The following is a 72,089-nucleotide window of genomic DNA, read 5'->3' as shown; positions in this document are numbered from 1 at the left end:
AATACTTAACTATCCACACTGTACTCTATCCATCTTACTCTGACTTACCCTGCTGATGAAAAAAATGCACCAGGTTACCATGTTTCACTGTGGGGATGGTGTTCTTAGATTGATGAGCAATGTTTGGTTTCTGCCCAAAAGTGCTCAACTTTGATCTCATCAGGCCAGAGAACCTTTTACCAAATGATTGTTGAGTTTGAGGCTTTTATATAAATTATTTTCAATAATGAATTTCTTCTCACATTCTTCCCCAATTTCAGCTTTGTGGAGTGTCCAGGTTGGTTGGTCATGGTGTCAGGGATCAGTGCGGATCTGTCAGACTTTTGGCCATGTGCGTTTGTGTTTGTTTGTGTCACGTGATTGCCCCGCCTTCGTCTACTCCTCCCGGTCATCACACCTGTTCCCCATTGTGTGTGATTGTCCTTGAGTGTATAAATGTGTGCCGCGTTGCTGATGGCAGTGCGGATTCATTAATAATAATATAGTTACGTGTGTAATATACGTTAGTTCCCCGTGTAGTGTGGATTATGTTTGTCTTCCTTATGTATTAAACCCCTTTCATTTGAAGCTATCCTGCGCACGGGTCTGTCTCCAATCCACCTCCGTCCGGGGTCGGACAGAATGAATCCTGCGTAAGGGTCTGTCTCTAATCCACCTCCTTCCGGGGGCTGACACATGGTTGTTCTGTGAAACGTGTTTTAGTTCCACCATAGCCAAAGATTGTGTAATGTTTAGCTTGTGTAATTCTGACCATAGCTTTAGTAGCTTTGGCAGTTTGGTGCTAGCATATTATAATCCATTTGCTGATCTCCCAAACCCACAGTTTTCATTAAAGCCTGCTTTGCCCATGCTTGCATTTGCTTCTGTGTTTTAAACAACCCTTGTGACATTATAAAAACAAGAAATTTTCTTCATAAATATATGCATTTTATTAGCACTCACACATACTGGGGAAAAAGACCAGATAACTTGGTCTTCACATGTAGATTCATACATGATTCTACAGATGGCTTATTGTGTGCATATTTATCCACCAGTTGGCTATTATGTGCTGTTCCATGGGACAATGCAGGATATTTTACAAACATAGAGGGATATAATCATATTGTTTTTTAGCTTTTGTTTTCATTTGATACATTTATTTAAAACAGTATCCAAAATCAAAATATAAAATAACAGGTAGAAACGGATAAACGGATCAAAAGATGAACATGAGACAATAGATCAGAATTTCAGCTTTAATTTCCTGATATTTGCACCTAAATGTGTTAAATAAATGGTGGGTCATGATCCATCAGTATTCTTATCATTCAAATGCATGTTCAATTGTGATGACCAATGTTGGGCAGTAACGCATTACTGTAATGCAGTTACTTTTGACAGTAACTAATACTCTAATGCATTACTTTTTAAATAAATTAACTCCGTTACCGTTACCATATGGTGTGGTTGTCCGTTACTTTTTTAATTAATTCATTTTGGCTGAAGTGTAGCGTGTTTCCATTTATTCAATTATTTGCAGCAGTAATGGTGAGTCAAGGTGAGAGCTAGATGATATGCTCATCATTTCTTTAAAAAAATAACAAAAAAGTTACTTTTAACAGTAATGCGTTACTTTTTGGTGTAAATAATCAACAAAGTAATTGAGTTACTATTTGAATGAATTAACTAGTAACTGTAACTTAGTAACTAGCACAGCACTGGTGGTAACTGACTTGGAACATGAGTTGGACCATTGGTTTTGTTGGACTGTTAAAACATCAATGCTGTTTTCTTTTTCTGGACATTGCAAATTGTTGTATGGTTTCTGCAGTGCTTGTACTTTGGTGACAATCAATTTGACTTTTGGTTTTTCAGCTGACTTTCATTTTTTTTTTAATCTCTTCTTCATGTTGGTCATCTGATTTGAGATCAAATGCATATTTCACATTCAAAACCCAGGTCTCAAACCAAGAGCAGACATTCAGAGCTATTATTATTATTATTATTATTATTATTATTATTATTATTATTATTATTGCTCTATAAAAGAGATAGGGTCTTACACACAATATACAAACTTTTGCCACATGGTAAAGCAATATGGGTGGAAAGGCAGGTGTGTTCGACCCTGTGCAGATAACAAAAGTAGCTACTATCATTATAGAGCATTTATGCAGCGTTTAATAAGATAAGATGAGATAAGATAAGACAGTGGGAAAAAGCAGCTCACAGACAGTTAAAGTGCAGGTATTAAAGACTTACAGTAGTAAAAAAGAAAAGTATATATATATATATATATATATATATATATATATATATATATATATATATATATATATATATATATATATAATTTTATAATATAATATAATATAATATAATATCATGCTTGTGTAGTAATGTGGGAGAGCATTGGTCTAAATACTCCAGAGACCATTCGGAAAACTGTCAGCACTTCTTCATGTTTTTGCAATTCAAACATATCTGCATTTCTGCTCAGCTGGATGAAGAGAAGAATTCTGTGTACTGTAATATTTTATAATTGCAATATCAAACGCTGAAAGTTGCAATAATGCAAAATGTAGAGTTATTTAACAAGGCCTTGCTGTTACCAGTGTGTTGTTAGGGTGTTAGTAAGTGGTTGCTATGGTATTCCAGGTGCTTACTAGGGTGTTGCTAAGTGGCTAAATTAATATTCCAAATTGTTGCTAGGAAATGTTTACATTTATCATTAAAATAAGTTAAACAAAATGAATGCATTAATTTGTAAAATAAATAAATAAATAAATAAATAAATAAATAAATAAATAAATAAATAAATAAATAAATAAATAGGCAAATAACATTCTTATCTAATATTGTGTATACCTTAGTTTCTGTTTTTCCTAGAAACATTCTATTTCAGTGCATAGGTTTTGGTGTTCATTTATAAAATATGTCAAATATAGGGAAAAATATTAATTTTGAGTATTTCACTTCAAGGTCTCACAAAAATGCTGATGTGGTCTGGGTAGTAATTGAATTTGACAGTCCAGCTCATTTGGAATTGTACAATAATGATGTAACACAAAGAAAATTGTTAAAAGAAAAAAGTGTTAAAAATATGTTGGAGGGTCATCTAATACTACATGTATCAAATTTTGTGAGTGCTTCTTGCATTTAGAGATACTGTTGGCCTTTTGATTTCTTCTCTGACTAATACACTCCTCCAATGGTTACTGACACTTGGTGGATGGATTCCTTTTGGTGGATGTGATTGGGACATATTCAATAACAGTAATAATCATGCTCGGGATGTTTGGGATTGTATTGAGGCTAGAGTAAACATAGCTTATCTTCTAAATAGTGGCTAATACAAGTAACTTAATTACATTAAATTAAAATAAATAAAGTCTTTGATAGGGTCACTGAATCATTGTTAACAAAAATGGATGAACTCTAGATGATCTAATCATCAACTCCCAAAGTTGAGTTGTATTAAATTCTTTGTGGTTGGTTTGAAGCCCACATCCACAAATCATACAGAATAATACAAATATACAATATAAAGTTTAAAATGTTTTGCATGGAAGAGTGAACCATGGTACCTCTAACAGTGTCTCACACCATTACAAGATTTGCTGATAATTTTGAAATCACTATTTAAAAACATTAAAATAATACTATACCTTATCTCACATTGTATGTGTTATTCTTTTAATATATGCATTTATGCTCATTTTCATGAATGATGGCATTTATTCTGGAAGGCACAGTATATGTATGTGTTAATATCAATTTGAGTTAGTCACAAATTCAGAAATTTAGAAAAAAGCTTACAGTGAACAAATGTAGAGATTTTCTGTATTGTCCTTGTAAGTCTGTAAAATATTAAAAAGAAATACTTTCAGTAATTGGTTAGGACATGATGAAATAAAGCTGGTAAAACTGATGAAAATAAATTATCTCAATGGTGGATTTCTGTAGAGGCTTGTCTTAATCCTTCACTCCATCTCAGTATTGATTCATTGATCAGAGGCCTAATGGTAATTCCAAGTATGATTTTAGGATATTTATCATTTACATGTGAGAACATTTCAAAGTAGATTTAAAGAGTCTCAGAATAAATGGCATTTAAAAAAAAATATTTGGTTGATGTGTATTAATGATGAAGCATTTTTTTCATTAAAATAAAAAATAAAATACAAATTATGGAACAACATAATGCTGTATAATTTAATGTTTCTAAACTGCAGTGTATCTTACTGACAATACTGTATTAGTAATTCACAGTCAGCACTGTGTCATGAGTGTTGGGTTAGAATTGGTGTGAAATTGTAAAGTATATTCCATACACCAGATTAGATACATCATCATTTCCCTACTTTATACTTTATATAAATCAGATTCCACTTTCAAGCCATCAGTAGTAAGAGTGTCAATATAGTCAATCTATTGGCTGTGGGATGGGATGTGGTAGCTCAGTGGTTAAGGTGTTGGGCTACTGATCGGAAGGTCATGGGTTCAAACCCCAGGTCCACCAAGCTGCCACTGCTGGGCCCCTGAGCAAGGCCCTTAACCCTCAGTTGCTCAGTTGTAAGTCACTCTGGATAAGGGTGTCTGCTAAATGCCGTAAATGTAAATGTAAATGTAAATGTAAATATTTAATTGGAATGGATTTAGAATTGATTGAAATAGCTTTTTGGGGTTTTTTGTTTGTTTGTTTGTTTGTTTTGAAAAGGTGAAGCATTAATTTCTTTGATTTATTCTGAATATCAGTTTGTTCTAATCAGATTCAGTTTAGCTGTTGTTTTCCCTAAATACCTAACCAATGAGAGGATAACTAGTAGCATTTGGAATGCTCTGTGTATTTCAGTACTCCAAAATACAACAGTGCACTGGGACAGGTATTCTAAAGGACCACTAGGAAGGATTACTGTGTATTACAGCTATGATAGATGTAAAACTATACCTACATCACAAAATATTCCTCAATGACTAGTTGGCAGCAGTATTTTTGATAAAATTAGAAGAAATTACAATATCTATCATTCAATTTTGTGAAATTAAAAGAATCTGGGAGTGTGCTCTGGCATGTGGGAGCAGCACGAAAAATATAATATGTATAAATTCAGATTATATTCACATCAATGTTCAGAATTAAGAAAAAGTGTGATCTCTGGTACTTTAATTGTAGTTCTAGATTTAAGTATTTCAGATTCTGCTGATCATCTGGAAATTCATTGCACAGTAGTCTTTAGAGTTTACACAAAATGGTATAAAAAACAAAATCATTGAATGAGCAACAGTTCTGTGGGTGTACAGTAAATGCTTTGTTGATGAGAGAGATGGACGAACAGATTGGTTCAAGCTGCTTGGAAGGATAGAGTAACTAAAGTAATCACTCTTAACAGCGGTTAAGAGCAGAACAGCATCTCAAAATGCAAAAAACTTCAAATGTAAAGGGGAATGGGCTACAATAACAGACGGCATCAGGTTCTACTCCTGTCAGCTAAGAACTGAAATCTGTTTCACTGAACCTGGACAGCTGAAGACTGGAAAAACATTTTTCTTTCTAACGAGTTCAACCCATTGTAGTCTTCCACTGTTCAAGAAAGTCCATATGTAAGGTCAAAATTTTATGCAAGCTGAGTTGCCTTTCATGCTTATGCAAGATTATTTGTTTTCTTATATACTTCATGGAAGCTCAAACCTGGAAAATCTCATAAATACATTATTATTATTATTATTATTATTATTATTATTATTATTATTATTATTATTGAACCATTCTGTGTAAACTCTGGAGTCTGTTGATGAATGTGTATTCTCAGATAAGGCCATCTATGAACTGTGGGCTATTTCATGAAAGAATAGAAAACTTATTCTCAGGGGAGCATTAAGAGTAACAAGAAAGCAGGCCCACACTACAAATTCCTCTATACCTGTGCATATTTTCCCTTTGGAACACTTTCTGCATCATAAACCCCTAAGCAGGGCCCAGCTATCTTGGGAAATGCAAAATGTTTCTTATGGTGTAACTGAAGCTTATGAGCTTCACTATTATTGTATCCAGGTGGTCATGTTTAAAAGCACTGGTCAGCCATAAATGTCTAATAAACTGCAAGTGGCACCTTCAGAGGTGAACAGGGTTACTGCACCTGTCTATGGCCTGAGATGTTTTTCTCTACCACATCCCTCCTCCTTCTTCATATATTAATTTGTTTTACCCAGCCGAATAAATGACTAGAAGTTCTATGTTACATGCAATGTTTTGCACATCATTTTAATGTTGTTTGGTTAGGGGGAAGTCTCTGCTCTGGCACCTAGGTGGTGGAATAAACTTTGCCTAGATATCCAAACAGCTTAGTCACTGGCAGTCTACCTCCCTCTAAGACCTACCTCTTCCTGAAATACTTAAACTAGTAATTAAAAATGGTTTTCTGAATACATTCTTGCTTTTATCCCCCAACATTTAGACTGATGGTATTCTTAGTGAAGGTATCAGATTTATTTGTTGATGGAAACTTCATATTGACAAAGCACTTCAATCAAGGGTGTCACTTCAATCAAGTTAGTGCAATATGTGTGTACAATATGTACAATTAACAAACATAATGAAATCAACAGGTGAAATGTGCTGTATGCTCATATATACATTGTACCGGCTGTATATATGACCATACTGCACATTTCACCTGTTGATTTCATTATGTTTGTTAATTGTACATATTGTACACACATATTGCATTAACTATATGTGTGAGCAATTGCACATTTTCACTTGTCAACTCATTATCTATATCTTTATCGGTATATCTGTACAACTGTTCTATAATTTCTGGAGTTTGCTCCTAAGAATTTCACTCACCAGTGCACATGTGCTGTGGTGACGTGACAATAAAAGTGACTTGACTTGACTTGACTATAAAATTCTGTAAATGTAAGGTCCTGGGGAGAAATGATAATCAGAATTTTAGTAATTTGTTAACTGAAGAATAAGCAAATTTGAATGTAATTTTATTCACAAGGTATTCTGTCTCATTTATTTACATAACTATTTTATTTAATTGCTTGGCATGTGTTCAGGAGTTGAAGGCTGGTGGGGGTAGAATGCCCTAGTGATTTAATTGGTATACATGGTGTAGATGTCGGGACATGGGGCCACACTACTTTGATCTCACTTGAAAGGAGCTAATTGATCTCTTTGTTCCACTCACGTCTGGCTGTTCAGTGAAAAGAAAGGAAAATGAATAAGTCACATCAGGGGGAAAAGTAATCCTTAACATGATGAAACATCTGCAAGAAGGTGGGTGGATGCCTGCAAGAAACTGAGAGGGAGTTTCTTACCCCTTGAGAATGAGGAGCGAGGGAGACACACACAAACACACACACACACACACAGAGAGAGAGAGAGAGAGAGAGAGATACAGAGAGAGAATACATACAGAACAGCAAGCAAAAGAAAAAAGGGAGACATCACCTCACGCCTTGTACCATTGCTTCTCAATTACACTAATGTGCCTCATATGGCTGAGGAGAGAGAGAGACAGACCTTGTAAAGCAAAAGGACTTGCCTGGGCCTTTGATATAACACAGTCCTCTCTTTGCCAGATTCATACATGATGTTTCTCAGTCTCTTCTACTCTTCTGAGCCCAGTTTGAGGTCATTCAGGAAGAAATGCAATTAAGGCCACACATTTATGCACCCCTAGCAAAGCTCCAGTGGCAGACAATATATATGTTAATAATAACTTCATTTAATTAATTATATTTAATTTAACAGAATAAAATACTGAAACAATTGACTGGGAAAAAGGTATACTGGAAATGGCATTAGTATATTACTTCAGTAGTGGGTTCTATTGTGTATATGGTACACAGCACTGTTCAGTACCAGACAAAAAAGTGAAGACTGAGGTGTAAATCATCAAACTGGGGCACACATCTGATATTAGGGGTTTTGTACACCAGGTTTTGTATGTAACTTGGTTCCCTGAGAAGGAAGTTGTGTCTGAACTCTTTGTGTCTTAACAACTTGGATTGGACAGGTGACAAAGGGAATACGTGACAAGACATCCATATAAGGGCACATGGATGATATACATGTATATACAATATATATAATAGGACAAGGTGATACCCCTAGTCGAGTGACTAATCAAATCAAATAAAATCAAATTTTATTTGACACATACATACAGAGTATGACATGCAGTGAAATGCTTTTTACGTCTGTCCGGTATTAAAGCATAAATAGGAATGGAATTAAGGATAAAAATAAAACCAAAAGGATGTAGATAATAAATAAATAAAAAAGTATAAATATAAAATATCTGAAAATATATGTGAAAAAATATGTATATACATAATTGCGTATGGTAGATATTGGCAGTACAAATTAAAATGATTTATTGATTGTCCTTAAAGTGTCCATGTGCAGTATGGTGTGGTATAAAGTGGCACTGTGCTGTGCAAGTCCAGAGTTAGAGACATTCCAGAGTTAAAGTGTCATAGTGCAAAAAAAGGTTGTGCAGAAAAAAACTGAAGGTGGAAGGAGAGGTCCAGTACGAGATCCTGTGTGTATCCCGGTTTAAACTCCAAATGGCCTGCAGGAAGTAGCTTTTCCTCATTGTCTCTGTGTTTGCGTTTCCCTGAACAATCCTTTACAATCCTTTACAATCTTCCTGGCCCTGGTCCAACATCGCATGCTGTAGATGTCCTGCAGGTCAGGGAGCTCGGTGTGGATGGTAGGTTCAGCTGACCGCACCACCCACTCGACCCTGCAACCAGTAAGTGATACTACTCATCGGAACGCTTTCAATGGTGCAGGTGTAGAAAGTCTTTAGCACCTGAGAGGGTAGTTTGAAGTCCATTAAGCGTTTCAGATGGTACAGACACTGCCGTGCCTTCTTCACCAGGGTGTTGATGTGACAGGACCAAGACAGGTCCTAGGTACCAGAAACTGTCCACTCTCTCCACTGGGGTACCGTTGATGTTTAGCAGTTGGTATGACCGCTCCTGCTTAATCCACTATGTACATGGTCCACTATGTACTCCTTAGTCTTGCTGATTGTTCAGGTTTTTAGTCACCTGTAGGTAGGCTGTCTCATCATTGTTGGAGATCAGGCACACCACATCACTTGATGGTGGTGGTGGAGTTAGAAGTGGCCACACAGTCATATGTAGAGTGAGCACAGCAGGGGGCTCAGAACCCAATTATGGGGAGCTTCAGTGCTGAGGGTGAGGGTGGATGAGGTGTGTTTGCCCACTCGTACGGCTTGTTGTATGTCTGTCTGTCAGGAAGTTGGAGATCCATTGACACAGCGGCAGGCTGAGTTCCAGGACCTCCAACTTAAAGTGAGTGTGGAGGGAATTGTGCTGAACGCTGAACAGTAGTCCACAAACATCATTTTTGCACAAATCCATTTTCAGCAGTCCAGGTGGCTCATCATAGTGTGGCGAAGATGAGCAATGGTGTCCTCAGTAGAGTGGTTCGTGGTACCCGAACTGTAGTGGATCCAGTGTGTCTGGAAGTGATGCAGTGATGAAGTCTGTGGCCAGTCTTTCAGAATCAGAATCAGAATCAGATTTATTGGCCAAGTGTGTTGACACACAAAAGGAATTTGGTTCCAGCAGTTTGTGACTCTCAAAAGTACAGACATAAACAATACTATATAAACTATACAAGACAATGCAGGTGATGGGATATAATATAGACAGAATGAGTATAAAATATGAATATAGAATGAATAAAATATATAAAATATGAATATAGAATATGACTGATCAGTTATGTACATAAAGTGTGGGAGTGCAAATAACAATATTGTGCAATATGCTTTTGTACAATATACAGCAATATACAGTTTCGAGGCACTTCATCACTTCGAGGTCAGGGCTACAGGGCGGTAATCGTTGATGCAGGCGGGCTGGGGTTTCTTCGAGTCAGGAACAATGGTGGACTGTTTGACACATGATGGGACAACAAACTGTTCCAGTGAGAGAGGTTGAATATCTCAGTGAACACTACCTGATCCTGCTGCCTTCTTGGTATTCATGCCCTCATCACATCATGCTCTTAGATGGTGAACGTGTTTACTTCTCCAGCTCTCTCAGCGTGCATGCTGTTTGTGCCGCTAGCGCTGCCAGCGTGATTAGCTGCAGCCTTTAAGCGAGCGTAAAAGATGTTTAGCTCATCTGCCAGAAAAGCGTCTGTATTCCCCATTCTAGAAGAAGGTGTTCTATAGTCGATGATGTTTCTTGGTCCCTGCCACAGGCTCCTAGAGCTTCCATGTTGGAACTGTGACTCTAGTTTCCTCCTGTAGCACCGCCGTGCTTCCTTCACCACTCTGCGCACACTTGATGCAGCCTTGTACTCAACCATGTCCCCGGTGGCGAGCCCCATGTTGCAGGCAGCGAAGCGGGATCTCAGAGCACTGCGGATGGTTTTATCCACCCACGGCTTCTGATTGGGAAACGTTCTGATGGTGGTTTTCTGCACCATATCATCTGCTAGTTTCCCGCTTCACAACCGCTTTTGTAAACATGTTGACATCATCAGAGCTGCACCTGAACATGTCCCAGTCTGCGTCATCTAAAGCTTCCTGCAGAGCGGCCATCAATTGGTCAGTCCAGCGCTCCAATTTCCCAAACAGTGGACATGATTGTGCCTTGTAGCTGTTCTTGAACGGTGTGTAGCAGTGGTCCAGTGTCCTTTCACCCCTGGTGGAGCAGGTGATGTGCTGCTGAATGTTTGGTAGTGCGCGCTTGAGGTTGACACTGTTAAAGTCTCCCACCACAATGAGCGCAGTGTCCTGATGCTGTGTTTAGTGTAACATTAGTGTCTCATGTAAATCCCAGACTGCAGTGTCCGTGTACGCTTGAGGTGGAATATAAACGGCACTGACTATGACTGAGCTGAATTCCTGAGGTAAATAGAAGGGCTGACATTTGATGGTCAGTAGTTCCAGATTTAGTGTGCAGGAGCGTGAATGAGGAACGATGCTCGTGCTGTCGCACCAGTGGTTGTTCACCATCAGACACACTCCACCTTCCCTTGACTTCCCTGATTCCAGTGTTCTGTGCATGTGGTAAACCGAGAAAAACTTGGCTGGCTGGATTGCTTAGTTCGGTACTGCTGGGTTCAGCCATGTCTCGGTGAAGCAGAGAAGGTTGCAGTCACGAGTGTCCCTCTGGATCTTGATCCTTGCCCTGAGGTCATCGAGATTGTTTTCCAGAGACTGGATATTGGCTAACAGGATAATAAGGGAGCGCAGTGTGTGCGTGCCGTCAGCCTGTTCCTGATGCTGGCTCGTTTCCCTCGCGGATGCCCATTCGTGTCCCATCCTTCGTTCTTCCTTAGGATCTCTATCGGCCAGCATGGGTCCGGGTTTAAAAGTGGCAAAGGGTGAGTGGATTGTACACCAATAGATATGAGTGGCTCTGTCATATCTGATGTTGACCATCTTTTATAAATAGAACAATATCTATGTAAATAAAAATCTAAAATAAACAAAAAAAGACAAAGTGCCTCTGGAGTGGTCGCGACAGCAGCCGATCTCAACGGCGCCACCTTGCAGGGGAAGAGCATGAAAATAATAACACTAGGTCTAGGTCTAAGTTGAGTGACCAAAGGCCTGGGTAATAGGCTCTACTACTCAGTGCACCAGGTGCCACTTGGAGACCAGATTGCTCTTGTTTGGGCACCCAAAGCAGACAAACAGGGAGAAGGATGAGCTTGAGTGGTGTACATAAGTGCAGCCTCTCCTGTTCCGCCAACTCATGGGATAGGGGACAGAAAGCCTGCAAGCTCCCCGGACAAATGGCTATCCTGGGCACCCTGAGGATATATCCCGGTCAAGGGTGCAGCACAGCGGAAAATTCTAAACATACAGGAGTAACTGATAGGGTCTGCAGATCTCCTACTCTTTTAAGGGAGGCCACGGCTAGGAGCAGAGCTGTCTTCGGGTTCAGAATTTCCCTGAGGCTGACTCCATAGGCTTAATGGAAACTTCCAGTACTCATCTAGGGAGGAGACTAGGTCTGTGAACCAAACCCGAGCAGGCCAAAAAGGATACACTAGAAGGAGGTGGATTTGATCATGGCACACTCTGGCTAGGTCTTCAGGGAGCAGAGCGGGGCAGACTGGCTGATTGAGAAATGGAATACCATAGTGAACAGTTCGTCAACTCTTTGGAGACAAGCAAATCCACTTCCACCAAGCCAAAAACCTGCCAAATGCGATCTACAACCTGCGGGTCAGGATGACACTCCCTAAGCCTCAGCACCTGTTTCAACAGGAAGTCTGCATCCCAATTTGCATGCACTGGAATGAAAATCGCTTTTAGTGAAAGAAACCTGGTGCAGAATCTGCTGCGCCAACCTCCTAAGACATTCCAAGGAACCCTAGCATCAGGATTTTTTATTAGTCCATCTGACAGATGACAGGCCTAAGCTCCTCTCTCGTCTGATGGGCCTGGGTTGACTGACAGGCCTCCCTAGACTTTGACTTCTCTTTCTCTTTCCCACTTTGTTAATTGCGATGAGCGAAAAATTCCCTGAATGCTGCAAAATGGCGTTTGACCTCCTGGTGCATTTTGATGAGATCAAACGCCTCTAGCTCTGTCCTTAACCTCAGACCCGAGCTTTGGTTTGGCCTTGCATTTTAGATGCAGTGATGTCCACGTATGTGGACACCAGGTCGTTGGAGGTTAAAGGTAGGGTCTCCGATTTTTGAGAAATGCTTCAGAAAACTGAGTCAGGCCAAAAAATAAACAAAAAACAAAACAAACGTGTAGCCAATGAGCAGAAAGGGGCAGGTCTTGTCAATATGCAGCAGAGAGAGTGTTCAGTGCGCATGTGTAACATTAGCAGAAAGCAGTTTTAACATTGACATGGAGGATAAAAACAAAGAAGGAAAGCGAAAAAAGGCTAACGATAAGGCAAGAAGTAGGACCCGTGTTAATATAGGATCAGCTTTCCAGCGCTGGAGAGAACTGAAGCAGTGGAAAGTTGGCCGCAATTCACAGATTGGAGTTTCCCGAGTCAATAACTCCTGAGCTAAACGCTGTTACTACACAAATAACACCTCTTTTCTATTGTAGTAATGTAGAGAGGCAGCTACAACCGCGTTTGGCTCAGTGGAGCTCAGATATTGCTTGGGGTTCAATCCCTTGCCACAGTCGAGCTCTTTAAACGTGTCAGCCTTCAGCCATGTAGGCTTTCCCCACAAGGGCTGAGGTGACTCTACATGGCTTAGAAATAACGGCAGGATTCTGCATAATAGGCAATGTATGGGGAGAGATAGCTCGCAAGATTCTACGTGGACAACAACGTACCCTCTTCCTGGGTGGAAAAAATTGCAGAGCAAGCTCCTAAATGCAAAATGGGGATATTGGTATCAGGGGAGAGGAGAAAAGAAAGGGAATGTCCCATATCTTGTTCTGCTTCTGCCAACTCGACCTGCAAACCCCAGTCTGCATATTTCTAATGCAAACAGTTTGCACCACAAAAATAAAAATAAATAAATAATTAAATTTAAATTAAATAAAATTAATTAAAATAAAATAAAATAAATGGTTTTAACACACTGCATAGTTCCATATAAATTGTATAATTATGTTAGCTTTGTAGAAGCCAACATTCTGATTTCCGTTATAAGCTTATTATTATTATTATTATTATTATTATTATTATTATTATTATTATTATTGTTATTATTATTATACAAAAAACAATTTTAAAAAATGCGGCCTAGGGCTTTCGAGCTACATGCACCAAATTCGGATATGTCATAGACCCTGGTCTGAAGTTTGTTGCTTCTATATTTCTAAGCGATCAGAATTCCGGCATTCCCAGTACGGAAGCTCAAAGTGGCCTTTTTTCCCATAGACTTCCATTATAAACTTTTGAGGTTTATAACTCGGCAAGTTTTCGAGCGATTTACACCGAACTCGGACAAGTTCTTTAGGACCTTACTCCGGACAAAGTTTTTATTTCGGATTTCCGACTGAATTCTCGGTTTTCCCGTAGTCGACGGTCGAACATCCCATAGACTTGAATAGGGAATTCCGAAAAGTCCTCTAAGCTCTCACACACACAATACATCCAACATTAAGAATTGCATACTGTTCTATGCAGTATAGTAAGTAGAATCCCATAATGACTGCAGTATTGACATGAAATGTCCAAACCCTCAGTAGCCACTTTTTGCCAAAAGTATTGGCACCCCACTGGGTATTCTGGTGACGTCACTCGACACCACGTGACGTCACGTGTAGCCCCGCCCCCAAAACAAGCGAAATCAAAAATTTGCACGACATTTCAAAACACTCAGCACAATGAGGGGATCTGCCCCACGGGTATTCTGGTCACGTGACGTGACGTCACGTGAAAATTAAACATTTGCACAACATGGACATGTGACATATCAAAACACTCAGCACAATGAGGGGAACTGCCCCACGGGTATTCTGGTCACATCACGTGACGTCACGTGAAAATTAAAAATTTGCACAACATCGACATGTGACATATCCAAACACTCAGCACACTGAGGGGAACTACCTCACGGGTATTCGGATCACGTCACATGCTCATGTCCGCTCACCTCCAAAAGTATTGGCACCCTAGCGGTCCAGTAGCTTTCACAATCTTTCTGTCCACTCGCCTCCAAAATGCACTGGCCTTTGCGAATACTTGCACCGTCAAAGCCAACATCAAAGTCTGTGAAGTACGAACTTTATAAATCTAGTTTTCCATTACAATTTAATTATACTTGTTACATTCTACGCAGACTAATATTCAGTACTATATGCATATTATATTATTAAAATATACATTATAATATTCAAATCTCTCTAATATCTCAATTTCTTTATTGTCCACTGTTGGGGACGAGTAATTAAAGTAAATCACATCACTACATTACATTACATTACATGTATGATTTTACCAAATAAAGCATTGTGATCCTCTATAAGCAAAGTACATTGGATGAGAGAGGGGGTTAGAAATGCTTGGCTCTTTTTTGACATCTGGTGTTTATGTTAGACATTTTGGCAGGCTAATATTGTCCTTTTTTGGAATGAGAACAGATGATATTTACACAGCTGATATTATTTTCTATTACTAACACATTCTAATTCATGAATAATGAACATGAATTAGAGAGTCATTTGGAATTCAGCTGAGCTGCAAACCTTGAGTCATTGCTACAAAATGACACACTGCTGACATCTAGTGGTCAATGTATTACTTACACTTTAAATTCTGAAAATAACGTCATTAAAAGTCTCATATTTTAACAGAAAATAATTAGGGGTATATTGCATATATCATGCATTTTAATTTAGGAATTTGGAAAAAAGTAAATGGTATCAAACTAAATTAATATTCTTCCAAATTAAAGAAGAATCTAATCAACTACGGAATAAAATAAGAGTAAAAATATATATATATTAAACGATTCTGGGTTTTTATTTCATTTAGTAGAAACCAGTCACAAGAAACAGACTGATTGAAGGATTTTTGTGTTAATTTCAATTAATTAATTGTGAATAGGCCATTTTGATTCTTTCAGAAGAAAACATAAGCTTGATACATGCTTGGATACATTGAAATCTATTTACCTCAGTTTGTATAATCATAGTGTCAAAAACACAAGAAAATACAGGCAGATGCAAGTATAGAATTATTATGAATAGAGTTCAATATGTAAATTAAAATATTAAAGAAACAACAGAATAACAATGTAAATCTAGCAAATACAAAAGGGTCAGGCACAATTCACAAAACCTAAATTAAAAACAAAACATTTATTAACTACAAACAATGTCAAACAAATGCTCAGAAAAGCACTAACATAAAGAGTACTACACTCTAAGCCCATAAACATTGATTCAACTTAAAAAATGTATGGAAACTTGTTGCCCTAAAAAGTAAATTTTTGTAAATTAGAATGTCTTGTTGAACAAACAAGACATTTTACATTTAATGTACTTAACATTTAGGAATAATTGTATTGGAAAGTGATTGTTATTTGCACCAGCATAATGTGTTACAATAACTAAAATTTAGTAGTTTAGGTAACCTACTTGCCTTAGTAGACACTAGTTGGATATTTGTTGTAGAGTTTACTCTACACTAAACAATAAACAACAAAAATGCTACTATGGGATTTATTTAAATTTAATTCACTTTATAAAAGAGTAGCAAAAACAAAATGTTTTTTCTTCTACATTGCATTATTACATACTTGACAGACCCTGAATAGGCCAAATATATATTTGTACACTGAATACTGCATAAACATTTCCAAAACTCTGAACAGGCATAATATGTATTCTGGTATTGTATAACTATGCCAGGTGTAAACATTTGTTAGACTCTTAACATGTACAGTGTACATAAAATTGAGACATGTATGTTTTAAATAGCAAGCTGACAGTGCTAAAACTCAGCCTTTTTTTTTTGCCTTCTTACCCAAACATAACATCACCTGCCGAATAAAATGGAAGGTCTTTGTCATGCACTTTTGATAGTCAAGATGCAGGGCATAAGTCAACCCAAACACCAGGCACATGGCCTGAGTCAGGTTTTCCAAATTGTCCATTGCAACATTTCCCTCCAAGATGATTCCTACAGAGGATGGATGGAGGTGAAAGGACAGGGGAACATCTTCACTTACTTTGCTTAGGATTCCAACTTTAACATGTTGGTATGAATCCTCATCAGCAGTAAGCCTGGACATGTAAGTACAGTTTGCTAAAACATAAAATTTTAGCTCTCTAATATTCTTACCTTTTGATTCTGTATATTAAATATTCAATTATTGTGTTTGTCTGATTTTTAATCTTATAATTGCATTTTATTATTAAAAAGATATTCAAAATGATGCACAGATATACAATGATTAAATAATTCTAGAGTACATTTAAGTTTTAATGCTGCCATGTCAGAAACAAACAATACTTACAAAACATGCTTTGAAGAACTCAGTTGGTTCATCACCAAGTATTACTGGAAGCCCCCATACAACAGCACATCTCATGTCAGCAACGTCTGTAGTGGTGGCATAGACAATGCTGTTTCAGTTACCATCAAAGGAAGAAGATTTCTATCAATTCTTCTCTGTTTTGCTTAACAGTCTTGAAGCAACTTCAATATGATACTGACATTAACATAAATTTACAAACCTTGGTTTGTTGAAGATCACTGCACTGTGAGACCTCTCTTTGCCCCGAAGATCTGAATCAACTGTGGACTGTGATGATCAAGAGCCATAAAACTCCTGTTTAAGTTCTTCCCAACTACCGGGCTGAATTCTTGGTACACCTAAAACAGTACCCAAAAACATTTGTTAACAACAGGAAATTCTGATGTGTTCATTAAGTTTTTTTTATTTATTTAATTTTAACAACACAACATAACGTTGTTATCTCACAACAGCATATACAGCCACATAGGCCATATCACCTTATAATCTTTGGATATACACGTTCATTCATAGACAGACAAAGTGCCAAAACAATATAATAATAGGAAATAATAATAATAATAATAATAATAATAATAATAAAAATAATAATAATAATAATAATAATAATAATAACAATAATCGAATAAAATAAAATAATAATAAATACAGCAGGGCATATTAAAGTAAATAACAGGGTCACTTTATAGACCAAAAATCAAAAGGATGTATCAGCTACTGAACATCTTCCAGAAATATCCACAAAGAAGACCAAGTTCACCAAAAAGCATCTGATCTTTGATGCAGATCACAAGTTAGTTTTTCCATATTAAGAAGTGTGGCAGCTTGACTTATCCACATATTGACTGAAGTTATCTGAGGAGTTGACCACAGTAATAATATATAGATTTTTTCGCTAAGTATATACAAAAGTTCAATACACTTTATTTGTCACAGTCAAAGCACAGACCAGTTTTACAGTTCAGAAGGTAAACATTTGGAGATAATACAAAATACTTTCCAATAATCTTCTTAATAATCTTATGGATCTTTTTCCAGTAAACTTCGATTTTATCACAATAAATGTAGGTGCCAATGTCCATCCATAATGAAAACATAATGAGAAGAATTGGGGAACATTTTATGAAGTGGAACTGGAGTTAGATAAGTCCTGTGGATAAATTTATAATTTTGTTTGTGGGCCTATATTGAGACACCTTTGGTGAAAACACATGTACGAACAGATAACCACTCCTCATTACTAAAATTTGATCCTAAGTCCTTTTCCAATATTGCCCTCAGAGAATCAAAAGTTGAAGGACCAACATTAGACAGCAAAACATACACCTCAGAGATCTTTTTCTTAGGAGTAAAAAGAGAGGAGCTGCTTTTCCACTTCCGTGAGATCAAATCGTATATATTTCCTTCTTTAGAGTATGACTCTAAAAAGTGCCGTAATTGTAAAAATTTATAAAAAATCATTACTGGGCAGGTGAATTTCCCGCTTTAATGACTGAAATGACCTCAATTGACCATTATCAAATAGATGGCCAAACTCAGACACTCCTCTTAACCTCCAGGACAGAAGACCAATATTTTGTATGGTTGGGGGGAGATCAGGGTTGAATGCGATAGGAGACTAAAAAGATATGTCATTTGGAATAGCTAAATATTTGTTAATATCCTTCCACACCAAAAGAGTATTTGACACTGTGAAAATATTATTCAGAGATTCCATTTTTTGTATATTATAAATAAATGGCGGTGAATATAACAATCTAGGAAAGCATCTTGAATATTCAATCCCAGTCCAGCGAGAATCAGATCTGTTAAGAAACCAGCTTAACGTGTTTGATTTGTGCAGACCAAAAATATAACTGAAAATTGGGGAGCGAAACCCCACCCAATTCCCTTAGTTTCATCACAATAGAAAGTTTGAGTCTATGTTATTTATGATTCCAAATGTACTTTGAAATTAAGGAGTTAATCCTTTTAAAAAAATCTGCACTTAGATAACATGGTAAATTTTGAAACAAAAAAATTCAGTCTCGGAAGAATATTCATTCTTATAACATTAATCCTACCAAAAAAATAATTTGGAAGAATTGACCAATCTGATAGGTTCTGATTAATTTTCGTAATTAACTCGGGATAGTTGGCTTTTTTTAGGCGTGACATTGATTCTCAAATATTGAAATACAGAAAGTGCTAAATAAAAGGGGATTTTGTAATGGTTTCGGGGGGAGTGTGCAAGTACAGTGCCTGAGACTTGTCTAAATTGATCCTAGACAGTAGAGGTCTCGGGATATTTGAGATAGAGCAGAACATCATCTGCATAAAGGGATATACAATGTTGCTCTAGGCCTATTTTAATTCCATGTATATTGGTATTAGTTCTCACAGCAACAGCCAATGGTTCGATAACCAAAGAGAATAACAATGGCGAGAGTGGGCAGCCTTGACGACAGCCTCTGCTTATTGCAAATCTGTCAGACAACATTCTATTAGTGTTATCTTGAGCCATAGGGTTGGAATATAAAAGTTTATCTAAGCCGATAAAATAAGACCCTAGTTCTATTTTTTTAATACTGCAAAAAGAAAAGGCCATTCCACCCTATCAAACACCTTTTCAGCATCAAGAGATACAATGAAGGCAGGTTCTTTGGTAGCGTTCAAATTATCAATAATATTCAACGCTCTACAAATATTATCAGTGCCATATCTGGACTTTACAAAACCTGTCTGATCTGGGTTGGCAATGTAAGGCAAAACAGTTTCGAGCCGGCAAGCTAAAGATTTGGCTATAATTTTATAATCCACATTGAGTAAACTATTCACTGGGTCTTTGTCTTTTTTCAGAAGCAAGCTGATTCAGGCATAGAATTCGAATCTAAAGTCATATTTATTGCCTGCATTAAAATTGGACAAAGCTCGGGCCAGAATTGCTTATAAAACTCTAATGGAAACCCGTCTGGGCTGGGAGCTTTACCAGTTGGCATAGATTGTATAGATTGCCAAATTTCGTCCTTAGTAAAAGTGGCATTTAAAAAAGCTCTAGTATCTTCCGAAATGCTAGGAAGGGAAACCTCACTTACTGTTTGACGTGTCCGAAAATCAAGTGCAGACCTCAAACAGAAATCAAAATTAATCATCCAGAGAATCAAGGAAAGCTTTGGCTGACTTCAGATCATTGAACAGTGTAATCGTCCCGTTGTGCAGACGCCTGAGTCTGGCTGGATAGTCGAATCCCTGATACACACCTACACACTATTTTCAGATTCTTGCGATGGCCTCCGTTTTCAAGATCGTCTATCTTCGCCTGTAGCTGATACATATGTCTCCTTCAGTCTGGTCAGTTGCCCTTCAGCAGTTGCTGCCGAATCTTCGGCAGATGAAATCCTCCGTTCGGCCTCATCTAGGCACTCTCTCGGTGAGGGCAGCAAATGAATTCTGGAGGCAAGACACAGAGTTGGCTATCCCCTCCAGACGGCTATTAATTCCATCGAGGCATGATCCATTGGCCTTTATTTCTGATAAAATTAGCGACATATCTAGAGGAGATTCGGGCGTGTTGTCGTCCTCGTCAGCCGAAGGCGCTTGGTGAGTAGGCCTCTTCTTGTCTTTTTCTTTATCCTTTTGTGAGCGTGTCGAGCCAAAAATAGGAAAGTCTTTATCAGAAGGTGTGTCTGACATCGTTGTAAACCCGTTCAACGAAATAGAATAAGAAATCAGAGGCGAAAGATGTAAATTATTTGAAAATTTTAGCAGAGCTAAGAACTCAGGCAGCCATCTCACTCTGGGTCACGTGACGCCCCTGTGTTCATTAAGTTTTTAAACAAGATATAAAAATAGGTATTTCACATTACCTGACTTTCTAAAAATAGCCCTGGCCAATGCTGGAGCATATGACTTACTGGAGGCTTGTCAATTACAACGTATTTTCTTCTGAAAGATAGCATCAGGTCCATCCTCTCACTGATAAAGACTGCATTAATTTTTTTCTTCATTTCATCCACCAAATCCTGTCTGCATATTTCAAGGCTGGAGGCATCCTGCCCATCTGGAACATCAGGTAGGTAACTGACCCTGCTAAAAAAAAACAGCATTGCTGGTCCAGCATAAGGTATGTTTTGCATGCTGGGACCAGCTTGGGATGGTGTTATGCTGGTCCAGCTTTAGGTGCTGGTTGCTGTTGTGCTGGCCGACCAGCCTGGGATGGTGGTATACTGGGCCAGCATTAGGTGCTGGTTGCAGGTGTGCTGGCCGACCAGCCTGGGATGCTGGTGTGCTGGCCGAACAGCCTGGGATGCTGGTGTGCGGGCTGAACAGCCTGGGATGCTGGTGTGCGGGCCGAACAGCCTGGGATGCTGGTGTGCTGGCCGACCAGCCTGGGATGCTGGTGTGCTGGTCAACATATGTTGTCTTTTGGATGCTAGTATAATCCTAGCAAGACCACAACAAAACCCATTTGTTACATATCACATTTCTTAGTGCATATTCATAGTTAAATAAAGACCAAGACAATTTTCTAGAGAATTTCAATTCACTTTTTAATAAAGAAAAACATTCTGGATATAAGTTTGTTTAAAATATTTATTGGACAATGACATTTGCCATCATACGTGCACAAATAACGTTACACAATATAACCTTTACAACACACATTTTCTGTCTTAGCTTCCACTCTCTCTTTTAGCGAGTAACAAGTAGTATGTGGTGGCGATGACCATGTTTTTTTAAGAAGTGCTACCCAGAGTCGTTTGCCTTTAGACAACTCCTGCTCTATGTCTTCTTTATTCTCTGAAAAATTATAGAAACAAAATAAGAAACAAAACTATATATCACTCATTTGTTTAGACTGTGCAGTGAACGAGTTACGATAAAACAGCTACTGCTTAAGTTACATACCTTTAAGCATTAGTATTTGTGCCCTGAAGAAGTCTTGCTTCCATCATAGCCACCCAATAAACCTGAGTTTGGTCAAACATGTCATAGTTAAAGTCCTTAATTTTGCTGGTACCGCACGTATGCAAACATTCTGATTCCCAGTGATCAGGAGATTCGTCGTTTATAAGCGGAAGCGTTTTATTTTCTTCTGAAAATATTTTTATTTTCTTCAGCTGCACACAGGAAGCAAGCTGCACACAGGTAGCAAGCTGCACACAGGAAGCAAGCTGCACACAGGAAGCTCTCGCATCTTCCAATTTATATGCCTGGCTGAGTATTTTTTATTCAATTCCGAGTTATCTTGAGTCTACACTTTAATTCTTGACAAAGTATTTACTTGTCCCGCAGCGTCAGCTTTTAGCCAGCGAGCATAACTAGCTTGTTAGCTCGGCTACGGCTAGTACAAGCTCTCGCATCTTCCACATTTTCATTTCACAGACTGGAGTGAGAGGCAGGGAGTTGACCTGCTCAGTCCAGTGGCTCGCTCCCACCCTGCTCTCCTCCATGTCCTTTCTCATCTTTTAGAATCAAGTGATATACAATAAATAAATAAATAAATAAACAGGTTAAATAGTCCGCATCTAGCCGGCTAGCACAAGTAGACCATTAGCTCGGCTACCGCTACTACAATCTGTTGTACTTGCTCTGTAACACCATGCCGGTTACGTCTCTGTCTTTGAGTGCAGGTGAGGACGCATTGGAGCTGCACTTGGTAGAACTCCAGCTGGTTGCTGTGGAGAAGCAGATCCACGAACTACAGGTGAAGCAGGCCGAGCTGCGGGAGCGGAAAGCCGCGCTGGAAGCTCCCCGGTCGGTCACTCACCTGTCTCAGGTAAACTCCCAGGATGTAACTACCACTCCCTCCACCTCTACCCCGCGTGTTTCTCTGTCCAGGCCCAACACACCGATGAAGTGGCCTGCCCAGGAGCTGTTCACTCCGGCGCCAGGACACCGCAGGCCCTGGGTGCAGCAGCGGAGGACGCGTGCCGGTCCCCGGCCTAGGACCTCTCCCCCTCCACCACCGCCAGTCTTCGAGATCCCCACCCGGAACCGCTTCGCCCCCCTTCGCAAGACGGACTGCGACAACGTGATCATCGGAGACTCCATCGTCCGCCACGTCCGTGCTACGGTGGCTAAAGGTAAGGCTCGCACTCACTGCTTACCTGGTGCTCGTGTTCTTGATGTCTCTGCACAGGTACCTAGAGTCGTGAGCAGAAACACCAAAGCTGTGGTTCTTCATGTCGGCTCGAATGATTCCAGCCTGAGGCAGTCGGAGATCCTGAAGAGGGACTTCAACACCCTGGAGGAGACGGTTCGCAGCACAGCGCCCACGACGAGGATCATCGTGTCTGGACCACTTCCAACTTACCAGCGAGGAATTGAAAGGTTCAGTAGACTTTTCGCTTTAAATGAATGGTTACAGTCATGGTGTCAGGCTCAGAAACTACTCTTTATCGATAATTGGAATGTTTTCTGGGAGCGTCCTAGGCTATTCCGTGCTGACGGCCTGCACCCCAGCAGAGTTGGAGCGGAGATCCTCTCGGACCACATCTCCAGGGCGCTGAACACCTTCTGACTGGTAAACTACTCTTTAAATTTAAATCTTAATAGCCATCCTTCACCTCAGCACATTGGCACAGAAAATGCACACATAGCTCACCCTATAGAAACTGTGTCTGTTCCCCGAGCAGTGAGATCCAAAAGTAAATACACGAGAAGTTCTCGAAATAATCTTACTGTAATTAGACCAGAAAAATGCCAAAGAAACAAACAAAAACAGTTCTTAAGGTTTGGACTTCTGAACATTAGATCTCTTGCACCCAAAGCACTTATTGTAAATGAAATGATCTTAGATAATAGCCTTACTGCACTCTGCCTCACCGAAACGTGGATTAAACCAAATGAATACATCAGTCTAAACGAGTCTACACCATCAGGATATATCTATAAGCACGAACCTCGTCTGACTGGTCGTGGAGGTGGTGTCGCCACTATCCTTAGTGATTACCTCACTGTTACCCAGAGAACACAGCATAGATTTAGTTCTTTTGAAGTGCTCGTCCTTAATGTTACACTATCGCACGTGCACACGAAGAAATCCCTGATGTCTCTTGCTCTAGCGACCGTGTACAGACCCCCAGGGCCCTACACAGTTTTTCTTAGAGAATTCACAGATTTTCTCTCAGACCTATTAGTTAACTTTGACAAAGCATTAATTGTAGGAGACTTTAACATTCATGTTGACGACACAAACGACGCTTTAGGACTCACATTTATGGACTTACTAAACTCACTTGGGCTCAAACAAAACATCACTAGCGCAACTCATCGACGTAACCACACACTAGATTTAATAATATCACACAGAATAGAAGTCACTGATATAGATATCATACCTCAAAGTGATGACATCACAGACCATTACCTTATAATGTACACACTACCTATAGAACAGACTAACTGTGTCTCACCACGTTATCGACTCGGTAGAACCATTATTTCGACCACCAAAGACAGATTCACAAATAACCTGCCTGATCTGTCTGGACTTCTTAATGTACCCTCAAACTCAAACGACCTAGATGCAATGACTAACAGCATAGACGCTATATTCACTAGCACATTAGACACTGTTGCCCCAGTCAGATTACAGAAGGTTAGAGATAAAACACTTGCACCATGGTATAATAGTCATACTCACACCCTCAAGAGAGAAACCCGTAACCTCGAACGGAAATGGAGAAAAACTAAATTAGAGGTGTTTAGAATTGCGTATAAGGACAGTATGTCCAGCTATAGACAGGCTCTAAAAGCTGCTAGGGCTGAGCACCTGAGCAAACTCATAGAAAATAACCAGAACAATCCCAGGTTTTTATTTAGCACAGTGGCTAGTTTAACAAAAAATCAGAAATCTGAACACACTATTCCATCACATTTCAGTAGTGAGGACTTTATGAGATTCTTCACTGATAAAATCGAAAGTATCAGGAATAAAATAGGTGACGCCCAACATATGAGAGCAACCAGTGACACAATCTCACCTAAGGCTTTACACAGCTTTACAAGTACAGGACAGGAAGAGTTAGATAAACTTATTACTACAGCTAAATCAACAACATGTTCACTAGACCCCATCCCAACTAAACTACTGAAAGAAGTGTTACATAAAGCTGGTGAGCCTCTTCTTAATATCATTAACTCCTCGTTATCTTTAGGTTACGTCCCGAAGTCTTTTAAGTTGGCAGTTATTAGGCCACTCATCAAAAAACCTAACTTAGACCCTAATGAACTATCAAATTACAGACCTATCTCACACCTTCCGTTTATGTCTAAAATACTAGAAAAGGTTGTGTCTGTTCAACTGAGCTCCTTCTTACAGGAGAGCAACATCCTTGAAGAGTTTCAGTCAGGTTTCAGGCCCCATCATAGCACAGAAACTGCACTTGTTAAAGTTACAAACGACTTGTTCTTAGCTTCGGACCAAGACTGTATGTCACTGTTAGTTCTACTTGACCTTAGTGCTGCATTCGACACTATAGATCACAACATTCTTCTAGATCGCTTACAATATTACACAGGTATTCATGGTCAGGCTTTAAGCTGGTTTAGATCCTACCTGTCTGACCGATACCATGTTGTAGAATTAAATGGTGAATCCTCCAGTTTACTACCAGTTAATTATGGGGTCCCTCAAGGATCAGTTCTAGGACCTCTGCTTTTCTCTATATACATGCTTCCATTAGGGAACATTATTAGAAGACATGGGATTAGTTTCCATTGTTATGCTGATGACACACAGTTATATATCTCATCAAAACCAGATGAAATAGCCACAGTGTCCAAATTAACTCAGTGCCTTAGAGAGATAAAAGACTGGATGAGCTGCAACTTTCTATTGTTAAACTCCGATAAGACTGAAATACTACTCATAGGTTCAAAAACCAGTGCACATAAACTCTCACAACTTAACTCCCATTTAGAGGGATGTACTATTACAAGTAGCTCGACAGTGAAAGACCTCGGTGTTATACTAGACAGTAACTTGTCTTTTAAAAATCATATCGCCCATACTACCAAAACAGCCTTCTTCCACCTTAGAAACATTGCCAAGCTGAGAAACATCCTGTCTGTATCTGATGCTGAGAAGCTAGTTCATGCGTTCATGACCTCTAGACTGGACTATTGTAATGCATTACTAGGTGGTTGTCCTGCATCTTTAATAAATAGGTTACAGTTAGTCCAAAATGCAGCTGCCAGAGTTCTCACTAGGACAAGAAAGTATGACCATATAACCCCAATTTTATCATCTCTACACTGGCTACCTGTTAGGTATAGAATTGACTACAAACTGCTGCTACTTACGTACAAGGCTCTTAATGGTTTAGCTCCCATGTATCTAACTAGTCTTCTAACACGTTACAATCCTTCACGCTCTCTGAGATCACAAAACTCAGGGCTTTTGGTAGTTCCCAGAATATCTAAGTCTACTAAAGGTGGTAGAACATTTTCTTATTTAGCTCCCAAACTTTGGAATAGTCTTCCTGATAGTGTTCGGGGCACAGACACACTTTCCCAGTTTAAATGTAGATTAAAAACTCATCTCTTCAGTCAGGCGTACACATAATACATCCCATAATATCATGCACCAGTACATCAGACCAGCACATTTTTATGAACAGCAGATATGTTAATCCCTTTCCACTGCTTCTCTCTTTGTACCCATCCCGAGGCATCCAGACACTGTACCAGCTCCCAACGTCCTCTGTGGGACGAAGCCTTTGGACATCCACTGAGCCGAGGCCGACTCTAAGAATCCTGAGACATCTCCAGTTAGACTCTGTGGTACTCAGAAGATCAGAAGTCCTTGAACCTCACACCAATACAACATTTGTTTGACTGTATATTACAATCACACGCCCAGTGTCACCCATATGTTCCCCCTTGAGTCCGGTTCCTCTCAAGGTTTCTTCCTTTACCAATTTAAGGGAGTTTTTCCTTGCCACTGCTGCCTGAGTTATCTCAGACTTGCTCATAGGGGAATAAATACATACACACTGTGAACTATATACATCTAATAATTATCTAGAATTTTTATTCTGTTAATTCTTATTTCTTTTATTATTCGTTATTTCCTTTATCATTAATTATGTTTACCTTCTGCTCTATGTTTATGTTCTGTAAAGCTGCTTTGAGACAATGTCTATTGTAAAAAGCGCTATACAAATAAACTTGAATTGAATTGAATTGAATTTACCCCAAAACAATATCCTAATCACGGTGCAAAAACATGATAATCTGGAACACGTGCACTTATACTAATTTCGATAAACACTGTAAGTGTTATGACTCAGCCCGGACTTTGGCCACGTGCAATTGTTTGTTTACGTTTCTCGTCATGTGTCTGCCCCGCCTTCGTCTGCTCCTCCCTGTCACCACACCTGCTTCTCATTGTGTCATCATTGTCTTTTGTATTTAAGTGTGCTGCGTTTCCGATGGCAGCGCGGAATCTACTGTTGTCGTGTCTTGTCTTGAGTCCGTTTTCTGTTTAGTGTTCTTTTGTTATTAAACCCTGTTTTGTTTTGCTATCCTGCGTTTGGGTCTGCTTCCTGCACCGCGTCATGACAGAAGATTCCGCTGCACCAGGACCCAGCAGGATAACAGAGCTTGGAGCTTGGGAGCATTTTTGTTTTTTTTCTCCCCCTGGACTTAGCCGGTTTGGTGACATCGGTCCGCATTTTTTCGGTGAGGGACGCCACTCCGCATCCGGTTTCTCTGCGGGGGGCGCCGCCTCACTTCCGGGTTGCGGGCCATGTCACCAGCCGAGTTTTGTTTTGTTTTTTCGGTGTCCTGTGACATCGCCCCTCATTTGTCCGGTGGGGGGGGTCGCTTCACATTTTGTTTCCGTGGAGGACGTCGCCCCACTTCCTGTTCGTGGGGGGTGTTGCAGGCCCGTATTTTTTGCCCCATGGATTTTCTGTTCTGTGTAGAATTTGTTTTTCTTCCCCGCCCTCCCTCCCTCCTCGTTACTGGTTCCTGAGAGGTGGGACTGGCCGCGGTGCGTCGGGGGTGGCGCTCGTTCCCCCTGCTCGGCTGTGGATGTTGCTCAATCCCCCTGCTTGGCTGTGGACATCGCTCGTTCCCCCTGCTCAGCTGTGGACGTCGCTCGTTCCCCCTGCTCGGCTGTGGACGTCGCTCGTTCCCCCTGCTCGGCTGTGGACGTCGCTTGTTTCTCTCTGGCTGCGCCACCGTGTGCCTTGCTCCCCCTACCTGCCTCACCGTGTGCCTTGCTCCCCCCACCTGCCTCGCCGTGTGCCTTGCTCCCCCCACCTGCGTCGCCGTGTGCCTTGCTCCCTCCACCTTGCCTTTGCCGTGTGCCTCGTCCCCCCTCCTGGACCTTGTCGGGATTTGGCGCGTCGGGAGCCGCGCCTTGGGGGGGGGGCTCTGTCATGACTCAGCCCGGACTTTGGCCACGTGCAGTTGTTTGTTTACGTTTCTCATCACGTGTCTGCCCCGCCTTCGTCTGCTCCTCCCTGTCACCACACCTGCTCCTCATTGTGTCATCATTGTCATTTGTATTTAAGTGTGCCACGTTGCCGATGGCAGCGCGGAATCTACTGTTGTCGTGTCTTGTCTTGAGTCCGTGTCCTGTTTAGTGTTTCTTTTGTTATTAAACCCTGTTTTGTTTTGCTATCCTGCATTTGGGTCCGCTTCCTGCCCGGCGTCATGACAGTAAGGTATATAATGTAGTCGAAAACATTGCAAGATTTATTTTTGGAAAGTGCAGGAACTACATTTACCTTCGTGAACATAGTTACTTTAAAGCAACGCTGATGCTGCGTAATATCTCTTCACATTACCACTTTACTAAAAAAAACAAACAAACAACTTAACTACTTCTTAATTGAGACAAATGGATTATATATGTATTTTTTCCAAAAAACATCATTCTGTATGATTTGTATGCTGCTTCCCTCATGGAGCCCGGGAAGTCAACATTTGTTGGTATTACTATATTTAATTTGTGGAGACACGTTAATCCCTGATGAACGATTTTTAAATGTTTTTATTCTTTGTTATTCAAAGCTTTTTGAGCTTTGTTATTTCAGTTCTTTATTCAAAAGAGGGAGCAAAAGAAATAACACACTTATAAATAAATATATTCCAATATATTGTGTTTTAATCTTATATTAATGTGTTACATAGAAACATACACAAGCACAAATAAAGGTTGTTCCCATAAAGCTCATTCCAGAAAGATCATACTGGTTAACCAGCTACACCAGCCCCGTTTTGCTTGATAACACCATGACCATGCTGGCCACCAGATGTGGGAAGTAACGGAGTAAAAATACTTCGTTTCTGTACATAAGTAAATTTTTCTGGTATCAGTACTTTACTCCACTATTTATTTTTCGTACAACTTTTAACTTTAACCCATTACATTTTTACACAAATATCTGTACTTTTTACTTCTTACATTTTCAAAACCGACTCGTTACTTTTAGTATTATTTCTTCTTATTGAGCGCTGTTTCCAGCCTATCATCCTATCATTGTGTGGCTTTTTCACCATGTGACTGGTGTACTGTATTATTTACTTTCTATCAGACATATGATAATGATATGACTAATGATAGCAGAGCTAACAATGAGCAGCACGCCTACAAAAGGATTGGCTAATGTTAATTCAGAGGGAGTCACCAATGTTAAAATAACTAACAACGAGGACATTCCTGAACACCCATGGCCATATATGAGGGAGATGTTTGAAATAATCGGCGTCAAAAAGGATTCCTGGCGAATACGTTGCGAATTGTGTCAACCAGGGGCAGTTCTAGCCCTTTTTTAGTGTGGCTTCAGCCCCCCTGTCTGTCTCAGCCACCCTAAAACTATAAGTATAATTTTTACTTTCATAAATAAACAATAAAAATTACGTTAAAATGCAGTACAGTACATGTTGTCGATGGGAAAGAAAATTATTTATCAGTTTTATCCAAGAGTGATTTTTTTTTTACTTTGCTTTTACACGTGTGTGTTGTAGTCTTTCAAAAGTGCGTCTCCAGCTGTCTGCTTTATTTGAACGGAAAAGCACAGGTACGCGCAGCGTGCACGTGCAGTCAGAGCTGGAGGCGTTTATCTATAATGTTAATCGGTGGAAAGACGCAAAGACGGCAAACAAAAGCAGTGAAATTTCACTATTCTTATTACCAGAGTTGTCATATAATATAGAACTCTTCTTGTTTTAAATTCCCACTGATGGCTAAGCCCCCCTAAAGATGAAATCCTAGAACCACCCCTGGTGTCAACCCAAAAAACACGAAGTGCTTAATTTAATTAACATTAATTTTGTCATTTGTAAAACATCACAATAATTTTGAGTTGTTTTCAAGGACAGAGCTGGAATCTCCCTACAGTTTGGGATATGGCCTTGGTTATACACTTGATATACATTATATTTCCAAAAGTATTGGGTCACCTGACATTTCCTGCTATATGTAGTTGTTCTCATCCCTACTGAACACCTTTGGGATGAATGTGAACGCTGACTCCACCCTACCTCACCTACATCAGTGCCTGCCTTTCGTGACAATCTTGTGGCTGATGAACACAAATATCCATCAGCACACTCCAAAATTATATATACATATACACACACACACACACACTATATATATATATATATATATATATATATATATATATATATATATATATATATATATATATATAAAACATGATGTCCAGTTACCAGCATGACACTAAACAGGTAGTAGTATCGGCGACTTTTTACTTAAGTACATGTCAGAGCCCATACTTCTTTACTAATCACTACTTCAACTTTTACTGGAGTCTTTTAAAAAATTTGTATCTGTACTTCTACTTGAGTAAAGGATGTGTGTACTTTTGCCACTTCTGCTGTCCACCCATCTATACCAGCACTATACCAGGACTGACCAGCATTATACCAGCACTATACCAGTATGACCCAGTAAAAACTAGCCCGGAATTCATGCTGGTTCAATCTTACCGTTCCAGTGTCATCCAGCTCAGATAAGATAGCACCAACACCGTAGTCTGAGGTGTCAAAGGGAAGTATCGAGCTGTGATTGGGGTTGAATAAAGAAAGAGCAGGACTGTCTACTGTTGCTCATTTGACTTTATCGAAACTTTCTTGTGCTGCAGTAGTCCATTGAAATTCACAGTTTTTTTTAGAAGCAAAGCTCTCATTGGCTCAACGAGAGTAGCATAATCAGGCATGAACTTACTGTACCAGGCACTTAGTCCCAGAAAAGAACGTAGTGTAGCTGCATCATTAGGAGAAGGTGCATTTGTAATAGCAGTAGTATGAGCATCATCTGGGTACAGGCCATCTGCTGAAAGTTTGTATCCAAGAAAGCTAAGAGTCGTTAAGTTGAATTTGCATTTATCTGCATTCAGTTTCAGACCAGCTTCACTAATCCTTTTTAGAACAGCCTTACGGTTTGTATTGTGACTGGCTTCCGAAGAACCATGGACTATCACATTGTCCAAGAAATACTGTACACGATTAAGTCCTTTTAAGATCATGGTCATCATGCGTTGAAAAGCAGAAGGTGTTGAGCACAGTCCATAAGGTACTCTACGGAACTGGTAGAGGCCTTCATGAGTAATGAACGCGGTCAGTCCTCTGCTCTCCTCATGTAACAGTACTTGGAAATATGCATTTTTTGAAGAAAACATCACTGATACATGCAACTCAGATGGTATATCCTCAATTAGTGGTAATATCTTGTACCACAGCCTTGTTTGGTTCCCGTAGATCAATGCACAGACGAATTGTATTGTTCTTTCGTTTTGTGACTACAATGGGAGAAACCCACTCGGAGGAATCAATCTTCTCAATTATGCCAATCTCCTCTAGCATCTTGAGTTCAGTTGATACAGTTGCTCGCACTGATAGGGGTAAGTGACGAAGTTTTTGTTGTACAGGCTTAACTTCAGGACGGATCTTCACATTGTGTGTGACATTTTTGGCGCAAAGTTGGAGCATTGCACAGTGTTTAGCAGGTTCAATCAAGCAACCCCCTTAAGCATTGCCCCCCTTTTGCAGCTTTTTCGCCTACATGACCTACCCAACAAAAAGTGGTACAGCTCCCACATACTTTGACAGACAGGGGTGAGCCTGGAAAGAAGAGATTCTCTAGTTTCAGAAACTAGTTTCAGATTGATTCTAGGCCTTACTGGCACAAAGTTACAGAGGTTTGAATGCAGGTTTTCATTTCCGCCTGGGTTGTTTACCTGATAAACTGATTAATCTTATTTTTCTGGAACATGTTAGGGACCAAATAACAACTGAGAGTCATAGCCACATGTCTTGGCTTTCACCAAAAAAAATTTCAAGTCAAAAGACGCAAAAATGGCTTCAATAAAAATATTTTTCTACGGCCATGGTCGTCTGGTGCAGCATTTTTGTGTACTTGTTTACTATATAACTTTAAAATAAAAGGCTGCAGGCTCAGTCTGACAAGCCATAAATAAGCCTAGACTCTCTCTCTCTCTATCAATCTGGTGTGAAAACAGGCCTGTAACTTGACACCCTGAGCTGTGAGAGGGACAAAAGGTCAGGGATTACGCAAGAATTCTTCTGCGCATCCAGTTCACGCAGACACAGGCAAAGAATGTAAGGCATGTCGCATACCGTTGGAATCGTCTGCTTATTGGCTAAACGGCTGTATAGGTCCCGGCCCATTTCATTGCTATTGGAAGGAGTAATTGTCAGTCAAAGGCGGGTTCCCAAAAATTAGGTCATGCCACCATTGGCTTCCCAGCCGTCTATCTCTGCCATACAAGCACCGATTGGCTCAAATGAGGGCTTATTTGATTCGTTAGGACCTGGGCTATAAATATGACGTAGGCTTTGAATTTTTGAATATCCCAATTAGGAGTTAGAGCGGCAAAACGAGATGATGGCGCACTTCTGTTTCCAGTTTTCAGAACACTAACGGAATATTTGCGGCGCGACCAGAGCGTTTTGGATTAAAAGGCTTACATTATTTCAATTCCTTGGACCTGTGTGGATTTTTGTGGATTATTTGTGTTGGAATATATTACCCCAGTGAAGAAAGAGACGTGTCTAAAGGTAAGGGAAAAACCGATCTAGTGCCACCTAGGTCAGTTTTGTCCAAAAATTTTTTCTAATTGTATGAAGGCTGTGAATCATATTGTGCTTTGTGTGTGGGCTTAAAAAATTATTGAGAGTATAAACTTTACTAGGTAAAGGTAAAGGTAAACTTTACTAGGTTTTTTCGTGTTTTTGGAGGATTTGATGCTTTAAAGTTGAATTGAAGCTTGTTTCTGGGTCATCCCGTAGTGGTTACTTCTACTTCGGTGCCGTGCACGGCACAGCGACCCGTAAAAGGTTTTAATCTCAATGTCCAATGCTTGACATAAGTCACATCCAATAACAGGAGTTTCTGATTTCACGATGTTGAACTCACCCGTGGCAGTCTTCCCACAGTATGTCACATTCAGTGTCAGGTAACCACACATTGGTATATGTCCAATGCTTGACATAAGTCACATCCAATAACAGGAGTTTCTGATTTCACGATGTTGAACTCACCCGTGGCAGTCTTCCCACAGTATGTCACATTCAGTGTCAGGTAACCACACATTGGTATTTTCTCTTTTGTGTAAGTCAGAAGCTGCACTTTTGGTGGAGACAGGGCACATGATCTGAAGTGTTCTTTAAAGATGTGTTGCAGTAAGATCGATACACCAAACCCTGTATCTACCATCATCTTAATGGTGCAGGTCTCTGTAGGATGTACGGGTGTAACTATGGTAAAAGTAGCCATTATGGCTCCATCATCTGTATGGTGGTCATTCACACTAAGAAGGGTAAGCATACTTCATTAACTGATTTTGATGAAGATTTACACACCCTTGAGAAATGTCTTCATTCTTTTTGTGCATTCGTGCCTTTTCTTGCTTTTGTATCGCTGCTACTTGCTTCGATTCCCCTTCAGCTACGACCTTGGAGTCTGCTACTGCTGCTTCAATTTGTCTTGCAATAGCTAGCATCTTTTCAAGAGTTAAATCGGGCTCTAGTAACAGTCTTTCGCGGATTTGGGGCATGCACGTTTTTTTCGACAATCTGGTCACGGATCATTTCATACTCAATATCTCCAAAAGCGCATGTTTTAACTAGTTCACGTAGTGCAGCAACGTAATGATCAGTGGATTACCCGTGGCCTGAGCATGTTGTCTGAAGCGGTATCTCTCTGAGACCACATTCAGCTTGGGAGAAAAGAACTGTTTTAGTGCTTGTAAAGATCCATTGAATGTATCGGCAGTAAGAGGCAGGGTATTATAAATCCGTGGTCCTTCCGTTCCCAAACAGTGCATCAGTAGAGCTCTTTTCCTCTTGGTGGAAAACTCTTCCCCACCGATAGCAAGCAAGTAGTTCTGAAATAACTTTTCCCATGCATCAAATGAAAGTTTCGGTTCACCCGGACATTCCAGGAACGCTACTGGTGGTTGTAGAGAGAGCAGGGCCATCCTAATATCCTCATCACCACTTGTTATGTTGAAGGAGGATTAGATATATAAGCAGGCAGGACACAAGCTGTAGCTTAACATCTCCATGCTTCTTTTATTTCACTCACATTAGCCCTACACCGCTTTACATCTCTTAACGTGCATATACCACCTAGTGAACATAAATGGTAATAGCAATTAAATTGTAAGAGAACACAACATCTAGGAATTAATACAGCCTCTTCGTCAACAGGATTGGCCATAAAAGGACATTTCATTCCCTTTTATGCTCTCTGTGTAAATGAAATGTGTGCAATGAATGAGGTGTTTAAACATCGCTTCCTAATAAACTCTGGGTTTACCGAAGAAAACCTGCTCCCGACCAGGTTAGGTTCACTATATTTTACTATGGTAACTGACTCTGAGTATAAGTTACCTCTCTTTCAGAAACAGGCTTGATTTAACCTGCTTTCTTGGGTTTAACATACCTCCCTTTCTGAAACGGAAAACCCAGTTTCCCTCATTTCAGGGTTAACATACTCAGAGTTTTCACTTAACCTCCTTTCTGAAACAGGCCCCTGGAGAAGACCTACAGCTATTTGAGGATGCTCATTGTGTATTTCAGCAATGGCTTTAATACAGCCATCCCATATAAGCTGGTCAACAAACTAAACAACTTGAGCTTACTGTGACATTGGATCATGGACTTTCTCACAGGCAGACCTCAGAAGGTAAGAATAGGCAATCACACCTCCTCCAAGATAATTCTGAACACAGGCACCCCACAGGGCTGTGTGCTGAGCCTGATCCTCTACACACTATTCACTCATAATTGCACCCCCATTGACACCTCCAGCACTACAATAAAGATTGCAGATGACACTACAGTAGTAGGGCTCAGCTCAGGCAACGAGGAAATTGCCTATAGGCATGAGGTAAAACATCTGGCTGAGTGGTGCATGGACAATCGCATGGTCCTGAACACCTCCTAAACAAAGGAGGTGATCATTGACTTCAGAAAGAAAAGAAGGACTGAGCGCACCCCCCCCACACACACACACACATACATGGGGAGGTAGTTTAATGTGTGGAGGATGTAAACTTCTTAAGAATCAATGTGTCTATCCAGCTGACATGGACCTCTTCTTCCTCAGAAAGCTTAAGAAGGTACAGGTCCTACAGGAACTGATGCTCAAGTTTTTACAGGAGCACCATATAGAGCATCCTCATTAACTCTATTACTGTATGGCTTGCCAGGTGCACTGTGCAATTGTGGAGTGCAGGGTCCTGCAACAGGAGGTAAAATCACCCCAGCATATCATCGGACTATAACTACATACACACCAGCAGATTGAGGAAGAAGTCCAGCAGCATTAGCATGAATAAAACTGCATTGCACAAACCACTTCCATCTGGAAAACATTTCAGGGAAATAAGGTCTAGCACAAACAGAATAAGAATGGCCTCACGTAATGTGGCCTCACGTACCTTCTACAGGTACCTGCACATCTCCCTCTCCACCCACCTTCTCTGCTCAGGTAAACAAACACCCTCATGTCCCCCTCCCTCATAATCCCCAGAACAGTAAAAACACACACAAGGCTGCAGTGTGCAAATGCACAATTGCACTAGAACACAATTGTACAAAGACTTAATGCACATTAATTACATTGCACATGTTATCTTAATATTCATTCATTCATTTTCTACCGCTTATCCAAACTTCTCGGGTCACAGGGAGTCTGTGCTTATCTCAGGGGTCATCGAGTATCAAGGCAGGATACACCCTGGATGGAGTGCCAACCCATCGCAGGGCACACACTCTCATACTCACACACTACAGACAATTTTCCAGAGATGCCAATAAACCTACCATGCATGTCTTTGGACCAGGGAAGTAAACCGGAGTACCCGGAGGAAACCCCTGAGGCACGAGGAGAACATGCAAACTCCACACACACAAGGCAGAGGCGGGAATTGAACCCCCAACCCTTAAGGTGTGAGGCGAACGTGCTAACCACTAAGCCACCATTTCTTAATATTCTTTATATAATTATTTATAAAATGTTTTTATTCTTATTTTATTTTTCTATTTTTATTTTCTATCATTATTCTGTCTATGATTGTAGCCATACATTATTTCACTGTAGTTGAGTATAATGACAATAAAGTTTGAATCTCATTCTGAGAGAAGATGGCCTATTATGAATATGCTGTTCAGCATGACCAATGTGCCAGCCATCTTCCCAACTCTGGTAAAAAAAAAAAAGTCCTATAAGATATTCTCAAGCATGACATTTTTGTGTTTTTGTGTCTTTTCAAGCAACATTGTACCATCTTGGAACACAAATATAACCAAATCATCCTAAAATGAAATTATTATATCAAAACCTTACAATCAAAGCTGTTTCAAGGTAAATGTTGAAATATCACCATAATTTATCATAGTATGCACCTTATCCTTACAAGAATAGACATACACATACAGAGACCTGCATGTGCATACAAAATCATCTTGATTAGTAAGTCATCCATTCAATTAAATTTAAACTTATTTGTATAGTTCTTTTAACAATGAACAACACAGCTTTACAAAACATAAGAAACAGAGTACAAACATTTTAATATGATAAAAAGATTACTATTATATAAAAGTCCAAGATTAGTACAGACATATTAAAATTTGTTTATATTTATCCCCAATAAGGAAAGGTTGAGGTGACTGAGGCGATGGTGGCCATGAAAGACTTTGTTAGATGGAAGAGGAAGAAACCTTGAGATGAACCAGACTCAAAAGAGAACCCATCCTCATTTGCATAATACTAAAGGGTGTGATTATAAATTGTTATATACACTGGAGAGTGTTATTATGAATAATGTCCTTTCTACAGTCATATACAGTCAGACATTTGTGTATTAATTAAGAGGTTGTCCTCAAAGACCACATGAAAGACCAAAATATTTGTTCCCCTGCTGATTTTGTACATTTGCTTACTGATGTTACAGGTACTGGCTGGTACCACATAAACAGTGTATATGCTCTCTCTGCAAACAGGAGAAATAAATCAGACAGGGCAAACTCTGCATCCGTTTTCTCATCTCGCTCAGCAGAAAGAGCAGAAAAGGATTTATTAAACATTCACAATTTAAATCCTCCTCTGTTACAAACACTCAATGTTCACTTTGACAAACACAGCTTCAAAATAAAATACCAATTGTCCCTTTTTTTCTTTATCTTTCAGCAAATACTGAGTTATAAGTTTGGTGTGATTAAATAAATCAAAATGACAGTAACCAGGTGTTACTCTGTAAGCTGTGTCTTTTTAACTGAAAATAAACTTAGAAAACATATAGCTTATGTTATCACTTACATATGGTTCTTAAATGCATTTTGCATTTCCAGATAAAGTTATCTTTACTCTTCCTAAAATGCATGAGCTAACAGATTTTTAACTTATTTTTTTAACCACTTATAAAATATATCACATTTGTTTTGATCCTTAACTTTCAACCATGACAAACATTAACATTAATTTTTAACATTTGACACAATATCAGTTGTTTCAAAAGTATTAAGAATGTACAAAAATGTTTGAGGAGCTAAAAATAAATCTCTGTCTGGCGTGACTTGGGCTGCAGCAGGTGACGTCATCAGGCACGAAAATGCGGCTGCTGCTATATATATGTCCCCATATTTGTAACAGCCTTATTGGCGGACATTAAAACATTCAGTGACATTTTAGCCTATTAAACTTTGAATACTTTGCTTAATCTACGATTTCACCAACCTTGCAAACAGGAGAAATAAATCAGATAGGGCAAACTCTGCATCCGTTTTCTCATTTCGCTCAGCAGAAAGAGGAAAACCGCAAAGCGGACCGAACTGACGCAAAGCCCCCTGGAGTACGATAAGCGCCATATTACCCCTGCTGGCGAACTCCACAATTACTCCTGACATTTCTATAAAATGTTTTAGTGCAAGGATGGTGGGACCAGGTTCATTACCCCAGAACAAATACTCACAAACTTCAATGAACAAATATTCACAAACATTAATTATAACATTACAGAAACTACCACAAATGTGATAGCACTTTATTGGACATCACACGCTCCCTGACAGAGAAGAATGGCTCCCGACATTTCCAAAAACTTTTATATCAACACAATTTAACTTTGTTTCAATTCTTAACCTTAATTCTCAAACCTCTATTCAACAAACAAACATGGTGGATGGAATGTATGTGGCTGGTGCTTGGTAAGAGTATGGTATGTATGGTGTCCGGGAGTGAAGGAGTGGATGTGAATATGGCATGCAAGAAGGTGGGATGTATGGAAAGAGTGAGTGTTTAGGTGTAGTGTGATGAGATACTTCTATAACAGGTATGTAGGGTGCTGTGTATCCGGTCACTGAGTTAACTGCGGTGTGTGTCTGGACTGATGGCTCAGCTAATGACTCATATGTGAGAAAACGGCGTGGCCTTTTCTCCCGAGCAGACCTTCTAACGTCTAACTGAGTGTGCTCTGCAGGAGGGATCAAAGGTCGAGCTTCTGAGTCAGAGTCTTGGTGTTCATTGTTTTCCTCCCCTTCCACAGGTCCAGTTAGTAAAGGTAGGTTTTCATCTACGTGGCATCTCTTCTCAATAGGATTTGGTAAGTGTTCAGTTACAGTAGGACTTTCTCTCCTTACAGGTGCTGGTTCTGACCCCTGAATCTCTGGATACCTGGTGAGTTGCCCCTGGTAGGTAACAGGTCTTTCCTCCACCCTTTTGGTCTGTCTCCTTAACCAGTATCCCGAGTCAGAATCATCATCCGAATCATTTTCACTGTCCTCAATCATATCTGCTTGTCTTTGAGTGTCTCTCGTTCTCTCTTGGTTTTGTTTGTTATGTGTTTTCCTTTCAGGCATAGATCTGGTGTCAGGTGGAGTGACATTGACAGGTTAGTCGTTCACCAGTAACAGGAGATTACGGTGCAGTGTCCTGCTTTTCTGTTTATCTCCGGTTTCAGGGCAGACAATGTACACTGGGGTTTCAGCAAGTTGATGTTCAACTATATATATAGTCTTCTCCCAGTATGCCCTTAATTTTCCAGGCCCTCCACATTCACTGAGGTTCCGGACCAGAACTCTGTCCCCTGGTTGCAGTACAGCATCTCTTGCTCTCTTGTCATACTGATGTGGCTTTTAAGAACGCACGTCTTCTCCTGCGGCAATCGCCAATTAGTGCCACAGTATGCCGCGGCATTCTGCAAGTCTCTTGGGGGGGCTATCTTAGCAATCACCTTAATGTGTTTCGCTTCACAGAATATCCACCAGGTTACCTGTGAATAGCGGGGGGTGTGGCGCAAATTTTTTATTTTATTCATTTAAAAAAATACAATGTTTTGTTTATATAGTGAGCAAACACAAATGAAAGTAGACCCTTTACAGATTTAAATGATGTATTACTTTGACATGTTTGATCAAATATGACAGAGCAGTTAAGCTCTTTTTGCCGGCATCTGAAAAAAAAAAGCAAATCAGACTCCAGAGGGTTAAATACTCAAAGGATTTTTAAGATTGTATAATATGTTTATATTATTAATTTACATTTAAAAATTTTAGATTTTTTATTTTACTTCACATTACATCAGAATTGTGAGAAAACTACATTAAAATATAAAATCCACAATAAAATAAATATAAGATGTGTGAAACACCGTTGGCTATGGGATTTTTTAAATTAACATTTCTTCTTCTTCTTCTTCTTCTTCTTCTTCTTCTTCTTCTTATTATTATTATTATTATTATTATTATTATTATTATTATTATTATTATTATTATGGTAAATTTCAGGCAAATGCAATATGTGGAAGGAAACCCAAGTTATGACACCTTTTTTTTAACACTAGATTTACAGGTCTCACAGGTGATTGGGGTGTTGGCACAACAAAAGCAGGGCTGAAGAACTGTGAAAATCTCAACAGGAGGGACCCCGCACAAGAAAATAAGACAATCAAGACACTGCTGTGTTCTGTATTGATCGATGTTCTGTAAATTTGTACTTAACAAGCCTAAACCATGTTATTCATTTTGTTATTGAATGATTTATTGGTACAAAGATGGTTTATTTGCATATGTCTATTTAACTCGATCAATTACATTTTTAAATTTTTTAAATATAAGTATTTTCATGAAATTAGTTTCAACATTTTTTTCTGAATGATTCACAAACTACAATGTTATAAAACATTTTTTTATTGACCCAACCGTTTACCATTCACCATTCAAAAAAATATTCACAGCATTTTAAACAAGTGGAAAACTTAATCGCTTCTTTCGGAGAAGCTCGTTAATCCTGTCTCTTACAAGCTTCCAGTCAGACGAGGAGGGGTGGAATTTCCTAGCAACAGCGTCGGAAATGGCTTGACGTACATTCAAGGGTAGAGCGTTTTTTCCCTTTGAACCATCATAGTTCACAGAACCTACCCAGTCATGATAAATGTTAAGGGGAATTAACCTTTTAAATAAACCAGCAGCAAAACGATCTGCTCTGGGTGTACCGTCTGATCCTGCTGCATCCACATAAAGTTTTTTCTCGACCTCCAGGGACACGTGATTTAAAGGCACATCTTGAAGAACTACTCCCGTGAGAGACCATTGAACAGAATTATGCGAGTGAAAATTTGAATTCTTTGTTTGAATCGGTGTTTCAGGCAGCCTCAAACAAAATGATGACTTTGAGGGACATTGCTCTGATGTGTTGAACGATTCTTGAACAGGTGAATAGAGCATCGGCAGTTGGTGGTATATGTAAGCGGAGTCCTCCGTTATGTCGGCTGGACGAGTGCGGTCAATACATGGTGTGGAAACGGCCGATGGGAAACCGAAACTGTCAATGTCCAAATGTCCATTGGTGAAACTAAATTCCCCATGACCAGACGGATGGATTTGGGTCGCTGTTGACATTCGGTCCGAGTTACCACCGAAGTTGGAAGATCATCAACTGGACTGTCTGTAGCCATAGATTTATCAGCGGTAGCCGTAGATTTATCAGCGGTTGGACTGTCTGTAGCCGTAGATTTATCAGCAGTAGCCGTAGATTTATCAGCGGTTTGATAAACTGTAAACCAGCAAAAATCAATAACTTAATCGAATGGAGATGTGGGCTATACATTACTTGTTACAGTAACAATAAAAAAAATGCATACCGATTTCTTTTTTAAAAGTCGATTTGTTTTTGTTGACGATTGGCTAGGCTCGTTCTCCTTTCCAGAATTCTGTGGAGAAATGTACTGTATGGTTAAGACACAAGTACAACACAAACCGAAAGTACAATGAGCAAGTTCAAATTGCTTAATATTAAAAGACACACAAATACAAAAACCTACTTTTGCCACCAAATCCGCAAGCCTTCGTGCCAAGGCTGAAAGCTGTTGTTCAGAGATGTTGACAGCAGGGCTTCGGCGTTGGATCAGTGCAGCCTGTAAACCAGCAAAAATTAATAACTTAATCGAATGGAGATGTGGGCTATACCATTATTCGTTACAGTAACAATAAAAAATGCATACCGATTTCTTTTTTACAAGTCGGGTTTTTTTTTATGAAGATTGGCAAGGTTCATTCTCCTTTCCAGAATTCTGTGGAGAAATGTACGGTATGGTTAAGACAGAAGTACAGTACAACACAAACCGAAAGTACAATACAGCAAGTCCAAATTGGTTAATATTAGGACACACAAATACAAAAACTTCTTACCTTTCGTTTATTGGTTGCTTTCATTGCAGCATCCTTGTGACTGCTAAAAGCAGTGTGCCTCCATCAAATGAATGTTCTAGTGGTTAATTTGTTTATTTCAGAGGAATATGACCATGCATCGCGTTGGCACGTTTGCATTAAGATAATTCGGACGAAGCTGTTCCCACCCTGGTCCATGTAATACAGGTCCTTCTCAAAAAATTTGCATATTGTGATAAAAGTTCATTATTTTCCATAATGTAATGATAAAAATGAAACTTTCATATATTTTAGATTCATTGCACACCAACTGAAATATTTCAGGTCTTTTATTGTTTTAATACTGATGATTTTGGCGTACAGCTCATGAAAACCCAAAATTCCTATCTCAAATAATTTGCATATTTCATCCGACCAATAAAAGAAAAGTGTTTTTAATACAAAAAAGTCAACCTTCAAATAATTATGTTCAGTTATGCACTCAATACTTGGTTGGGAATCCTTTTGCAGAAATGACTGCTTCAATGCGGCATTGCATGGAGGCAATCAGCCTGTGGCACTCCTGAGGTGTTATGGAGGCCCAGGATGCTTCAGTAGCGGCCTTAAGCTCATCCAGAGTGTTGGGTCTTGCGTCTCTCAGCTTTCTCTTCACAATATCCCACAGATTCTCTATGGGGTTCAGGTCAGGAGAGTTGGCAGGCCAATTGAGCACAGTAATACCATGGTCAGTAAACCATTTACCAGTTGTTTTGGCACTGTGAGCAGGTGCCAGGTCGTGCTGAAAAACGAAATCTTCATCTCCATAAAGCTTTTCAGCAGGTGGAAGCATGAAGTGCTCCAAAATCTCCTGATAGCTAGCTGCATTGACCCTGCCCTTGATAAAACACAGTGGACCAACACCAGCAGCTGACATGGCACCCCAGACCATCACTGACTGTGGGTACTTGACACTGGACTTCAGGCATTTTGGCATTTCCTACTCAATATTTTTGTTTACGGTTATGAATAATTCTATACTGTTTTCTATTCAAATCTACTCATATTAAATTGATAACTATTAAACACCCTGCGCAAATTTGCATAAAATCCCTGGACCTCACACCTACTAACCACCCCTACAGCTCCATTGTTCTCCTGCTTTTGTTGTGCAAACACCCCATCACCCATGAGGCCTGGCTCATTTGCATTTGTTCACTCAGAGTAGCTCAGATCCAAGGCAGGCCAAAACTCTGTGCGTGACGGAAACCTTCATGGCCTATTTTACGGTCTGTTTTATTTATATTAAAAAATTGTGTGCTAAGGTACTATTGCCATAGTACATATCATATTTATATAACCCTTGTGCAGACCTGGGGTCTATTTGACTCATCTGTAAAGTTTAATGTGTCATAACTTGGGTTTCCTTCCACATATTTGCCTGAAATTTACCAGGATTGTTCCAAATTATGTCTATTTTTGTTTAACTATGTGTTTGTAAAATAAAAAAATTCTGTATGTGTATGTTAAAAGCCATGGATCATAACTTAGCATATGACATTTGTCTACAAACATACAGTACATTGGAGACTGAAGTGTTAGCAAGTTTTCATTTTATTCCATGTCGTACACAGAGGTTTGGCCTGCCTTGGATCTGAGCTACTCTGACTGAACAAATGCAAATGTGCCAGGCCTCACAGGTAGGTGTGAGGTCCAGGGAATTTACGCAAATTTGCGCAGGGTTAGTTTAATGGGCCATCAAAGTAATCTACGATTTTCCATTCTCACTTATTCCACACCCCTACTGACACTGTGAGATCTCTGTAGATAAATGCAGTCCTTCCACGTGTACGTAGATTGAAGACATTTCAAAATGACCAAGATAAGCAAGCCTCATTCCCAAGACATCAGGGCGATGAGATCTGCTGGATAATCAACTCAGGAAATAAACCGCCATCTGAATTCTGTCAGTGTATACGCAACACTGGGCACCAGAAGACATTACAAAGAACGAACAACCATCAGACGCAAACCTCGCAAAATTACTCAGTAAGTTACATCTTGGGTGCTATCACTAATTCTACTATGACACATATTTGTTGTGTCCGTTGTCGTGTATGTATATCATGTTTTGCTTTTGTTTTTAGGGACATTGTTGCATACATAGAGAACATAACTAGCCAAAACGATGAAATGGTGGCAAGCTCTGTGAAAAAACAGCTATGGCGTGACAAAGCAGTGGACATCAGTGAGTGTTCCATCCGCAAGGTCAGACAAACACTTGGGTGGAGGTATGGTAAAACTTATCACTGTCCCATGATCAGAGATAAAAAATAAAGAGAAGCGACTTGAGCAAGCACAAAAATGGATTGCAGAGAAGGAGACATTTAACAATGTCATTTTTACGGATGAAACAACTGTGGCCTTAGATCGCTTTGCCACCATGTCATTCCGTAAGGCAGGAAGACATGTGTTTAAACCAAAGCCAAAGCATCCTGTGAAAGTTCATGTTTGGGGAGCAATATCCAGACTTGGACCAGGACCTATTGCAATCTTTGATGGGATTATGGATCTTACTTTCTTCGAAGACGCTATTATTAAAGAAACTGCTTCCCCATATATTCGGCAAACCTTTGGAGTCCACCATCGTTTTTTCCAGGACAATGATCCCAAGCACACTGCTGCAAGCAGAGTCATTGCCGCAGAAGGTATTTACTGGGTAAAGACTCCATCAGAATCCCCGGATATGAATCCCATTGAGATGGTGTGGCATGCTTTGAAAGATTATATTCGGAAAGAAGCAAAACCAACCTCAAAATCTGAGTTAATTGCTGCCATAAACAAATTCTGGTTTGAGGAACTTACAGAAAAGGCATGCAGCAAGTACATCAACAGATTGTTTAAAGTTCTTCCAGTTGTAGTGAAGAATCATGGTGGACACACTGGAATGTAGCTGTACAGTATTTTTAATGCTTTAATAGTCTGTCTACTTGTATGACCATTTTCAACAAATAAAAGCTTTATAATTATGTGTTATTGTTGTTGTATTTTGGTAGCCTACAGTATTAGATTAGATTACATGCCAGGAAAAAGCTTGTGCTTTGTATTAACCATTTGTTGATTACAGTACGTGAAACTTTCCACTTATTGCTGTAAATTTAAGTTGGTTATATCAACATATGTCAAATTAAGTTATGCAATATCAACCCATCTTTTATAAGTTGTAAACATTAATCTGAAATACCCTGTAAGTTACGCAGGAAATAGCATTTAAACAAAGTAACTGCAAGCATCCCACAACATGGTGAAAACAGGAAAAAACGGTTTTCTTTTGAATCGATTAGTATTGGGGGTTGTGTCAGTGGTCTATCAAGGATAAATGTTATGAAGCAGCTAAAATATAGACTGTGGGGAGACATACGTAAATAATACATATTTTAATTTTTATAAATAATGCATAATTTTTTTTAATAATTCATATTTTATTTTACACGTGCACACATGGACATGATTTTATTTTTAATAAATCAATAAATTGCGAGTATAGGGGCATCTGTATTCGGCCTGAACGTAATGAAACATGCGTATTGTTTGCATGTATTTGACTGCATGCAGCACTGCACAGACAAATCAATCTATGACATCAAAGTTCCGCGAGAGCCATTCAAAAGCTTATCACTCTCAATGCGTTACATTGATCTCATGTGTCAATCGATCTGCGCCGCGGAGGTTGTTAATCTCTCTATTGTGATATGCCTCAATGGCAAATAATCAGACAAACAATGCTAAATTGGTACATAACTACATAAGAACAACCTCTATATTGCGATATGCTCAATGCAATCAGACTAAAAATCATGTGTTAAACAGTGTTTATATTTCAGAGAACATGAACAGGAGCTTATTTTTAATTTAAAAAAATACCTCAGCATCATATATTGTATTTAGATAACATTGTATTTTATAAAATATATAACTAATGACTTAGAAAACTAAAATAATAATATTTATAATTTATATATTATATTGTATTTATAATATATAATTTATAATAATTATTAATTTTGATTATGATGTGATTGTGACAGGGGAAGAGGTTTCAGGTTGGGTGTGCTGAGTTTTTTCTGTCACCACTTTTGAATAAGACACAATATCAAGCAATGGCGAAAGTTTGATTTTGACATTGGTGGGGACATAATTTATTTGACATTGGTGGGGACAACATTCCCAGTACTTTGTGCATAAAACTGTTGTTATAAGAATACTTTCTTCCTCACATACCGGTAGCCTGCATAATCACGTTGCATATTGCTTCATACAACGGAATATAGCTGCAGCCGACCTCAACACATTAGCGAGAAAGACAAAGCCAATCAAACAGCGGCGTGGGTTAAAGAGGCAGGACTCAAAAAAGGCAAAGGCCAATCCTTTTAGAGAGGTGAGTTACAGAGGCGGGATTCATTGCAGGGGGTAGATCTGTTAACCGTTTGTGTTCCACAAGTTGCTCTATTTTTTACAGAACGCCGTTGTAAAATATTTTCATCTTATTTAATGATTCCTGGATGAATGTTAAATGAAATAAGTAAAAAAGCACAATACACAGACGGATATCAGTGGTTATGTATAAATATATATAGGCTTGGTCGAATTATCGCTAGGGACAATTGAGTGTTCCTTGGATATTGGTAGGGACATGTCCCTACCGTCCCTACCCAAATCGACGCCCTTGATATCAAGGCTATAAAACTTGTCAAAACTCAGCGAATCACAAAAGTATCAGTGAGAACACTCGTTTAAACAGTGAACTAAATTAAACTAGAATGAGGCAGCCCATAAATTCTCATAAACTGTCTGTGTCTACAGTGACAGAACAACAGAAGGAACTATGTTTGATTGGTGAAACACAGTCACATGGTAGAACCTTAGCGGAAATTTCTCTCTCTGTCAAAATAAAACAATTAAATTGATGCGTAGAATACCAAAGAGGTAAAAAGAAAAGTAACAAGCTCATTGTAGCCTAATGTAGCGGAGTAAGAGTACCATTTCTTCTTCACAAATCTACTCAAATAAAAGTAAAAAGTATAATGATTTAAAACTACTCCTAGAAGTATAATTTTTTCCCACGTCTGTGGCAGATGTGATTGTTTATGTAACTGGCAAAAGAAAATATCACATATTGTTGACTCGTCAGCCTTCATGAAACACATCTGCCCTCTACAGGTGTTTGAATTTCCCGCGCCGAACATTTGACCCCCCTTCGATAAAATGCCACATCTGTACATCACTTTTCCTCTTGCACTAGACTTTTTGCTATTCTCACCAGCAATGCGGTAGTCTTCTGACATCTTTTTCGACCATTTCTCTGCAAATCCTCTAGGTGAGTATGGTTCCCTTTCTTCCCCCAATCCAAACAGCAAGTCGACTGGGAGATGTAGGTGGCGGCCATAGAGGAGAAAAAATGGTGAGTAGCCAGTTGACTCATGCCTGGTGCAATTATATGCATGTATGACATGCAGGAGGTGATCCTTCCACCGTAGTTTCTCACTATCAGTCAATGTTCTTAACATCTGGAGGATAGTGTGGTTCAGCCTCTCAGCTGGGTTGCCTTGTGGGTGATAGGGTGACGTCCGTGAGTGGCCAACCCCTGACAACTGCTGTAATGATTGGAACAGTTTGTTGTCAAATCCACGACCCTTGTCATGATGTAGTTTGGATGGATATGGATATGGATGGATTCAGGGTATGAAATCATTAAAAATACGCTCAGCAGCTGTTTTCCCGCTCTTGTTCTTTGTAGGATATGCCTGGGCAAATCTAGTGAAATGATCAAGCACTACTAAAATATATTCATATCCCCCACAACTGGTTTCCAGATGTAAATAGTCAATACACACAAGCTCTAAAGGGAAGTTAGATGTGATGCTGCCCATAGGAGCTCTCGTGTGTGTCGTGGGTTTCTTAGACCTGATACAGGGACATTTTTGGGTGACATAGTCTTCAATTTCTTTAGCCATGAAGGGCCAGTAAAATCTTTCCCAAGCAAGATGAAGCACTCTTTCTGTGCCTACATGCCCCATCTCATTGTGTAGGTACTTCAGAGCAATCGGCCTGTGTTTCAGAGGGAGAACCAACTGCTTTTGCTGGTTGGTCCTTCGGTAGAGGAGGCAGTCTTCAAGTTGTAACTTACTCCACTCATGCAGCAGCTTTCGGGTGGCTCCACTTACAGTTTGACGTATGTCATCTGTCAGTTTTGTGTTTGACTCCTTTAACTCAATAATCTTGCCTATCACCTGGTCCTCTCTTTGAGCCTTAACAAGATCATCATGGCTGATAGCTGGCAGGTGACAATGAGGTTGTGGTGGAGGTTCCGGGAAACGCATGTTAAGCACTGCAACCCAGGCCACATCCTTCCGTTCTGCTGCCTGACTCCCATCCCATGTAGCACGCACTGCCTCGTTCGAGAACTCCTCTGTACAAGCCACCCCATATTTCTCCATGTCCAAGGGGAGCCGAGACAGCGTGTCTGCATCCACATTTGATTTTCCAGGCCTATATTTGATGTCAAACTGGAAATCTGAGAGTTCTCCCACCCACCGATGACCAACAGCATTGAGCTTTGCTGTACTCATGATATAGGTCAGGGTGTTGTTGTCCGTGTACACGGTGAAATGGGGGGCATAGTACAGTGTTGTAAAAAATCTTAGTAGAAATAATTAAAATATTATTCCTTACAATACGATAACCAAAGTAAAGTATTAGGCCTTGCAAAATATTACAATTGCTGTCATAAGACATATGTAGGCGATGTTGTAGGCCAAAGATGTTTATTGTAACCAGATTCGGGGCTGTCAGGCCTAGTCAGTCTGAGCACATTTGTAACAAATACAAACTTGTTATGTAGAATGGAAAAGACCATGGTTCCCAGGCCTTAGCTCATAGCGATAACTTGTTATGTAGAATGAAAAAGACATTGGTTCCAGACCTAGGCCCTGAGAAATAAGGGGAGGAAAATCCATAAATGGGCATGTGGTGCCCAGACCTTAGCTCATAACTTGTTGTGCAGACTGAAGAAGGCCCAGGTGTTTAGTCTGAGTTCATGAAAAATAAGGGGAGGAAAATCCATAAATGGGCATATGGGTGAAAGGTGATGGGAAATAAGGGGAAATTAGGTCAGTGTATTTAGAAAACACAGGAGGTGATTCTGGTAAATAAGGTGATATGGCACCTGGGACTCCAAGAAATACTGGGAACCAAAGAGGAGGCTCCTAGGAGCGCCAAGGTATATATATTGAGAAGATATCTGGGGCTCGGGGGCGAAGGTGTGTGGGTGCGTGTGGGCGCATGTGCGGGCGCATGCGCGTGTCCGTGGGCGAGGGTGTGTGTGTCAAATTCTTCTGGCCAGATAAAGGAGGCAGCCCCGCACGCGTGTATGTCTGTGTCTGTGCGTGTGTGTGCGCACGTGTGTGTGTTGTGTGTGGTGTGTTTGCGTGTGTGATGTGTGTGCGTGTGTGGTGTGTGTGCGTGTTTTTTATTTTTGCAAGAACGTCGAGAGAGTTCTTGTTTTTCTTGATTGACTTTGCATGACATGCTCTTTTTGGGGGTTTTCATTTGTTACTTTCAATTTGGCAATTTCTGTTAAAAGATTGTTGGCTGATTGACCACAATAAAGAAGTTTGCTCATTCTCATTCAGGTCTGAGGAGTTTTCTCAGTGTTTTTTGTAGTAATTATAGAGTTATCAGTTAAGTCTAACTAAAACAGTCTTTAGTAACCAAAAAGTCTAAATGTGGAGATCACCCTGCGATGTGTCAACTTGGAGACCGGCTCTGAGTTATGACAACAGGTAGTCCCAGAACTTTTCACACGGCCCATTTCAATGCAAGGAACTCCAGTTTTCCACTGTGTACGTGATAGTTACGTTCAGCAGGTGTCAAAGTCCTCGAGCCATAGCCAATGGAATACGGACCCATTCATAGAGGCCCCACGGGGTGACGAAGTCAGTCAGGTGACAGGAACCCTCGGCGATGAAACCTTGATGGTTTCCCTGGTCTAGGATACTAAACCAAGTGTAGCCCCCCAGTGTGTCTGTGAGGTCTTGTATTCGGGGTAGTGGATGTCGATCAGGCACAGTCTTTTTGTTCAGAAGGCAGTAATCAATACAAAGACGTAGGCTGCCATCCTTCTTCCTAACACAGACAACTGGGGCAGCATATGGGGACTTCATCTGTGAGGGTAATCGACATTTGTGAACTTGGTATGCACCCAATATTATCGCTGTCACGTGCGAAAGCTCCAGCTTCTTCACACAACATTTGGTTGACGTTTTCCCTTTGTTTATCATCAAGGTGGCTGAGATCAATGGGAGGTTGCCATGACAATGAACGGGCGTCCACAGGTGTTGATACAGCACTATTAACGGTCACTGAGGGCTCAGGTGCTTCAGGTGAGTCCATTGCGATCACTTTTTCAACACAGTGGATGCCCCCAAGTGCTGTCTTTCTTGGCAGAGTTACTGCATGTTTAGTGTTGTTACCTACAGGTACAGCTACATAAGGTTTTCTCGGATTTTGTACCTCCAACAGACCTTCACCCACGTCCAGCTCTGTCAACTGCACATTGTTGCCATCAGGCTCAAATAGGAAGACTGCACATTAAGGTAGCAAATGAAATCGAATAGTAAATTCTTTTTTAAATGATGTATAGGAATTGTATAGTCACACACTTTATTTCAATTCAGAAACTCCATCATCATCTATTCCACAACAGTGTCATATTTTCCATTATTATTAATATCTACCAGGTTAATTTTCAGCACTGTTATAACGGAATAGCCCAAAGCACTAGAGACAAATGCTTATTGATTACTTTCAGAGTAAGCCTTGCACTGGAGCCAGCTTACACAGCCACTCCTAGAGGCCGCAGGCATCTCATATAGGGGAGATAATAAGCCACTTCACCTGTGCTGAAGCAGATTCGATATGCAGTCAATCACTGTCAATGAATCATACTGTAGTCTAACAGAGATTCAGTCGTGGATTATAATCTTACCAAAAAAAGGGAAAAGAAAAAACATACTAGACCACACAAACAACAAAATATTACTGATAGAAATATATATATATATAACGCTTATGATGAATACCTTTATCTTTAAACATTCTTTCACTTTACTGCAAAATTAAAAGCAACAGTGCAAGAGTCAGCTCCATGTACTCATTCACTCAGTGTCAAAGCTGGCATCCTTGTATGGCATAAGCACTACTACACTACTACTATTGAGAGCAAATATTTCAGCCTCTTAACTGGGTCAAAAAGAGCACTTCTAGATAGGTGTGCTACAAGATAAGTAAATAATATATTATCATGCTCTAGATATAATTATACAGATTATACAGATATAATCAAACTGTTAAGGAATATTAGTGGTATGAAACCTGCTAATCCACATTTTGCTAAGAAACTTTAAAAGCACTGCCTTTTTTAAAATATTAAAATAGGGGATAAGCCTAACAATATTTGTGCATGTGTTTTTAACATCCTTTATAAGCATACAATGGTTTTTACAAAACAAGTCATGTTTTGTTTCCTTTAAAGTCACCAGATCTTAACCCAAGTTTTAAGGGAAGCATATTTGGGAATATATGTGAGTTAAAAGAATGATCTTGTAGAATCTATGTCTAACTTGTCTAACTTGTGGTGGCACAACCAGTTTAGGTTGGTTTATCTTTGTGTGTGTATGTGTGTCTCTGCATATGTATGTGTGCATACTAGTCTGTTGTCTTTTTCTAATCTTTTTTGATCTGATCCATTCGATTTATCTCAGTTTTTCATTAGACGAAACATTTATAGTTAAAAGTTATAAGCTTTATGCTAAGAGTGTTAGTATAAGATCACATCATGAGATATACTCATTTGGGGAGGAACTTGGCACTTGACCCAAGCTACCTGACCTGCTTGGATAACCATGTCCTGTCTGCCTGTCCTTAGGCGCCCGCACAACACAGAGGGTTTGCTGGCTTGGATGAAGCTCATCATTAGCGCTGGTATACACAAGGCATTACAGAGTAGGACGACGAGAGTTAAAATCAGCTTTTCAGGTCATTCTTGTATCATCTCTTCCAGCACGTTGAAACCCAGCAGTGGCCTCTCCAGAGCCAGACTGCTGACAAGAAAAGGCACCGTGATTGACAGATTAGGGTTCTCATTCCCCATCAAATTGACTGTGAGGGCAACCCAGCCATCAAACGGGAGGACATCACCGTCTCTGCATACACCCTTAGCTCGTCTTCATCACCTATAATGTCACTAAGCGAGTTTGGCTAGACGTTCCCTTTTGCACAATATAAGCAAATGAGTGATATATAGTTTTGTTTCTTATTTTGTTTCTATAATTTTTCAGAGAATAAAGAAGACATAGAGCAGGAGTTGTCTAAAGGCAAACGACTCTGGGTAGCACCTCTTAAAAAAACATGGTCATCACCACCACATACTACTTGTTACTCGCTAAAAGAGAGAGCGGAAGCTAAGAACAAAAATGTGTGTTGTAAAGGTTATATTGTGTAACGTTATTTGTGCACGTGTGTAAATTACAGTGAGATGGCAAATGTGATTGTCCAATAAATATTTTTAAACAAACTATATATACATATATATAGTTTGTCACATCCATAAATGTCCAGTCACATCCATAAATGTCCAGGGCACATAGTGCATTTGTTGTCTTTGACTATCAGGGGGTACTGTGCTGCTGCTATTGGCATTGTGGGCACATTCAGCTCTGTCATTTCCACTCCAGACAGCCCAGGCCCATCTGACTCTTCTCCACTGGATTCTTCATTCTTCTGGTCTTTCTGTAATTCTCTGTCATCCTTCCGGCCTCTTGTTTGTGAACGGGTCCTCATGTGTCTGTTTCCTTGCACTTCTTTCCATTTTTTCCTATCATGCTTTCCTTTACTAGGTGGTATGAACCTTCTAGTAAGTTTTCCTCTTTCGAGGACTCCTTCCAAGGCCCTACCCACCTTTTGTTCACACCTTCATACTTTTTCATGTATCTTTCTCTGCGCCAATGCAATATCTTTCTCTCCACCTTCATCTCCAGCAGGGATGTTTGCTCTCACAGTTCTCGTGCTGTTTCTTCAGCTATTTGGCTTTGTTCTAATGCCTCTTTGATCGCTCCATTCTCTACTTCATCCTGTCATTCCTCTTCTAGCTCCAGTGGGGTCAGTTGCACTTCTCCTTCCAGCTTCACCTTCATACTTCTCATACTTGGCTGGGGCCTCCCATCCTCCAGGCATGTTCCCATGTCTATATTGTCCTCTCTTTCTATTTCCAATGAGGTGTGTGATTGTTGGTCACCTAGTCTTCTTATTCTTTCATCAAGCATCTCTGTTCCTCCATCCAGTTCTCATTGAAGCACCTCCCTTGCCTCTTCGTCTTCGTTAGGTAATGGTTTTTCTTTTGTTTTGGCTTGTTGGTTCCTCTCTTGCTCCTCCGGGTCGGCCAAGAGGGTCCTTTTTATACGGTCATTCAGTTCATTCAGGGACCATTGTAGCTCATCCATGTGCTTATGATGCTGTTCTATTTGCAAGTTTGGCAATGACCCTCTTCTGCTCCTCCAATACAGGTCACCTATTTGTGTTTTCATCTGCTCCTTTGCTCTGGGAGCCGGTGTGCTACAGTATGTGATCTTGAATGTGGCGGGTGGGCATATCCTGCCATCCACTTTGTATTAAGCTCCTCTGTCTGTTGATGTGACAGGTGGGGGTGCTTTACCCCCCATTGTATATTAATGTCCTCTATCTCATCGTCCCAGCATAACCTGTAGTGGTCATCTTCGCCTTGCTTGTGTTGACATTTTTCTTTTCCTATTCCTGTGGCCACTATTGGGTTTTCCAGGTCTCTTTCCTGTTCATCTCTGTGTTCTGCAGTTTCTTCCTCTCCCCCGCTGGTGCCTTTCACCGGGAGAGGGTAGCCGGGCCCTTCATGTTTTCCCTGGGAGCCTTCTCTTTCTGCTGACATATGCAGGACCACTCCTCTGACCTGCCCTCCTGTGATTTCCAATTCTATTTCTTGTGTTTCACCTCCTTAACCCAGGGGTAGTACACCCCTGCTGAAAAATACAGCATAAACCAGCATGAATTCCATGCTGGTCCAGGCTGGTTTTTACTGGTTCATGCTGGTACAGTGCTGGTATAATGCTGTTCAGTGCTGGTATAGTGCTGGTATAATGCTGGTATAGATAGGTGGCCAGCATAGTCATGGTGTTATTAAGCAAAACGGGGCTGGTGTAGCTGGTTAACCAGTATGATCTTGCTGGAATGAGCTTTATGGGAACAACCTTTATTTTTGCTTGTGTATGTTTCTATGTAACACATTAATATAAGATTAAAACACAATATATTGGAATATATTTCATTATAAGTATGTTATTTCTTTTTCTCCCTCTTTTGGTATATATATATATATATATATATATATATATATATATATATATATATATATATATATATATATATATATATATATATATATCCATTTGTCTCAATTAAAAAGTAATTAAGTTGTTTGTCTGTTTTTTTAGTAAAGTGTGAAGAGATATTATCCAGCATCAGTGTTGCTATGCAACCTTTAAAGGTTTTAAACCTTTAATATTTTTTCCAAAAATAAATCTTGCAATGTTTTCGACTACATTATATACCTTACAGTGTTTATCGAAATTAGTATAAGTGCACGTGTTCCAGATCATCATGTTTTTGCCACCGTAATTATGATTTTGTTTTGGGGTAAATAAAAAGCTTCTGCTTCTACAAGACGAATCTGCTGATCACTAGGAATCAGAATGTTTGCATACGTGAGGTACCTGGATGACGGCTGCATGGCAGTTGTTTTAACTAGCGAAATTAAGGACTTTAACTATGACATGTTTGACCAAACTCAGGTTTATGGGGTAGCTCTGATGGAAGCAAGACTTCTTCAGGGCACAAATACTAATGCTTAAAGGTATGTAACTTAAGCAGTAGCTGTTTTATTGTAACTCATTTACTGCACAATATAAAGAAATGAGTGATATATAGTTTTGTTTCTTATTTTGTTTCTATAATTTTTCAGAGAATAAAGAAGACATAGAGCAGGAGTTGTCTAAAGGCAAACGACTCCGGGTAGCCTCTCTTAAAAAAACATGGTCATCGCCACCACATACTACTTGTTACTCGCTAAAAGAGAGAGCGGAAGTTAAGACCAAAAATAGGTGTTGTAAAGGTTATATTGTATAATGTTGTTTGTGCACGTGTGTATATTACAGTGTGATGGCACAACAATGCAAAACAAACCTTATGCTGGACCAGCAATGCTGGTTTTTTTAGCAGGGAGGGTATAGGCCATGGTACCTGGGCTTATAGTTCTCATTGTATGGTGGGGAGTGGAGTTGCTCCACACATTCACCTGATGGTGGGGCTGTAGCCTTCTCGTTCTCCTGTTCTTTATTCTGCTCCCCTTTTAATTTCTCAGCTCTCCTTCTCTTCCCTTCTTGTTCAAACCAGTCCACTATCTCCAATTTTTTCATAGTTTTCTCCATGCTTTCCTTTTTCACTTCCCCCCAACATTCAATTCTTTCTTTCATCTTTTTACATTTTCCTTCCTCAAAGGTTCCTCCTTTGGGCCACTGCAACTCTCCTTTTGTCCGGTCTTGCCACTTTCTCATGTACTTCTTAATTTCCTTCTCAGCATTTTTGTGTTTTATTATTATAATTGCAGCTGGGGTGATTAAACTTTATCACATGGTCCTGGGTTTACTCTTGACCACATTAACTGGACGTTTATTCTTTTTACTCTTATACATGGTTGTACTTGGTTTTTCCTAGTATGGCCCTGCTATAAGGTATGTTTTGCATGCTAGGACCAGCTTGGGATGGTGGTATGCTGGTACAGCATTAGGTGCTGGTTGCTGGTGTGCTGGCCGACCAGCCTGGGATGGTGGTATGCTGGTCCAGCATTAGGTGCTGGTTGCTGGTTTTGCTGGCCGGCCAGCCTGGGATGCTGGTGTGCTGGCCGACCAGCTTGGGATGGTGGTATGCTGGTTCAGCAGTAGGTGCTGGTTGCTGGTGCACTGGTTGACCAGCCTGGGATGCTGGTCCAGCATTAAGTGCTGGTTGCTGGTGTGCTGGCTGACCAGCCTGGGATGCTGGTGTGCTGGCCGAACAGCCTGGGATGCTGGTGTGCTAGCCGACCAGCCTGGGACCTGTATATACACACACACACACCATATATATATAATATATATATATATATATATATATATATATATATATATATATATATATATATATATATATATATATATATATAATATAACCTTTTCAACACACATTTTTGGTCTTAGCTTCCGCTCTCTCTTTTAACGAGTTACAAGTAGTATGTGGTGGCGATGACCATGTTTTTTTTTAAGAGGTGCTACCCGGAGTATGTCTTCTTTATTCTCTGAAAAATTAGAGAAACAAAATAAGAAACAAAACTATATATCACTCATTTGTTTATATTGTGCAGTGAATGAGTTACAATAAAACAGCTACTGCTTAAATTACATACCTTTAAGTATTAGTATTTGTGCCCTGAAGAAGTCTTGCTTCCATCATAGCTACCCAATAAACCTGAGTTTGGTCAAACATGTCATAGTTAAAGTCCTAAATTTCGCTAGTTGAAACAACTGCCGTGCAGCCGTCATCCAGGTACCTCACATATGCAAACATTCTGATTCCCAGTGATCAGTAGATTCGTCATGTAGAAGCAAAAGCTTTTTATTTACCCCAAAACAAAATCATAATTACGGTGGGAAAAACATGATGATCTGGAACACATGCACTTATACTAATTTCGATAAACACTGTAAGGTATATAATGTAGTCAAAAACATTGCAAGATTTATTTTTGGAAAGTGCAGGAACTACATTTACCTTCGTAAACATAGTTGCTTTGAAGGTTGCATACTAACGATGATGCTGGGTAATATCTCTTCACATTACAGCTTTACTAAAAAAAAATAAACAAACAACTTAAATACTTCTTAATTGTGAGAAATGGATTTTCTCTCTCTCTCTCTCTCTCTGTATATATATATATATATATATATATATATATATATATATATATATATATATATATATATATATATATATATATATCAAAAAACATCATTCTGTATGATTTATATGCTGCTTCCCTCATGGAGCCCAGGAAGTCAACATTTGTTGGTATTACTATATTTAATTTGTGGAGACACTTTAATCCCTAACGAACGATTTTTAAATGTTTTAAAGCTTTGAATAACAAAGAATAAAAACATGTAAAAATCGTTCGTTAGGGATTAAAGTGTCTCCACAAATTAAATATAGTAATACCAACAAATGTTGACTTCCCGGGCTCCATGAGGGAAGCAAGAATCCTGAGACATTATTCAAAAGAGGGAGCAAAAGAAATAACTCACTTATAATTAAATAATTCAATTCAATTCAAGTTTATTTGTATAGCACTTTTTACAATAGACATTGTCTCAAAGCAGCTTTACAGAACATAAACATAGAGCAGAAAGTAAACATAAGGAATAATAAAAGAAATAGCGAATAATAAAAGAAAAAGAATTAACAGAATAAACAATTCAAGATTATTATTAGATATATATAGTTCACAATCTGTATGTATTTATCCCCCTATGAGCAAGTCTGAGGTGACTCAGGCAGCAGTGGCAAGGAAAAACTCCCTTAAATTGGTAAAGGAAGAAACCTTGAGAGGAACTGGACTCAAGGGGGACCCATCCTCATATGGGTGACACTGGGGGTGTGACTGTAATATACAGTCAAACAAATGTTGTATTGGTGTAAGAATCATGGACTTCAGATCTCCTTAGTATCACAGAATCTAACTGGAGATGTCTCAGGATTCTTAGAGTCTGCCTCGGCTCAGTGGACGTCCAAAGGCTTCGTCCCACAGAGGACGTTGGGAGCTGGTACAATGTCTGGATGCCTCGGGATGCGTACAAAGAGAGAAGCAGTGGAGAGGGATTAACATATCTGCTGTTCATAAAACTGTGTAGGTCTGATGTAGTGGTGCATGGTATTATAGGATGTATTATGTGTACGCCTGACTAAAGAGATGAGTTTTTAATCTACATTTAAACTGGGAAAGTGTGTCTGAGCCCCGAACACTATCAGGAAGACTATTCCATAGTTTGGGAGCTAAATAAGAAAACACTCTACCACCTTTAGTAGACTTAGATATTCTGGGAACTACCAGAAGTCCTGAGTTTTGTGACCTCAGAGAGCGTGAAGGATTGTAACGTGTTAGAAGACTAGTTAGATACATGGGAGTTAAACCATTAAGAGCCGTGCACATAAGTAACAGCAGTTTGTAATCAATTCTAAACTTAACAGATAGCCAGTGTAGAGATGATAAAATTGGGGTTATATGGTCATACTTTCTTGTCCTAGTGAGAACTCTGGCAGCTGCATTTTGGACTAACTGTAGCCTATTTATTAAAGATGCGGGACAACCACCTAGTAATGCATTACAATAGTCCAGTTTAGAGGTCATGAATGCATGAACTAGCTTCTCAGCATCAGATACAGACAGGATGTTTCTCAGCTTTTCAATATTTCTAAGGTGGAAGAAGGCTGTTTTGGTAGTATGGGCAATATGATTTTTAAAAGACAAGTCACTGTCGAGCTACTAGTAACGTACATCCCTCTAAATGAAAGTTGTGAGAGTTTTTGTGCTCTGGTTTTTGGACTTATAAGTAGTATTTCTGTCTTATCGGAGTTTAACAACAGAAAATTGCAGTTCATCCAATCTTTTATCTCTCTAAGGCATTGAGTTAATTTGGACACTGTGGCTATTTCATCTGGTTTTGATGAGATATATAACTGTGTGTCGTCAGCATAACAATGGAAACTAATTCCATGTCTTCTAATAATCTTCCCTAATGGAAGCATGTATATACTTTCTTTTTTCCTGAAACATTTTTGGCACAAATTCCATATTTTTTGGTTTTATCTGTTGATACACATGTAAAAATTTATTTCTTTATTTTCTTTTGCATAATTAAGGGAAATTTTCAAATTTTGCAACACTTTCCCAGTTTCTGGTTTTATGGATTGATTCCATTTAATGATTGAAAAACACTGACCGGTTTTTAATATAATGTAATCCTTTTCAGCTAGTGGAAAAAGCTCCAAAAAACACTTCATAGTGCACCTTGCACTTAGGTTTATAGAATTTTATTTATTTTCAACAGAGGCCTAGGGCTGGGCGATATGGCCGAAAACTGTATCACGATATCAGTGTTTCATATCGGTCGATATCGATAATTATTGAACTTTTTTTATTGCCCATTTAAAATAAGAACCAGGAGAAAATATATTACATTTAAACTGTCAGTGCACTCATCCGAAGCTCACCTTCGCGGCGCACTCTTGTGATGTCATTCCCTGTCGCATGACTTTTATACTCGGCAGCGCTATTTAAGCACGCCATTCATGCTAGATTCTCGCCAGATGATCTCTCTTCACTACGTCGCTTTGTGAGTCACTTCTGCCAGCCTCCGGTCCGAGTGTTATCTGTGCCTCACGTTTTTTATTCCGTGTGGATTTTCCCGTCTCGAATTACCTTTTTTCCCCGTGATTCCTTACGTGAGTTTTTTTTTTCTTTCTCTTTCATTCTCTGCTGCCGGTTATTTTTCTTTTGTTTTTTTGCGCTCCGGTTATTGACTATTCGGATTACCCTTTTCCTGTGTGGATTACTTCCTTTTTTCTGATTGGATTATTTTTTGCTCGTGCTTGGATTACTTCCTTTTTTTCCCCTGTGTGGATTACTTTTTTTTCTCGTCAAATCGAACTTCCCGGTTTCTAGACTGTTACGCCCGTGCCGTCAGACTAATCCCTCAGCCGCTGCTTTCTGTAGGGGGTTCAGCCCAAGACTTTGCCTGGTTACATCATCTGTGCATTTATGCATTTATATATAGACATTTATTACTATCCTTTACTTTAATAAATTCTCTTTTTTTGGACCCTGGCCTGCGTTTGGGTTCTCCTTCCCAGCACCCTCATCTGTTTTGCTGATATAAACATTTTATTTTAAGCTAAACCTTCCTCTGATCATAATCCCTTCAGTTATTAACTCCCCTTGAGGTTGCAAATGCACTGTAATCAACAAATTCATAATTTGCACTAGCATCCAACTCAAACAATTCATTTTAAAATAAACATTTTGTCATTGTTTACTCATATGCAGTCAGATTAAACCTCTATAAACAGTGTTTGTGTCCTAATAACAAAGATGTAGCTTAATCTACAGTGAGGAGAACTAATTGAGCAGCAGTGGAATTGTATACAGTGTGAATTGTGAATGGGACGTATTTGGTTAGAAATTGGGTCAGATGGATAAAGACCATCAATAAATCAAATAATACTTACCACCAGTGTTGAGCAATATCTTGGCATTGCCACTCCGTCTCTCCGAGTTAGTTAAAATAGGTGATGCACCTTCTGTCAACATTGCAATGCTATAACAGAAATATCTGAAGTTATATATCTGTATAATATAGTAATATCTGAATAATATTGCAATACCATTCAATATAAAAAAAATAGCAAAAAAGCGCACATCCATCTAAATTGGGTGCTCGACCAAAAATATATAATGAAAAATAAAGTCCAAAGTCGGCAACACCAGAGCTCCAGAAATATGAAAAAAATACTCTGCTTCATTATTGATGTGACGTTTCAAGCACACAGGCTCTTCCTCAGACACACTTAACAGTGTGTCTGAGGAAGAGCCTGTGTGCTTGAAACGTCACATCAAATAGCTATGAAGCTATGAGTTTTTAATAACAATAAACTTTTGATATTTTTGGAGCTCTGGTGTTACCGACTTTGGACTTTATTTTTAATACCATTCAACAACCCTAACTAAACACATGGGATCCTGACAATTAAGGTCTCGCTAGGTAAAGATTTTTAAGCAGGTGTGAGCTGCTTGGAGCAAAACTGACTGAATGTATTTAGAAAGCAGAGCTTTTTCTCATTCATTAATCACATTACCATTTTGTTAAAATCAACACATTTGAAAGAACAGATCCCTTAGTAATTACATTTAACAGCATTCAAAAATCAGATTTTGATTTAGGTGATGACTTGGTCAACATATTCAAATGTAACAGAATAAATCATTGATGACTTGAGGTCATCATATATATGTATCTCCCACAAGGAGCTCCTCGCCAGCATACTAACCACACACACCTGACTCTCATCTACACACTCATTTCACCGCCTATATAAACACTCACGTCACACACACTCCCTGTCCTTTATTATAGGTATTGCTTCTGGAGTACACTGAACAGATTACTTACCCCCTTATTTCTGCCCGGCAAATGCGCCTGGGTACTTTCTTTCACGGACTGCCTTCTGTCAGTTCAGGACATTGTGGGCCGTGCCGTCTAAGCACACCACCGGATTATTCATGCATTTCCAGCAGGTATTTGTGTTGGCTCTGCCTTGTTTCATTTTGGATTAAACTTTGTTTGCTGCTACTTCAGCTTCTGCCTCCGTATCCGCATGACAGTAACAGAATAAATCAGTGATGAGTTGAGGTCGGTCATGATTCAGCCCGGACTTTGGCCACGTGCAGTTGTTTTTTTTGCATTTCCAGTCACGTGTCTGCCCCGCCTTCGTTTGCTCCTCCCTGTCACCACACCTGCTCCTCATTGTGTCATCATTGTTTTGTATTTAAGTGTGCCGTGTTGCTGTTGTCTTTGTCCTGTCTCTAGTCCGTGTCGTGTTTAGTGTTTCCTCTGTTATTAAACCCTGTTTTTGTTTTGCTATCCTGCGTCTGGGTCCGCTTCCTGCCCCGCGTCATGACAGATGACTTGAGATCAACATATTCATATGTAACAGAATAAATCAGTGATGACTCGAGGTCATCATATTCATATGTAAGAATAAATCAGAGATGACTTGAGGCTAACATATGCATATATAACAGAATAAATCAGTGATGACTTGAGGTCAACATATTCAAATGTGACAGAATAAGTCGGTGATGATTTGAGGTCATCATATTCATATGTTACAGAATAAATCAGTGATGACTTGAGGTCATCATATTCATATGTAACAGAGTAAATCAGTGATGACTTGGGGTCAACATATTTATATTTAACAGAATAAATGATCTCTCACAGCGGATCGCAGTTCTCAAATTCTGTCTGATGGTGGTTAGAGCGCCAAACTAGCGCTGCTTTGTTCCGCATTTCGTTCGTCTTTAAATGCAACTATTTAATCACATCTCTTTGACAGCTATCAACATTCGTTATTAGACTGTTTTAACTGGCGCTAGAAAGTTAACGGTAACTTACATCAGTGAAAGGCTAACACGGTTAACTTGGCAATTCAAAATAATATTACAATTTCTGCTGTGAAATCCCCACAAATCTAAAAAGGAATATGAAGCTTACTATCATTAATATACTTCTGTAAAATGATACCTTAAGAAAAATTAAGGCACGGTCTTACCTTTTTGCTGGTGGCACGTCCTGATTTTGCAGGTGCAGGTGCAGAACGTTGTTTATTTTGTATTTTGGCGGACTCTGCAAAATGGTGATAGTAATTGGGTCGCACATAGTGATGACCTCTTAAACGCTGATTGGCAGAGGAAGTTGTTGTCCCAGGGTCATCATAAAAAAATATTGGTCTCAGGGTGACACAGACTTGGCAAAATCAGGAGAGCCATACTTTTTTTGAAGTGCCATAGAAAATATGAGGGTTGAAATTATTACATTCTAAAATCTTATTTGCAAATACGTTTAGAAAATTATTATTATATACTATGCTATTACATTACTTTACATGTTGCCTCATCACTTTTTTGTGATTTCCTATGATACATTTGATATACTTATATTTTTTAGGTGATAATATGGAGAAAAAATGTGAATAATGCATTTTTCATATGACAAAATATGGGATTGTGAGACTTGTGCATGTTTGCTGAAAGATGAAGTAAAAATTGCCCCCCATGTGATTGTTGATTTTATTTGAGTTCCTTTCCACTGAGATAGCATTCACCAATTACATTGGTGTCTCAATTATTGAAAAAGCTTAAAGTTATGTTGACTGGAAGCAACATGGTACCATAAAGTATTAAAGCTGTCCCATCCATCCTTAGAAGCAAAGATTATTTAAATGTTATGAGGACAGATGTATAGCATCAGGATGAATCAAGCATGAGAACAGAAGGAATCGGGATCAGAGCTATCTCAGTTAAGTTACCAGTATATTTATATGTGGTAACTCATGGCCACAGGAGGGTGAACACAGGCACACACAGAGGCAGCCCTTACGAAACAAAAATATATTGCAATATACTAGAATTTATATTGCAATACATTAGAAAATATATTTCAATGTATCAGAAACTTCCTCATATATTTGAAAATATATAGCAATAAATGAATGGACAACCTATTGCTATATATTGATTCATATATTAAAATACATTGATATACAAACAAAACTGTATTACATTATTGCATGTATGTTTATTGAAACAAAGTTTTTTTTTTTTTTTTTTTTTATGAGTTAAGCAAGCTCATGCATAGGTTTACAAAGAGGTTGATTAACAATAGTCCAAATCAAATTTTGCATGACATTCATTATATTTTACATTATATAGCCATATGGATGGACCATATATGGCTATGTATTGATTCATATTGTAAAATGGAGATGAGAGTATTATAAATTAAATTGTCATTAACAGCAGCAATTCCACCTTTTTTTTTTGAGTCCACTTTTTATTCCCCCACATGACATTTCATCCTCAACATTATATTCCTCAACATGACATTTCAGTCCTCCACACGGCAACATGGAGGTATACATGCATAAAGGTTGTTCTCTTTCATCATCTCATGTTTGAGATCCACCTATGGGAAGGGCATCCGTACCTGACCTCTGCAGAAGCATCCAATTGCACCAAGTCTGCCTTGACAGACAGGATCGCATGCCCAATGGCAGGTAAGGTAACGCCCCTTACCCGAGTGCATACTGCACCTGCACGTGCTACCTTTCCTCAGTTAACATTCGCACTCATTGCCAAGAGAGATTCCTATCCCTTCTGCATTGTCTGCACGGGTCTCAAGCATGCGCAAGAAACTATTGACCACCCGGAGAACTGTAGCCATTGCCTAGTGCTCCCGAAAAAGCTCCTGCGTCGCAGGCTCAAAACGGCAGCTTCACAGTGTGTCGACTTCGAGCTGTCCGACTCGGATGGGGAAAAAGGCGACGCCGCAGCGCACCGCAGCGGTGCGGGAGACCCGCTCAATCAGAAACACAGTCTTGCGGGGCTTGAAGTTAAGGATATGGTGCGTCTCGGCATGGCTGTTCCCCCCTTTATCAAGCCTTCCATTGCCAGACACCTTAACCCATCTAAGGGCGGGCTGCTCGCCCCACCTAAGCCTGGGTAAGATGATTCGCTTCTCTGCGTCGATTCAACGGGCATCATATAAAGCCTCAGCTCTTTCTATTCGAGCTCTCAATGTCTTCTCGCTGTTGTCCGCGTATCAGGCCGAACTCCTGCTTGATTTGGGTCAACAACTGGAGAAAGGGTCATCAGGTCTCTGGAAGGATTGTCACAGTTAATGACCTTGTTCTCTGCAATGCCCGTCAAGCTGTCCAGGCGAGCGGGTGCTCTATGACTTTATCGGTGGTCGGACAACGCGTGCTGTGACTCAATCTATCCGGTCTCCCTGACAGTGAAAAACGTTGCATCGCAGGAGCGCCGGTTGAAGGACACTGGAAGGACTGACAAACCATGCAGGAACCCGCCGGCTTAGCAGAGTGAGCTCCCCCGCTAAGCCCTGGGGTAAGATGTCTTTCACCGCAGCCACGGCGAGGAAGCCCCCCAACCCCACTCTTTCTGGTTCAAAACGAAAGCGCTGATCTGATCGGCCACAGGGGGTTTCTGGTCCGCATTCATGGGCAGCCAGCCCTTTGGACACCTGTTCTACCCTCCAGGTTTGCCCGTCCAAAAGATGGAGGTTCTTTATCAGCGAGGCCAGCCGGTGAGGGTCATTCTCTGTTCTGCACAGGCTTCAACTATTCCCCGTGTCATCCAGAGTGAGTTTCCCCGATCTGAAAGAGCTCCACCCACATTCTGAAAGACGAAATCTCATCTCTTCTCAAGAAGAGAGTGATTCGAGTTGTATCCTCCCATCTAAGCGATCAGGGCTTTTACCCTTGCTATTTCCTTGTCCCGAAAAGAGACGGTTCTCTTCATCCTATTCTGTTTCTCAGGGTGTTGAACAAACATTTAAGGAAATACAACTTCAGAGTGCTATCACATGGCTCTCTCATACGTCTGATAAAGCAGAACAATTGGTTTTGCTCGATCGATCTGAGCAATGCTTTTTTCCACATAAGCATCTACATTCCACACATGAAATTCCTTCGTTTCGCCTACCAAGGCATGTGTTACTAATTCACGGTCCTTCCGTTTGGGCTCGCACTGAGGACATTCTGTCTGTGTGCGGAGGCGGGGCTTGCGCCGCTGAGAACAGCGGGTCTCAGGATCTTGACATACATAGACGATTGGCTTATTATAGCCGATTCGAGAGAGAAAGTGATTCCGTGTGCTTTCACACATCGCTGCGCTCTGTTTCAGTGTCAATGTGAAAAAGAGCAATTTCACTCCCGCTCAGGAGGTCATATTCTTGGGTTTGGAGCTGAATTCCGTTACAATGCGCATGCCCCTGTCACAAAAGCGCATTTAATTCATTCGTGCACTGTCTCCTGCGATTCAGGCAAGGAGCGCGGATACAGTATCTCACATGTCTCAGATTACAGGGTCTTATGGCTTTGGCTGTCCATGTCTTGCCTCTGGGTCTTCCGAGAATGAGGGTTTTCATGAAGTGGATTTTGTCCCTTCATCTCAGCCCGTTGCACGATCTTTGCCGCTATATCACGGTGACGCGCGCATGCATGGCTGCGGAGTTTTGCGCGCATGGGACCCCTCTCGGGGCGATCATGCTGCGGAAAGTGGTAACGACAGATGCCTCCTTAACAGGGTGAGGAGCCACACAAGAGGTCAGATCAGTGAATGGTGTGTGGCTGAACTCACTTCATTCAGCCCATATAAATTATTTGGAGCTCCTCACTGTGTTTAAAGCTCTAAAGCATTTCTTGCCCGGCATTTCCTGTCGTTATGGGCGAATCATGTCCCGGGCTTTTTGAACAGGGGTGCAGACCTTTTTTCGAGAGGAAACCTGCTCTATGGAGAGTGGCGGCTCCACCCTCAGATAATGAGGCTGCTATCAATCTCTTTGCCTCGCGTAAAAACGCCCACTGTCCTATGTTCTTGTCGCTTGGGGACGAGGACACCCCCCTCGGCATGGATGCTCTGGCTCATCCATGGCCTATCGTGCTGCTCCTTGCTTTCCCTCCACTCTGCCTGATATCCCCGACCCTGGACAGGGTCACAGTGCAGGGTGTGTCTCTGAACCTCATAGCTTCCAGGTGGCCCAAGACACCTTGGCTAGCGGAGATAATTCCTCTTCTATATGTGGAGCCTTGGCCCCTCCCATTGTGCACGGACCTCTTGGCCCAAGCAAACAGGGAAATCTATCATCCTCACCCAGACAGGGTGGCTCTCTGGGCATGGCCCGTGAGAGGGTGAATTTAAACACTCTTGGGCTTCCCCCATGTGCTATTGCCACAATTCAGAGTGCCAGGGCCTCTTCCAACATGTTCTCTCCATGATTGCAAGTGATGTGTGTTTGAGGAGTGGTGCAAGAAGCACCAGCTCGTTTCATATCTGTGCTCAGTTGCTGATATCCTGGGCTTTTTGCAGGAAATTATCGATCGTGGCAGAACCTTTTCGATGATTAAGGTTTATTTAGCCTTAGCCACCAGGTAGGCAGGTATGGTTGTGTTGCGGTTAGATCAGGGGTCGGCAACCTTAAACACTCAAAGAGCCATTTGGACCCGTTTCCCACAGAAAAAATACCACAGGGAGCCACAAAACCCTTTTGACATCTAAAATGAAGATAACACTGCATATATCGTTTTTTTTTACCTTTATGGAAAGTATAGAAAAACTGTAGTGTGTTGCATTTATGAAATCAATTATCTGCTACCGATTAAACGCAATTTTATTTCTGCAGGCAAACAAAAATATTTTGAACAGTTTGAACTAACCTTAAGAAAAAAGACGCTGGGTTGAAGGTTACTTTCAAATAAAATGTTTAATATATAATTGAGTCCTTCGTATTCATGACCAGGGCTCTCAAGTTTTGAAGACAGTCAAGCATGACATCTCCAACCCCTCACATTTTTTCATTGGATGTTACGTTAAATCTTTCCCAGATAGTGCTATTTTCTGATTGGCTATTGTGTAAGAACTGAGCAGCGCTTGATTCCTGCCCGGTTCCACAGAAGAGACAGCAGTGCGGACTGATACATTTTGGGCGCTGCGGCTTATTAAATATATGATAGTCAAAAAGTTTTTCTGCGTCGGGAGAGCGTGAAAAAAGACCCAAATGCGTGACTGTCACTCTCAATGCGTGGCACTTGAATGCCCTGCATGACATAAAAAAATTTAACTTGCCGGCTGCAGCAAACCAAAACTGCGCCTGCTTCTGTGTGTCGGATTTCGCCATTCGGCAGTTATGACGCATATTTTGAGCGACCAAAAAAAAAAAATTAATTAAACACGGTTTATTTTAATGTTACTAGAGATCAATCATTCTAAGATCAATCATGATCTTAGAATTCAGAATTACATTTTTTTTAAACTAACTAACAAAAATAAATTATTTAAATTAAATATTTATTTTCCAAATCTACAGGGAGCCGCAGCAGAGGGGTGAAAGAGCCACTTGCGGCTCCGGAGCCGCGGGTTGCTGACCCCTGGGTTAGATTGTAGCGTCTATGGTCTTATAACGCGGTGTTTGAATTGTTTGAGCGTCGCATTTGTTTGCTTTTTCAATTCCGATTATCTTGAGTTTATACTTTAACTACTTACCTTTGATCTCTTTATTTATTTGCTCTCACAGCACCCAGTGCTAGCTGGTTAGCATCACGCATCACTGACCGGCTAGAATAACCGGCCTGTTAGCCAAGCTACAGTTAGTTCTCAAATATATATATATATATAAAAGCAATGTACTTGCCTGCCAACTGCAAAATGTGTGCTGTTTCAACCGTCCTCCCATTAGTAGGCCTCTTGCAACCGACCCAATTTATGGGGACTATACTGAGAGCACCTTTATCCTTCCCCTTTAACCACCTCACTAGTGCAGACTTCATCTTTTTTTTTTTTCTCCTCTCAACCACTGAGGCACATGCGCAGAGACTCAAAGTAGCGGTGGCTTGTGTCCCGATCAGTTATGCACATGCCGAATATGTTTGCACGCGGTGCAAAGGTGCGCAAGCGTTTCATCGTGCAGTGTCGTAAACAGGATTATCATCTGCGCATGCGCATAACGCATCATGCAAGCAGCAAAGTGGTACCAACAGATCAAGTTATGACCCTTGACTTACACTATTTACAAAAACTACACCAGGTTACGTATGTAATCCGGTTCCCTGAGGAGTGATCATGCACCAGCAAGTCCATATAAGGCCATCTACGTCACACTACTCCAGCTTCTATTTGTCTGAAGGAAGCACAAGAGGATGCACGGGGCGTGGCCACTGACGCAGCATCTCGTTCCCTTCTCAGGGAACTGAGTTACTGCGCCAGTGCTGATGCTATGAGAACGCCAATACCCACGTCGCCACGCACCAGTCGATGACTGTGCTAGAGGCCGTGAGAGAGCACGAACAGACTGGGAACAGACCATCAAGGCCCTGCAGGACCTGAGACCCTGGAGAGGGGTCCAAATCCAGGTTATAGAAACTGATAAAGGTGTGCGGAGAGGACCAACCTGCCACAGCACAAACATCTCCAAACGGAACACCCCTGGCCAAGGTACTGGATGAGGCAATACTCCTAATGGAGTGAGCCCTGATGCCGAGAGGTGAGGCAAGACCGCGTACCTCATAGGCCTGAGCTAATGGCCTCCACTACCCAGTGCACCCAGCGCTGCTTGGAAACCGGATTACCCTTATTCCGGGCCCCCAGGACAGACAAAAAGGGGGCGGAGGAGTTACTCCATGAGCTAGAGCGGTGGACATAAGCCCTAAAGGCCCTCAGTGGGCAAAGCAAATGCGGACTCTCCTGTTCCGCCGACTCATGGGGCGGGGGACTGTAGGCCCGCAGTATGACTGGACAGCCAGCCATACTGGGCACTTTAGGGACATATCCTGCCGCAGGGTGCAGAAAAGCCTTGGACATGCCAGGGGAAAAGATTCCAAACAGGCGGGGGGGATCGACAAGGCCTGCAAATGCCCCACTCTCGTGAGAGAGGCCAAGGCTAGGAGCAGAGCCAATTTCATGGTCAGAAACTTCTCAGAGGCTGACTCCATGGGCTCAAAGGGGGCTTCCAGCAGCCCCTCCAGGACCACAGAGAGGTCCCATGAAGGAGGCGCGGTCTGCAGGAAGACCTCAGCTGCCTGACACCACGCAGAAAGTGAGAGACCAGAGAGTGCTTACACAAGGAGCATATAGCTTCCTAGTGGAGGGAGCCCTAGCATTCAATAGAGTCTTGGTCACCTCAGATGAGAGGCCTGCCTCTAGGAACTGGTTCCCCTCGGGGGCCAGACCCAAAGCTTCCACATATTGGGGGGGTATAGGATTGCCCCCTGAGCCTGACAGAGGAGATCCTCCCTGACAAGAACCTCACGTGGGGTGCAATTTAGGAGGGAGGCTAGGACCGAGAATCAACTCGAGAGGGCAAACTAGGAGAAGGTTGACCTGGTCATGGCGCACTCTAGCTAGGACTTGCAGGAGCAGAGCTACCGGGGGGAGGCGTACAGACGAAGCCACAGCCATGTCCATACTAAATCCGCTCCACCACGTGGGGGGGGATGGTGTGACGTCACTTCCCGGCCTCCTCGACCTCAGCTGCCTGACACCACGCAGAAAGTGAGAGACCAGGGAGTGCTTACACAAGGAGGCCCCGAGGACAGGCTCATGGTTCGCAGTGATGGCGGCCACATACACCTTCAAAGTAGATGGGGACAAGCACCGAGAAAAGAGAGACTGCAGGAACTCCAGCACTGTACCGACCAGGCAGTGAACTGGATTCTGACAGTGTTCATCACACCAGAAGTGAAAAAGCCTCCACTTCAGAGCATATAGCTTCCTAGTGGAGGGAGCCCTAGCATTCAGTAGAGTTTTGGTCACCTCAGATGAGAGGCCCACCTCTAGGAACTGGTCCCCCTCAGGGGCCAGACCCGAAGCTTCCATGTCTTGGGGCGGGGGTGTAGGATTGCCCCCTGCACCCGAGAGAGGAGATCCTCCCTGACGGGAACCTCCATGGAGTGCCGTTTGGGAGGGAGGACCGTGAACCAACTCAAGAAGGCCAACGAGGGGCAACAAGGAGAAGGTTGACCCGGTTGTGGTGCACTCTGGCTAGGGCTTGCGGGAGCAGAGCTACCAGGGGGGAGGCGCACCGACGGAGCCTCGGCCACGTCCACACCAATGTTGCTCCACCCCGTGGGGGTGGAGACATTCATGGCATCTACGCCCCTCCCCGGGCCTCAGCACCTGCCTCGACAGGAAGTCTGCCTCCCTATTTGCATGCCCTGGGATGAAAATCGCTCTCAGCAAAAGGAACCTGGTCTCTGCCCAGCGCAGAATCTGCTGTGCCAACCTAAAATGGGGGCACAAATGCAGACCGCCCTGATGATTAATATGGGGAACCACCACAGTGCTGTCTGTCCGTACTAAGACATGGCAGCCCCTGAGGCATGGAAGAAAGTGTTAGAAACACAGCCCTCATCTCTAGGCAGTTTATGTGCCATGAGAGATAGGGGCCCTCCCATAAACCTTGGGCAGGATGGCCATCCTAGGCCGCTCCCCAGCCCGAAAGCGAAGCATGCATCGAAAGAGTCCCGCGACGGTGACACGCCCCTAGAATGGGACCCAAGGCCAGAAAGCGGGTCTTTTCCACAAAAGAAGGGTACAAAGCCCACGACGCGTAACCCTTATAACCCTGAGGGGATGTCTGCAAGGATGAAAGCCCGCAAATCATCTTTGAACCTGATCTGGGACACGACAACCTTGAGCGTGAGCATCTTGAACCTGTAAGTCTTCAGCGTACAGTTCAGAGCCCAGAGGTCCTAAATCGGACACAGCCCCCGTCCCTCTTAGGAACAATAAAGTATCGCCTTAAAGCTGGAGTCCCACTCTGGGAGGGGAACATGCTCTATGGCCCCTTTCCTCAGGAGTGAGAGAGTTCCTCTTGGAGGAACGCCCCCTGGTGTCTGCCAACAATCGTGGGCAGCCCACCCTAGAAGCACGGAGGACGGGAGGAGAACTGGATCCTGTAGCCTTTTTCTATGGTATCCAGGACCCACTGAGACACCCCTGGCAGAAGCTTCCATGCTGCCTGGCTGTCTGATAGTGGTGTCAACCTTGCGTAGACCTCCCGGGTGCCCTGAAACTGGCAGGTGCCAACCCAGGGAGATTCATGCAAGGAGGAGGAGCAGACACAGACCCCACTGCTCCCTGAAATGCCGGAGGCGGCAGGGCAGGCAGTAGGGATGCCTGAATGTCGCCGACTGGCATTTTACCTTCTGGTGCCTGTCGACGACAGCACTCACTGCATCGCCGAACAAGCCCTGGGGTGACGCCGATGTGTCCAGGAGAGAGGACATATCCTCATCTTTAATATTAGCCAAATTGAGCCACAGGCGCCTCTCCGTGGCAACCAGTGCAGCCATTGCACGGCCTATGGAGCGGGCCGTCTGCTTTGTGGTACGGAGCGCAAAGTCAGTGGCTCGGTGGAGCTCAGATACCATCTGAAGGCAGGGGGGCCCTTCCAGCCCACATCGAGCTCCTCAG

General features: G+C 40.7%; 1 long non-coding RNA gene across 1 annotated transcript; it reads right to left on the bottom strand.

Moving 5' to 3' along the window:
* Positions 1-16,136: 16,136 nt before the first annotated feature.
* LOC113658520 lies at positions 16,137-38,378 on the bottom strand. Its single transcript, XR_003444410.2, has 4 exons — positions 38,193-38,378; positions 17,160-17,298; positions 16,940-17,025; positions 16,137-16,706 (listed from the first exon to the last, which is right to left on the bottom strand). It is a non-coding gene; the product is annotated as an uncharacterized LOC113658520 (long non-coding RNA).
* Between the last annotated feature and the right edge of the window lie 33,711 nt (positions 38,379-72,089).

This window comes from Tachysurus fulvidraco, chromosome 14 (genome assembly GCF_022655615.1).
Source record: "Tachysurus fulvidraco isolate hzauxx_2018 chromosome 14, HZAU_PFXX_2.0, whole genome shotgun sequence".
NCBI lineage: Eukaryota > Metazoa > Chordata > Actinopteri > Siluriformes > Bagridae > Tachysurus > Tachysurus fulvidraco.
Note: the sequence above shows the minus strand (reverse complement) of the source record. Positions and strands in the feature narration are given on the sequence as shown.